Genomic DNA, 72,089 nt, shown 5'->3' on the forward strand with positions numbered 1-72,089 from the left:
GGCTCAGTCCCGTAAAACTGACCCCCTCTTCAGATGCCAATTGCAAGTAGTAGGTCCCAGGTTACCCACAATTTCTCTCAGGTTTGGCTACAGATCATAGTTTTCCATGACCTTCTCCCCCTTGGATTTGACTATTTACTAGAACAGCTCATGGAACTCAAGGAAACACTTATGTTTACCAGTTTCTTATTCAATAAAGGATACGACAAAGCATACAGATGAACAGCCAGATGAAGAGATACATAGGGTGAAGTCTGAGACGGTCCTGGCATAGGAACTTCTGTCTTTGTGGACTTGAGGTGTGTCACCCTCCCACTACCTGAATGTGTTCACCAGCCTGGAAGCTCCCTGAATCCCATCCTTTGGGTTTTTGTGAAGGCTTCATTATATAGGCATGATTGATTAAATCATTGGCCATTGGCAACTGAGCTCAATCTCCAGCCCCTCTCCTCTCCCTGGAGGTCAGGGGGTGTGGGACTGAAAGTTCCAACCCTCTAATCACTTGATTGGGTCCACTGCCAACCAGCCCCCATTCCTAGGGGCTTTCCAAAAGTCACCTCATTAACATAAACTCAGGCGTGGAAAGGGGTTTGTTATAAATACCAAGACACCTTTCTCGCTTTTATCACTTAGGAAATTCCATGGATTTTAGGAGTTTTGTGCCAGAGATGGGGACGAAGACCAAATGCAGAGCTTCCTCAACTTAACATGGGGTTAGATCCCAATAAACCCAGTTGAAAATATGGTAAGTCGAAGGTGTATTTAATACACCTAACCTACCAAACATCATAGCTTAGCCTAACCTACCTTAACCATGCTGAGAACAATTACATTAGCCTACAGTTGGTCAAAATCATCTGACACAAAGCCTGCTTTATAGTAAAGTGTTGAATATGTTATGTAAGTTACTGAATACTATACTGAAAGTGAAAAACAGACTGGTTATATGAGTGCAGAATGGTTATAAGTATATCGGCTGTTTACCCTCATGATCACATGGCTGACTGGGAGCTGTGGCTGTGACACTGCCCAGCATCATGAGACAGTGTCATACCACATATCGCCAGCCCAGGAAAAGATCAAAATTCAAAACTTGAAATATGGTTTTTTACTGAATGCATATTGTTTTCCCATCATCTTAAAGCCAAAAAAAATCATAAGCGTAACCATCGTAAGTTGGGAACTGTCTGTATATATTTCTTATTATAAGTCACCATATCACAGCAGGTCACACATGAAAATCTATTCCAACATTCCCATCTACTTAGCCTTTGGAGTCCTTCCGTATATTATGCAAGGGAAGTTCTGGCACCAAACTTCATTGAATGTAGGCCATCACTGAGTCCACAATTTAGTCATCCAAGCAAGCTATTTGAGCCACTTCTAGCTTTAGCTAAAACATTAAATCCAGAATATCTGGTAAATGTACACATATTAATATATTAATCCTGATACAAAACTATATTCTGTTCTTTTTGGCCTAACACCCTTTGAATCTATTCTCACACATATTTCCTGGGCCTCTACTAATCAAACTAATCAAAGTCCTGCATTTATTTTGAAGTATAAGCAGTTTCTTCCCAGGTTAGAATCTTCATTCATTCTGCTTGAGCATACTAAGGTCTGACTCCAGTTTACATATAGAATAGAAAATAATGGACAATGAAGATGGGACTTGAGGAGTATAAGAATCCCCTTGCAAGGTAGCTGCCTCACGTAAGGTGACTACTGAGACTTCAAAAAGGAAAGGTCAGTCTTCTCAGTCATAAGAAGAGGGGCTCTGCTTGCTCAGAGAGACGTGGGTATTTACTTTCATCCAAGTCCAATCCAAGTCTCAGAATCCCACTTGTTCCCAATGCCCTGACTGTCACATAAACAACTTGGTGAATCTGTGAATTCAATTTCCATTATGATTCTGCAACCCACCCAGTCACATTTTTAATAAAGTTAGTCTTACAGCTATAAGAAATGAGGTCTCTTTAGGGTTGCCATAAAAGTTCTCTGATGTCTGAATGTGACTTGAGCTTAGACTTTAAAGCTTTGAGTTTTGTCATTTCTTGTCAGTTTTCTAGTGCAGTCATAAGATAACACCCCACCCACAGTTCTTGTTGTCATCATTACTACCATAATATTTAAGTGCAACATCCACTTAGTCTCAAAGGCAATTACTTCAATAGGTACATCTTTCCAAGCAACCCCAGGTGATACTTTAGTCGTGATCCTACTGTATGTTTTAGATTAACAGAATCCCATTTTCTGTTGACAAGGAACTAAGGACTTTATTTCAGGCCAAGGACATCTACAAATCAATCCCAGAATTCTATCTTTGAGGAATAGAAGGAATAACTTTAATTAAGTGGTACTGAGCTGGCACTACAGGTGACCCTCATTATGTCAGAGTCCAGTCAGAAAAAGAAACCGACTTCCGGGAAGATGGCGGAAGAGTAAGACGCGGAGATCACCTTCCTCCCCACAGATACACCAGAAATACTTCTACACATGGAACAACTCCTACAGAACACCTACTGAACGCTGGCAGAAGACCTCAGACCTCCGAAAAGGCAAGAAACCCCCCACGTACCTAGGTAGGGCAAAGGAAAAAAATAAACAGAGACAAAAGGATAGGGACGGGTCCTGCACCAGCGGGAGGGAGCTGTGAAGGAGGAAAAGTGTCCACACACTAGGAAGCCCCTTCGCGGGCGGAGACTGCGGGTGGCGGAGGGGGGAAGCTTCGGAGCCGCGGAGGAGAACACAGCAACAGGGGTGCGGAGGGCAAAGCGGGGAGATTCCAGCACAGAGGATCGGGCCGACCGGCACTCACCAGCCCAAGAGGCTTGTCTACTCACCCGCCGGGGCGGGCGGGGCTGGGAGCTGAGGCTCCAGCTTCAGTTGGAGCGCCGGGAGAGGACTGGGGTTGGCGGCGTGAACACAGCCTGCAGGGTGTTAGTGCGCCACAGCTGACCGGGAGGGAGTCCGGGGAAAAGTCTGGACCGGCCGAAGAGGCAAGAGACTTTTTCTTCCCTCTTTATTTCCTGGTGCGCGAGGAGAGGGGATTAAGAACGCTGCTTAAAGGAGCTCCAGAGACGGGCGCCAGCCGCGGCTAAAAGTGCGGACCCCAGAGACAAACATGATTCGCTAAGGCCGCTGCTGCCGCCACCAAGAAGCCTGTGTGGGAGCACAGGTCACTATCCACACCCCACTTCCAGGAAGCCTGTGCAGCCCGCCACTGCCAGGGTCCCGGGATCCAGGGACAACTCTCCCGGGAGAACGCACGGCGCGCCTCAGGCTGGTGCAACGTCACTTCGGCCTCTGCCGCCGCAGGCCCGCCCCGCACTCCGTGACCCTCCCTACCCCCGGCCTGAGTGAGCCAGAGCCTCCGAATCAGAGGCTCCTTTAACCCCGTCCTGTCTGAGCAAAGAACAGACGCCCTCTGGCGACCTACACGCACAGGCGGGGCCAAATCCAAAGCTGAGCCCCTGGGAGCTGTGAGAACAAAGAAGAGAAAGGGAAATCTCTCCCAGCAGCCTTAGGAGCAGCGGATTAAAGCTCCACAATCAACTTGATGTACCCTGCATCTGTGGAATACCTGAATAGACAACGAATCATCCCAAATTGAGGAGCCGTGTGGATGAAAGGCTCTTAGTGCTGCAGCCAGGAGTTAGTGCTGTGCCTCTGAGGTGGGAGAGCCAACTTCAGGACACTGATCCACAAGAGACCTCCCAGCTGCACATAATATCAAACGGCGAAAATCTCCCAGAGATCTCTATCTCAACACCAACAGCCAGCTTCACTCAAGGACCAGCAGGCTACAGTGCTGCACACCCTTTGCCAAACAACTAGCAAGACAGGAACACAACCCCACCCATTAGCAGAGAGGCTGCCCCAAATCATAATAAGTCTACAGACACCCCAAAACACACCACCAGACATGGACCTGCCCACCAGAAAGACAAGATCCAGCCTCATCCACCAGAACACAGGCACCAGTCCCCTCTAACAGGAAGCCTACACAACCCACTGAGCCAACCTTAGCCACTGGGGACAGACACTAAAAACAACAGGAACTACGAACCTTCAACCTGCAAAAAGGAGACCCCAAACACAGTAAGATAAGCAAAATGAAAAGACAGAAAAACACACAGCAGATGAAGGAGCAAGATAAAAACCCACCAGACCTAACAAATGAAGAGGAAATAGGCAGTCTACCTGAAAAAGAATTCAGAATAATAATAGTAAAGATGATCCAAAATCTTGGAAATAGAATAGACAAAAATGCAAGAAACATTTAACAAGGACCTAGAAGAACTAAAGATGAAACAAACAATGATGAACAACACAATAAATGAAATGAAAAATACTCTAGATGGGATCAATAGCAGAATAACTGAGGCAGAAGAATGGATAAGTGACCTGGAAGATAAAATAGTGGAAATAACTACTGCAGAGCAGAATAAAGAAAAAAGAATGAAAAGAACTGAGGACAGTCTCAGAGACCTCTGGGACAACATTAAACGCACCAACATTCGAATTATAGGGGTTCCAGAAGAAGAGGAGAAAAAGAAAGGGACTGAGAAAATATTTAAAGAGATTATAGTCGAAAACTTCCCCAACATGGGAAAGGAAATAGTCAATCAAGTCCAGGAAGCACAGAGAGTCCCATACAGGATAAATCCAAGGAGAAATACGCCAAGACACATATTAATCAAACTGTCAAAAATTAAATACAAAGAAAGCATATTAAAAGCAGCAAGGGAAAAACAACAAATAACAGACAAGGGAATCCCCATAAGGTTAACAGCTGATCTTTCAGCAGAAACTCTGCAAGCTAGAAGGGAGTGGCAGGACATAATGAAAGTGATGAAGGAGAAAAACCTGCAACCAAGATTACTCTATCCAGCAAGGATCTCATTCAGATTTGATGGAGAAATTAAAACCTTTACAGACAAGCAAAAGCTGAGAGAGTTCAGCACCACCAAACCAGCTCTACAACAACTGCTAAAGGAACTTCTCTAGGCAAGAAACACAAGAGAAGGAAAAGACCTACAATAACGAACCCAAAACAATTTAGAAAATGGGAATGGGAACATACATATCGATAATTACCTTAAATGTAAATGGACTAAATGCTCCCACCAAAAGACAAAGATTGGCTGAATGGATACAAAAACAAGACGCATATATTTGCTGTCTACAAGAGACCCACTTCAGACCTAGAGACACATACAGACTGAAAGTAAGGGGATGCAAAAAGGTATTTCATGCAAATGGAAACCAAAAGAAAGCTGGAGTAGCAATTCTCATATCAGACAAAATAGACTTTAAAATAAAGACTATTAGAAGAGACAGAGAAGGACACTACATAATGATCAAGGGATCGATCCAAGAAGAAGATATAACAATTGTAAATATTTATGCACCCAACATAGGAGCACCTCAATACATAAGGCAAATACTAACAGCCATAAAAGGAGAAATCGACAGTAACACATTCATAGTAGGGGACTTTAACACCCCACTTTCACCAATGGACAGATCATCCAAAATGAAAATAAATAAGGAAACACAAGATTTAAATGATACATTAAACAAGATGGACTTAATTGATATTTATAGGACATTCCATCCAAAACCAACAGAATACACTTTTTTCTCAAGTGCTCATGGAACATTCTCCAGGATAGATCATATCTTGGGTCACAAATCAAGCCTTGGTAAATTTAAGAAAATTGAAATTGTATCAAGTATCTTTTCCGACCACAACGCTATGAGACTCGATATCAATTACAGGAAAAGATCTGTAAAAAACACAAACACATGGAGGCTAAACAATACACTACTTAATAACCAAGAGGTCACTGAAGAAATCAAAGAGGAAATCAAAAAATACCTAGAAACAAATGACAATGGAGACATGACGACTCAAAATCTATGGGATGCAGCAAAAGCAGTTCTAAGAGGGAAGTTTATAGCAATACAATCCTACCTTAAGAAACAGGAAACATCTCGAATAAACAACCTAACCTTGCACCTAAAGCAATTAGAGAAAGAAGAACAAAAAACCCCCAAAGTTAGCAGAAGGAAAGAAATCATAAAAGTCAGATCAGAAATAAATGAAAAAGAATTGAAGGAAATGATAGCAAAGATCAATAAAACTAAAAGCTGGTTCTTTGAAAGGATAAACAAAATTGATAAACCATTAGCCAGACTCATCAAGAAAAAAAGGGAGAAGACTCAAATCAATAGAATTAGAAATGAAAAAGGAGAAGTAACAACTGACACTGCAGAAATACAAAAGATCATGAGAGATTACTACAAGTAACTCTATGCCAATAAAATGGACAACCTGGAAGAAATGGACAAATTCTTAGAAAGGCACAACCTGCCAAGACTGAATCAGGAAGAAATAGAAAATATGAACAGACCAATCACAAGCACTGAAATTGAAACTGTGATTAAAAATCTTCCAACAAGCAAAAGCCCAGGACCAGATGGCTTCACAGGCGAATTCTATCAAACATTTAGAGAAGAGCTGTCACCTATCCTTCTCAGACTCTTCCAAAATATAGCAGAGGGAGGAACACTCCCAAACTCATTCTACGAGGCCACCATCACCCTTATACCAAAACCAGACAAGGATGTCACAAAGAAAGAAAACTACAGGCCAATATCACTGATGAACATAGATGCAAAAATCCTCAACAAAATACTAGCAAACAGAATCCAACAGCACATTAAACGGATCATACACCATGATCAAGTGGGGTTTATTCCAGGAATGCAAGGATTCTTCAGTATACGCAAATCAATGAACGTGATACACCATATTAACAAATTGAAGGAGAAAAACCATATGATCATCTCAATAGATGCAGAGAAAGCTTTTGACAAAATTCAACACCCATTTATGATAAAAACCCTGCATAAAGTAGGCATAGAGGGAACTTTTCTCAACATAATAAAGGCCATATATGACAAAACCACAGCCAACATCGTCCTCAGTGGTGAAAAACTGAAAGCATTTCCACTAAGATCAGGAACAAGACAAGGTTGCCCACTATCACCACTATTATTCAACATAGTTTTGGAAGTTTTAGCCACAGCAATCAGAGAAGAAAAGGAAATAAAAGGAATCCAAATCGGAAAAGAAGAAGTAAAGCTGTCACTATTTGCAGATGACATGATACTATACATACAGAATCCTAAAGATGCTACCAGAAAACTACTAGAGCTAATCAATGAATTTGGTAAAGTAGGATACAAAATTAATGCACAGAAATCTCTGGCATTCCTATACACTAATGATGAAAAATCTGAAAGTGAAATCAAGAAAACACTCCCATTTACCACTGCAACAAAAAGAATAAAATATCTAGGAATAAACTTACCTAAGGAGACAAAAGACCTGTATGCAGAAAATTATAAGATACTGATGAAAGAAATTAAAGATGATACAAATAGATGGAGAGATATACCATGTTCTTGGATTGGAAGAATCAACATTGTGAAAATGACTCTACTACCCAAAACAACCTACAGATTCAATGCAATCCCTATCAAAGTACCACTGGCATTTTTCACAGAACTAGGACAAAAAATTTCACAATTTGTATGGAAACACAAAAGACCCCGAATAGCCAAAGCAATCTTGAGAACAAAAAACGGAGCTGGAGGAATCAGGCTTCCTGACTTCAGACTATACTACAAAGCTACAGTAATCAAGACATTATGGTACTGGCACAAAAACAGAAATATAGATCAAAGGAACAGGATAGAAAGCCCAGAGATAAACCCACGCACATATGGTCACCTTATCTTTGATAAAGGAGGCAGGAATGTACAGTGGAGAAAGGACAGCCTCTTCAATAAGTGGTGCTGGGAAAACTGGACAGCTACATGTAAAAGTATGAGATTAGATCACTCCCTAACACCATACACAAAAATAAGCTCAAAATGGATTAAAGACCTAAATGTAAGGCCAGACACTATCAAACTCTTAGAGGAAAACTTAGGCAAGACACTGTATGACATAAATCACAGCAAGGTCCTTTTAGACCCACCTCCTAGAGAAATGGTAATAAAAACAAAAATAAACAAATGGGACCTAATGAAACTTCAAAGCTTTTGCACAGCAAAGGAAACCATAAACAAGACCAAAAGACAACCCTCAGAATGGGAGAAAATATTTGCAAATGAAGCAACTGACAAAGGATTAATCTCCAAAATTTATAAGCAGCTCATGCAGCTTAATAACAAAAAAACAACCCAATCCAAAAATGGGCAGAAGACCTAAATAGACATTTCTCCAAAGAAGATATACAGACTGCCAACAAACACATGAAAGAATGCTCAACATCACTAATCATTAGAGAAATGCAAATCAAAACTACAATGAGATATCATCTCACACTGGTCAGAATGGCCATCATCAAAAAATCTATAAACAATAAATGCTGGAGAGGGTGTGGAGAAAAGGGAACCCTCTTACACTGTTGGTGGGAATGTAAATTGATACAGCCACTGTGGAGAACAGTATGGAGGTTCCTTAAAAAGCTACAAATAGAACTACCATATGACCCAGCAATCCCACTACTGGGCATATACCCTGAGAAAACCATAATTCAAAAAGAGTCATGTACCAAAATGTTCATTGCAGCTCTATTTACAATAGCCCGGAGATGGAAACAACCTAAGTGCCCATCATCGGATGAATGGATAAAGAAGATGTGGCACATATATACAATGGAATATTACTCAGCCATAAAAAGAAACGAAATTGAGCTATTTGTAATGAGGTGGATAGACCTAGAGTCTGTCATACAGAGTGAAGTAAGTCAGAAAGAGAGAGACAAATACCGTATGCTAACACATATATATGGAATTTAAGAAAAAAAATGTCACGAAAAACCTAGGGGTGAAACAGGGATAAAGACACAGACTTACCAGAGAATGGACTTGAGGATATGGGGAGGGGGAAGGGTAAACTGTGACAAAGCAAGAGAGAGGCATGGACATATATACACTACCAAACGTAAGGTAGATAGCTAGTGGGAAGCAGCCGCATAGCACAGGGAGATCAGCTTGGTGCTTTGTGACTGCCTGGAGGGGTGCGATAGGGAGAGTGGCAGGGAGGGAGACGCAAGCAGGAAGAGATATGGGAACATATGTATATATATAACTGATTCATTTTGTTGTGAAGCTGAAACTAACATACAGTTATAAAGCAATTATACTCCAATAAAGATGTTAAAATGAACAAAAAAAAAAAAAAAAGAAAAAGAAACCACACTAGGTATTTCAGCAGAGGGAATTTATTATAGGGAAATTGGCACTAGAGGGCTGAAAAAGGAAAAAGGAAATGCTGAGTGCACCTAGAAATTATAACCTCAGGAAGCAGCTAGTGCCTTTAGGCCTGGAGGAATGAAAAGAAGAGAATGAGGTAACCAGAACCTAGAAGCCCAGAATAGGAATATACCCTTAGAGCTAGGGCTCAAACCTCTGAGGAGGGTAGAACCACCTGACTGCTCCTGGTAATCTCTGAGGGGGTGTGATGAGGCCGGTTCCAGTAGTACTGAATGAAGCTGGAGGCTAGACCAACTGCCAGGACTGGGAAGAAGTGCTTCTGCAGGTGAAGAGCTGCTGGCCCTGCGGGCAACACTAACAAGAACAAGAACTGGAAGTCCGTTCTCCCCTTCTCCTGCCTCCCAGTCTCCCTCTAGTGCCCCCTATTGGCAGAACCTAACAAGAAGCAAGCTGACAAAGGAGTCTGGGAAACAGTTTGTGGAGAACTAGCCCCAGCATCCCAGCATACAGAAGGTGGATTTGGAGCTGAGACATAACATGATTGGCATAGAAGGAGTTTATATCCAGTGTTTCTTTATAACTAGGTGGGGTTTATCCCCAAAATACAAGATTAGTGTAACATTTGAAAATCAAGTAGAGCATAGTTTTTCATAGATTATTAAGATAACAATTTTTAAAATTTCAAATTTAAGGATTTAACAGTTTGAGTGATTGTGAAAACAGAAATACTACATTTTAACCTGTGTACTCTCTCCTTAGAGAAATGATTTAATATTTCAGTTATTAGAAATGCCATAATGTAACTGTAGTTTTTTATTATTGCTTTGTCATAAGTCACACTGTTTGATCTAGTGTGTCCTGGATACTAGAAGTTTTCTATCCATAAAGCCCAGTGAACTCTCTCAGTGTGGTCTGTATATATGTGTTTATATTATTTGTTTTGAATAAAAAGCTTTTCTTGTTTAAAAAATTTATCTCTTTTTATACTAGAAATGAATACATGGACACCAAAATTTAAAATACAGTACTATTTACAATCACTCAAAGAAAAAAAAGGGAAATGAAATATTTAAGTACAGATTTAACAAAATATTCACGGAACTTACATGCTGAAAACTACAAAATTCTGATGAAAGAATTCAGAGAGGATCTAAATAAATGGAGAGCCATGCCATGTTCATTAACTGGAAGACTCACCATAGTAAATATATCAATTCTCCCCAAAATCATATACAGTTTTAACACTATTCCTATTAAAATTCCAGCAAGATTTACTGCAGATATAGACAAAATTATTCTAAAATTAGTATGAAAAGGTTAACAGCTAAAACCATTTTGAAAAAGAAGTCTGTCCAATTTCAGCAACCAAGACTCTACGGTATTGGTGGAGGGATAGACACAGAGATCAATATAATAGTAAAGAGAACCCAGAAACAGACCCACAACAAATATGCCCAAATGACAAAGGATCAAAAGAAATTCATTGGAGGGAAGATATCCTTTTCAACAAATGGTGCTGGAGCCATAGGACATACATGTTGGGCGGGGGGGGGTGGGGGAAGAAGAAGAATCTTGACCTATGAGAATATTAACTCAAAATGAATTATGGACTTAAATATAAAATGTAAACTATAAAAATTTTAGAAAAAATAGGAAAAAATCTTGGGATCTCAGGCTAGGCAGAGAGTTCCTAGGTAACACAAAGGCATGATCCATAAAAGGAAAACTTGTTATATTCAAATTTTTTAAATTTTGCTCTGTGAAAGCCCATGTGAAATGGATGAAAAGATGAGCTACAGACCGGGCGAAAATATTTGCACACCACTTATTCGACAAAGGACTAGTATGTAGAATATATAAAGAACTCTCAAAGCTCAACAGTATTAAAAAAAAAACCAAAGACACATTACACCTATGAGGACATACAGAGGGCAAATAAGTACATGCAAAGATGTTCAACATCATTAGCCACTGGGGAAATGCAAATTAAAACCACAATAAGGCATCACTATGCACCTATCAGAATGGCTAAAATATAAAATGGAGACCATGCCGAATGTTAGTGAGGATGCAAAGAACTGGATCACTCATACATTGCTGGTGGAAATGTAAGCTGGAAAACAGTTTAGCAGTTTCTTACAAAACTAGATATGCAACTACCCTACACTGACTATTATGCATACAATTGAATCTTAGGTATTTCTCCTAGAGAAATGAAAATTCATGTTCACAAAAAAAATCTGTGCGTTAATGTTTATAGCAGCTTTATTCATAATAGCCAAAAACTGGAAATTATCCAGATGTCCTTCAAAATGGTTAAACAAATTGTTATACATCCATACCATGGAATACTGCTCAGCAGTAAAAAGAACAAAAGATAGATATATATTCTGGGTGAATCTCAAGAGAATTATGTTAAATGAAAAAAATCTAATCCCAAAAGGTTACATACTGTGATTCCATTTATTTAACATTCTTGAAATGAAAAAATTATAGATATGGAGAACACATAAGTAGTCGCCAGGGATTAACTAGAGGTGGGATAGGGAGAGGAATGACCACGGCTATAAAAGGGCAACATGAGGGATCCTTGTGATAATGGAAATCCTCTTTATCTTGACTACATCAATGTTAATATCCTGGTTATGGTATTCTACTACAGTTTTGCAAGATGTTACCAATGGGGAAAAGTGGGTAAAGGGTACATGGGATCTCTCTGTGTTATTCCTTACAACTTCATGTGAATCTATAATTATCACCACAAAAAACTTTAATTTTTTTAATCTTAAAAAAAACTGTAAAAAATAACAGCAATTAATTTGGGGAGTGGAAAGTGGGTAAATGGATGGATGTATAGAAGACATAAAAATGGCAGAATGTTGGTAACTGTTGAAGATTGGAGATAGGTACATGGAGGTTCATAATTATTCTGTTTACTTTTTATATGTTTGAAGTCTTCCATACTGAAAGGAAAGTAAAAGAGACCCTGAGAGAGGAGAGACTTAATAAACATGTCAACCAAATAAGTAAGTAAATAAATAACTCTTCTCTTACCAATAGTAAACAATTAGCAAATAAAATGAAAAAATCCTATTCATAATAGCAAACATAACTATGAGTAGCAAACGTTGTAAGAAATCTTAAGATTTAGATAAATAAAGCTATATAAATACACTGAAAATCCTAAAAGAAGGCCTAAATAATGGGCCTAAATACTAAATGAAAAGCACACAATGCTCCAGAATGGAAAGACTCCATATTATAAAAATGCCAACTCTCCTACATTTAATCCATAAATTAAGTCCAATTCAAATCAAAATCCCAAGGTTATTATTTATAGAATCTGTAAAGCTTATTCTCATGTTATTATGGAAGAAAAAAATGTACAAGATATAGCCCTGCCATTTTGGGGGAAAAAACAATAATGAGGAGAAACTTTCTATACTAGATATCAATATAGACTATAAAGCTGTATAACTGTAAAATAATGCAATGTTAATGCAGAAATAGACAAATAGCTCCATCTAGAAAGAGAATCAATAATTATGAATTTTGATATTTTTGAAAGATGACATCTCAAATCATTGGGATTAAAATGAACAATTTTTGATTGATTTGAAACAGCTGGCTAAACATTTGGAAAAATATTTACATAGGTCCCTTTCTTACAGCTATTCAGAATAATACACTCCACAAGGATTAAAGAGCACTGGGTGCTTTTGTAAACAGTAGGAAAATAAGAGGATGCTTTTTTATAATCTTGGGATAGAAGTGGTGGAAGAATTTCCTTCTTAAGCAAGATATAAGTCCCAGAAGTCATAAATGAAAAGATTGATTTCATAAATATTAAAAACTTTTCCTCAGGGGAAAATAATTACCAATATCTTAAAAGATACACGGTAAGTTAGGAAGAAATATGCTTAACACAGCATTCATAATCATAACATTTTCAGAGATTTTACCAAGCAATAAGAAACAGGGAAAATGAGAACGCCTCTGAACGGGCAATTTACAGCAGAGTAAATATGAATGGTTGATAAACTTATAAAAGGATGCTTAACCTCATTTGTAATCAAGAAAATACAAATTAAAATGAGAGTTTTTAATCTATCAAATTGCCAAATTTAGAAAGATTGATAATATACAAAACAACGTTGGTACAGGTATGGGAGATGGGTACTGTCATGTGCTATTTCTGGAAATAGGTAGCAGCTTTGGGGAGCGCAATTTAACATATACCCTTAAAGGCTTAAAGTTTAAGCCAATAATTCCTCGTTAGGAATCTAAGCCACGGAGGTACACACATAGATGCACAAAGATACACAAGGACATTTATTGTAGCATTTGTTTTTAATGCTACAGGATTAGAAACAATCTAAAAATCTTTCCCTAAGAGAATGATTAAATAAAGTAGAATACTCTGCAACTGTTAAAAAGAGTTTTACATGCTAACATGAAAATCTCCAAGGCATATTGATACGGCTAAAACATGTTGCAGAATAATTGATAAAATATATATATCAAACAGTCATATACATTTGTATGTGTACATATGTATCTGTATAGACAAAAAAAACTATTAACCGTGATTACCTTTGGTGAGTGAGGGGAATGGGAAGGATAGGAGGAGATAAAATGAGATCATACTTAAATCTTTTTTGCTCATTTCTATAAAAAATTATAAGAATTTCTTGTGAAATGTTTGTAATTACAGGTTTTTAAAGAATACACTCTACCTAGGAAGCATTCAGAGCTTCTCAGAACAATGCTACTGCATAAATTCAAGACACTGATATCACCATTGTTATTTATTATCAGCATCCTTACCCTTCACAACTATCAACACTGATGTGCCTTTCATCAGAGACATTTAAACAAGATTTACAAATAGAGGTTTGTTGATTCAAAGAGCACATCTTTGAAGCAAGGCTGTAATTCCAAAATACGGATATAATAAATGACTTGCCCAGATTCTCAAACAAGTCAAGAAATGATCCAGAGCCAGGACTCCACTCTTGTACAGATAAATATATATACTGGCTCTTGGCACAGAACCATAAATAACCCCATCCCCTGGCATTTTAGTCTCTCCCCAAGTAATTGAATGTTTAAATGACTTGCAAACCTTCACTTTGGCTTTAAAAAATGCCCACTGTGGCATTCTTTTTAAAGGGATGCCTTTGAAAAGTTTAGCATCAACCTTCCAAAGAAAGTAAGAGAGTAAGATTAGTTTTCACCTTCTTTAAGAGGACAGCCCTAGAACATAGTGCTTTTCCAATGACAGTTTGGATCATATTATTTAGCCTAAAATCAATAACTGAGCAGGAGTACTCTACAACAGCATTATCCTAATTCGGAAAACTTTCTAAAGAAAAAGAAGCATGAAAGACACTGATCTGAATCAGGAAAACTGATCCAAGCACTGCCTCTGCCAGCAACCATATGTGTGACCCTGCATAACTCCATCAACTCCTCAAAACCTGAGACCTCTCATTTGTAAAGTGGAAATAAGAACACCTCCCCACTTAACTAAATGGATTGTCTCAACGTTCAAATAAGAGAGGTTGTGAAGCTGCTCTGTAAGGTATGAAGTTCCAGATAAATTACTATTAAGGTACAAAACCTGAGTTCTTGATACAAGTGTACTCTCTGCCCCTACCCCCAAATGTGAGAAAACATCTGATTTGCCACATTCAAGCCTCTCAATTTGGGGGCCAATCATTTGTTTTTTGTAGACCAAGAGGTCCCAACTGCAGTGTCTAGAAGAGGTGTGTGGCATTTATTTGTGAAATGTGTCACAATTTAAAGTGACAGAGTGCCCTAAGCCTTTTATAAACTAAAGAGGATTATGCTGGAGATGTTTCTCACTGCAATATCTGCTGTGGTCCTTTTCTGAGTGAACTGCCCGCTCCTTCTGCTGCTTACATGATCCTTTCTTAACCACAGCCAAAGCTGGATTAAAAGGTGAACAGTTGGGCAGTTGCCTAAATCATTAATCTATAAGGGGCACTGAAATATCACTGGAATAATTAGTAACTATAAAAACAATAAAGGCTTCTGCAAGCAAATTATTACACATGTGGAAGAATATAAATTTGCTCCTGCTTGAATTACAGTGCAGGGAAGTCGAAACTAAAAACAATAGTGTTACTCTGACATTTATTGGATGCTTATACCATACCAGACCCTATACCAAGTACTTTATGTATGATTGCATTTAAACCCAGCAATTATTTATGTTGTCATTTTTAAACCTATTTTCAGATGAAGGAACTGAGATGTACCTTGTACTTGAGACGGCACAAGCAGCAAACAGTGGAGGTGCAATTTGAAACCAGTCTTCTTCCAGGACCTGTATTCACTATGCCTGCCAGCTCTGCCCAAGTCTAGCTAAGTCTGTCGTATGTTTCTGTGTCTAGTATTTATGCAGGAAAATTAGATGAAATTCACCATGCAGACTAAATCTGAAACCAAAATTCATGGATAGTGAGTACTGTTGGCCAGGAAACCAGTGATAATTTTAAAATACAAATTTCACACCTTTTGATATGTTCTTCAAAGAATGAGTCTGGTTCAGAAAAATTTCAAAAGAAAAGTGAAAAGATAATAGAAACTATTTTTTAAGGTAAAATATATTGCCAAATTGTTTCAAAATACTGACACTGCTTAGGGACCTATCTATAATTTTAATTGGTTGAAAATTAAGCTTCTCATTGCCCCCACCAAGTAATTGTTGAACAAATATTTAAAGAACACTTTTGAAAGGTGCATTAGAATTCAGTTGTAGATAACAGATTTCCCTCTAGCTAATTTAAACAGAAAGGGATTTACTAGGAGGAATTAGGGATTTATTAAATCATTAAAAGGGCTAGTAGAACAGAGTTGAGGCTGCACTTTCAGGCACAACTTCTGGAAAAGTATTGCAGAACTGGCCTCACATGGGCACCATGCTTCTGCCACACTTCTGAGACTGGGGAATAAGGAAGCCATCTCCATACCTGCTGACTCTGACATAATCTGAATCAGAAAAATGGATGCCCTGCTTCCTATCTCTCATCACGCATGAAATTTAGGGATTGAATGCTGGGACCTCCACTGGAGCTGTCCCAGAAAAACCAACATGTGCCAGTGGAAATACAGAAGTAGCAGAAATACAGCCTCCACCTCAGAATGTTCACTTTTAACTTGCTAAGTTACATCTATTTTACAGAAACTGGGTTTCATGAATCCAAGCTGTAAGGACTTCTGGGAAACCTAGTCTCTAGGTTTGTAGCCTCAAGCAATGAGATTTGCTAGAAGAGAGTTGTCATTGAGCTGAGGGCATCAATCTGTGACCTCAGCTACAATCAGACACCGAATCATTAGAGCCAGCCCAGAGCACCCACACATCATCCTCTACCCCTGTCAACAGTTCCCAGTAGGGACTCAAGAGCAGCCCACCCCAGGTTGGCCAGTGGTAGGTGACCTTATGAAAACAAACTTGGGACCAGATTCCTCTCTCAGGATTTTGGGATTGGGACATTGAAGGAATGAGCCAATGAATTGAGGGGCTTTATAGGTTTTAGGTTAAGTAGATTGGGAGTCAGAATGATAATGGGTCATGTGTGAACAAATAGCATTATACACATATTCATTGAGAAATATGGAGGTAAATACCAAAAGGAATGGAATAAAATGTTACAAGTTGTTACAAGGGAAAGAGAGGCAAAGAAATATCTTTTGTTGTTGTTGCTTATAAATCTTTTAGTGCTACTTGAATTTTTGAACGTTATGCTTGTATTACCAGGGTAAAAATTAAAATTAGAAACACCATAAGTAAACCCATCCCCTGGCATTTCAGTCAACAACAAAATGAATACCCCAAATTTGAGCATTTAAGCCAGAACAACTAACCTACATATCACATGACCACTAGTTGAAGAGAGGGAGCTCCAGACAGTCCAGTCCTTCCTTGCCTCACTTCCCACCTAGCACCTCCACTGCCGTAAAATTGAAAAAAATTTAAAAACCAAAACCAGTTTAGTGAGAACTTTGAATGCCAAGCCAAGGAGTTAATCACCCCAGCAATGGGAATAGCTTTGAGTGAGGGAATGACTTCAATGTGTATAGAGTGCTTATCTGTGTGCAGGATAAATTTGATAGATATTGGCGATAGCCAGGAGATTGATTGGGAGATTACTAATAGGATCCTGGACTAAATCATTGGTAGTGGAATTGAAAAGTTGGACAAAGAGATATAGTAGTGGAGGATTTTGTGGTAGCTGATCAGATATAAGGGGCAAGGAGAGTAAATTTGGTAGGTATATTCCACTTTTCCAGAAATCCCTTCCTTTAGGGGTGGCCCCTTACCCATTCCATGAGATTCTGGTGGTGAATCAGAATAAACTCATATTTCCCAAACTAAAGGGCATATATGTCCCAGGTTGACCACATTGAGTACTCCTTCCCTGCACAATGTGTTTGGTTCACAGGCATAACCCAAACTTAATGAAAGACCTTTCTGGGAACCCTTCCCCAGTGCTACTGGGGAATATGCTCTCTTCCACCATGAGTTTGGGAATGCCAGAAGCCATTATACTGCCACGTAGAGAGGGCCTATCATGAAAGAGAGAATCAAACAGAGCCCTGACATCATTTGAGTCATTGAACCCATCCATACCTATACTGATGGACTTTTTAGTTATGTGAGTCAAGAAATTAACTTTTTTGCTTATGGATTGGATTTCTATCATTTGCAACAGAAAGAGGACTTATTAAAAGAGTCAAAGATTGCTTAATTTACATATCAAAAAATATTTACAGGGCTTCCCTGGTAGCGCAGTGTCTAAGAATCTGCCTGCCAATGCAGGGGACACGAGTTCAAGCCCTGGTCCAGGAAGATCCCACATACTGCAGAGCAAATAAGCCCATGCGCCACAACTACTGAACCTGTGCTCTAGAACCCGCAAGACACAACTACTGAGCCCATGCGCCACAACTGCTGAAGCCCGTGCACCTAGGGCCCATGCTCCGCAACAAGAGAAGCCACCAAAATGAGAAGCCCGCGCACCGCAACCAAGAGTAGCCCCTGCTCGCCACAACTAGAGAAAGCCTGTGCGCAGCAACGAAGACCCAATGCAGCCAAAAATAAAATAAATAAATTTATTAAAAAAATATTTATGGCATATATGCCATATGAACAATTGAATGAACAATTAAATGTCCAGTAAAATGGGAAATTAAAAAAAAATCCTAAGACATGCCTCATATACCTTGAGATCTATTTCAGCGTTGTCACCAGTTATCAATGTGACATTGAAGTCATGCAATAACTCTGGGATTCATTCTTCTCTTCTGTAGGATGGAGGAAAATGGGGATTGCATTGTACAGTTGGCTCTATGTATCTAGTTTCCACATCTGAGGATTCAACCAACTTTGGATCAAAAATATTCAGAAAAAAAATTCCAGAAAGTTCGAAAAAGCAAAACTTGAATTTGCCAAGCATCAGCAACTATTTACATAACATTTACATTGAATTTATTACTACTTACATGCATTTACATTGTATTAGGTGTGATAAGTAATCTAAAGATGATTTAAAGTGTACAGGAGGATGTGAGCAGATTATATGCAAATACTATGCCATTTTATAAAAAGTACTTGCACATCCACAGATTTTTAGTATCCAAGAGGCAGGGGTCCTGGAACCAAATCCCTACAGATACTGAGTGAAGACTATATTATTTTCTACAGATTTTCTTCAGCTGTAAAGTTTTATGATTCTATGCCATGACATAGAAGAACTAGTGAGTCACTCCAAGATTCTAAAATATGGAAGATTGGTATGCTAAACCAATTAAATGGAAAAACAATGGAAGCTAGGAAGACTGTGGCAATAATTTAGAAGGAACATTTCTTGAGCCTGGTCTAGAGAAAATGCGATAGTGATGGAGGGATGTGGATGAACCTAAGAAACATTAGAAGAAAATAACAATTTGATGCCTGCACATACAGAATATGAAGATGAGTGAAGAGTAACTATTGACTCCAAAAGCTTGCTAGTTTGCGATATTAAAATAATGATAATGGCTTCCCTGGTGGCGCAGTGGTTGGGAGTCCGCCTGCCGATGCGGGGCACGCGGGTTCGTGCCCTGGTCTGGGAGGATCCCACATGCCGCGGAGCAGCTGGGCCCGTGAGCCATGGCCGCTGGGCCTGCGCGTCCGGAGCCTGTGCTCTGCGAAGGGAGAGGCCACAGCGGTGAGAGGCCCGCGTACCACTAAATAAATAAATAAATAAATAAATAAATAAATAAATAAATAAATAATGATAAAATCTTTAACCAAAATGAAGTCGTTGAGAAAGTAAAAGTGTTAGGAGAGATTTAGTACAGTTCTGAACATGCTGCATTTGAGCTCTTGGTATATATTCAAATGGAAAGTCTACAGACTTGAAAATCTAGAACTGCAGTTCAAGTGGGAAGTCAGGGCTCATGTTATGTTTTTAAGAATCATTGAACATAGAGGGAATAGTGAAAGTCCTGGGAGTGAATACTAGCTACAATAAAAACTGATAATAGACATGACTAATTTGTTTATTAATAGGCAAAGACATTAAAATTGTAAACTTGTATTTCTTAAGCCTCTAAAAAGCTCAATTTATAAATCTTGTTAGTCTATTTATAAATCTCATAATCTTTGCATAAAAATATGGACAATCACTTTCACTTATTCTCTGTGATTTAATTAATTCATAGCATAACAGACTATATACTTCTTGAATATTTAACGTCACTTGCATACTCCATTAATTAAATTTTCTTAGATATCTTAAACTACAATTACAAATGTAATATATCTAACATCTTGGCAGTGAAATTTTATAAGCACTTACATAACTCTTGTAAATCTAATAGCGATAAATCAATCTTATACCTGTGGTCACAAAATTCTCTTAAATGTTTCATATTTTTTTCTCCCAGTTTTATTGAGATATAATTGACATACTGCACTGTATAAGTTTAAAGTGTACAACATTATGATTTGATTTACATACATCGTGAAGTGATTATCACAAGTTTAGTGAACATTCATCATCTCATATAGGTACAAAATAAAGAAATAGTAAAAAGAGTATCTTGTGATGAGAACTCTTAGGGTTTACTCTCTTAACAACTTTCATATATAACACACATCAGTGTCAATTATATCGATCATGTTGTACATTGCATCCTTAGTACTATTTATCTTATAACTGCAAGTTTGTACCTTCTGACTGCCCTCATCCAATTCCTCCTCCCCCCACCCGCTAAACTCCCACCCTCCCCCATAGATCTTAAAAGTTCACAAAGCACACAAAACCACAGAAATTATTAACTTTTACAGATATAATGAAAATTGTACTAATTTACCACCTTTTTTATATTAAAGGTGACACATTGTGGCAGGCATGGAGATGTGCCACTCAGATCCTTGTTCAAGAAAGGACTTGCTGCCCTGCTCAGGGGCCAGTAGTGTGATCAGCAGATGGCCTACAGCTGTCAGCGCATTCAGGGTCTGCCTCAGCTGCAGTCCTGACCTTCCCACGGCCGCCATATACTATCTGAGGGAGAGGGGAGTATAAAGGGTGGAGTGGGACACTCCAACCTACGATACTGACTCCAGAGCTCCCTGTCTCATCATCTGCTTCTGGCAAACCTAACTGCAGTGCAAATTAACTCATGCAACCAACATGAACAGAATTGCTATCTCAGACCTCTCACAGCAACTAAGGCTGCAAATTTGGGATATCAGTCAAAATTCCTGTTACTACTTCCCGTGATGATTTTACGGGAAGTAACTCGGTTAGTTACTTGAGCCCCAAGTAACTAACCGAGTTCCATTTTCATGGTGAAGCTCTACCTGCTTACCCAATATATTACTGTAATCTTACTTGAAATCGTTTTCTGCCTTATATAAATATGCACAAGCACACCCCGCCCAGACACACACGGCCTGTAGTTCCCACAACCTCACTGCACTTAATCTTGGCTCTGCCAACAATTCGCTGTGGGAACTTGGGCAATTTATTTACCACTCTGTGCTCAATTTCCTTATCTGTAAAATAGGCATAGTCATCTGACAGTGTTGTAAAGAGTAAATGAGCTAGTACTTTAAAAAGTGTGTAGATAGAACAGCCTCTGCCAATACTGCATATTCAATAAATGCTAGCCATTATCATTATTGGTCTGAGTTCTACATTGTCTATACGTTTTCTTATGTCTCAGCAACCAACATCCTATAATAACGTATCGACTAATCAATTACAGAAAAAGTTCTTATGTTTCAAGTCCCTTAATTATCAGACTTCGGATTTTGGGACCTAGATTAAATCCTAGACTTGACTTTAGTTGAATTTGTTATCAGCTGAATGTTTTGGATTTTCCCAATTCATGAAGATGTAAACCAGATACGTGAAGATTAGACCGGGAGCATATATGTAAAAGGCTTTTCTGAAATATAAAACATATGAAAATGTGGGATATTATTCCAATATTATTAAGAAGCTAGACAACTCCTGCAATTACAAAATGAAATTCTTCGCTCTTCAAGTAAAATTGCGCCCCTTCCCCAAAATGATTTTCCCCTCAAATGAGGCCGATTTAAGAGGGATCATTTTAAAATGATAATAAAAACATATGGATAGCCTACCATAGGGCAAAGTTCTGAAGATGCTGAAATGACTTTAAAGCATTTAGGACCAAATGTTAACATCTATGATCAGTCCTAGGAAATCATCCTTTTCAGTCCTCCTGAAAATTCTGTTAAATAAAAGGTTAGACTTCTTTCAACGCCTAAGAAATTTATTCGCATATCAAAGAAGAGCATATTTAAGAAAAACAAAAGCTGCCCTTGCTTTTGACCACAAGTTGGGAATTTTCTGTCATTGGTGCAGCGCCTAAAAACAAGATCCAACTTTCATTTGGCTATTTCTACGGGGCCTCGAAAATCTAAAATATTGCAAACAATAGGACCCACTGTTTAAAGCTACGCGTATTTTAACAAATTCCCTCCAAGAAGCGTACATATTTTAAGATGCCAGTTTGGAAAAACAGACTGCAGGTCGCCACGACGGATCTCACACAGCCCGAATACACAGCCCGAAGCCTTTTGCTGTGTTGTTTTTAAAAAGAGGGGATGGGCGTAGAAGAAATGGGCTTAAAACACCCGATGCTACAGCTAGCAAAATGAGTGTTCCAGAGCGCTGGACGTTCCTCCGAGGAGGGAGCCACCAGTGAGGGGTGCAAAGGCACAGGAAGTGGCCTCTTTCCCGTTGACGCTGCGGAGACGCTGCTGTAACACGCGGCTCCCCGACCCCATGTGGGGTCACCCGAGAGCAGCGCCCCGGCAAGATCAGGCTCAGCTCCCAGCTCTGCGCACTAGGGGCCCCCGACACGCCAGCGTCGGGGAGGGGTGGGGAAGGGAGAGGGAGTTTTCTGCCCCGATTCCAGTGAGAAAACAAGGAAAAGAGGAGGCGGTTGCGCAATCTGGGCCTGGGGTGCGGCTCGGGGAACAAAGAGGGCGTGAAAGCACCAGCAGCCGAGACTCCGCGAATCCACTCAAATCTGCCGCCGGGGCAGAGCCCCAGTGCTTGTGGATACGCAGATTTCTCAAAGCCAGTCCAGCCCTACAGGATCACAAATGCTATCTCACAGCACCCAGGACTCTACACTGTAAACAAATGCCTGGGCTGCTCTGGCCCAGGGAAATTTGAAAACAATCGCTTCACGTCTGCCATTCAACTCAGCCTCCTCGAGCTCACGATTCCAGACTGCCAGGGGCAACGGCAGCTGGGCAACGCCTCAACCGAGCTTGGTCCTTTGCTTTGGTCCCACCCCACTGCTCAGCGCGGATTTGTGTCGGGGAGCAACTCCGGCGCTGATTGGGCGGCGGCGGAGTCGCTCAAGGAGACAGTAAGTTCGGGTGCCCCGGAGTGCTAAATTTATCTTCAGAGGAGCTACCGCGCCCGCCGCGAATTGGATCTCTATGGAGGTGGCATAGGCGATATCCCTGAGCTGAGAGCATCGCCCGGCCCCCCGAATCCTTCTTCCCTCTGTTTTCTTTTCCATTTCTCCCCTTCCTCCCTTCCCCCCTCTCCCCTCCAGTCCGCGACGACTGGCTCTTGACCCCGTTCAGGCCTCGGTGAAGGTGAGGACCAGAGCCGCCGCGGCGGCTGAGTGGTGCGCTCTGAAATGGCCGCTGCCGTGAGCTTCGTAAAATGGCGGCCGCAGGCTCAGCTGGGGACCGCGGCGCTGCTCCGCAGCCCAGCCGCAGCCGAGACCCTTCTCTCCATCACTGATGGAGATGAGGGAGAAAGATAGCGGCGGGTGCTGAGACGTTTTCCTGTGGTTGTTAGCTGAGGCGACCGCCCGGGGACGCGAGAGCAGTTCCGTAGGCGAGGGTGGACGCCCACAGGAAGCCAGCCCCCCAGCTGTGGTGGGCAGCGCGCTCCTGTGACAAGGAGCAGCCGAGGGATAGGTGGCCGGGCCGCCCATCGAGGTGACCGTTGAAAAAAGCACTTAGGTGCTGGACGGAGTGTCTGTGCCCACCTCCTGCCTCGGCTTATGAATGGACTGCACTCCTACCCAGCCCTCCTGCCCCACGGGTATTGTTCAGAGCAGGAACCGCCTTAGGGTGGGGGTTGAATGGAGGGTGCTACCTGTCACCTTAGCCGAAGAGACAAAAGATGAGGTTTCGCCCCGCCCCTTTTCAGGGAGTCGAATAGAAGCTTTAGGGAGTCCAGTCTCTTTGTCCTCGAGAGATTCGGGGAAGCACCTCTAAAAAGGTGGAACTGAGGCCCTCCGAACAAAGCGTTTTCACTCCGTCGTGTCCGTCTCTGGTAGCAGGGGAGAGGAATCCTAAATTTTGAGGTCACCCAGCGTTTCCATGAAGTTCTCGGCAGCTAAAGCGCATTCAGGACTGTGAAAGGACGGTCTACTCTTTCGCTCCCAGGAATGAAGATGTAGGGCTTTCTCCTGCTGCCAGTTTGAGACCCTCGACTTTCTGGCAGTTGTAACCCATTGTAATTCATTTCTCTCTGCACCATCCAACTCCTGGTAACAGATTTTTTAGTGCTTGAGAGATTAAGAGTATTCAGGGACACACAAGCAGTGACTAGGCACGTGGGCTCTGCAGTCGAACTTTCTGGGTTCCGTTCTGAGTTCTTCACAGATGTGTTAACTTAGCAGGTGACTTAGCCTCTCTGTATCTATTTGTTCATCCCTAAAGGGGGGTTTTTAATAATAGTCCCTGACTCTCACGTTTGTTTTGAGGATTAAGTGACCTAATCTAGGAAGGATTTAGCAGTTACTGGCACATAGTAAACTGATCACTCAATAAACATTAGTAAGTTAAGGAGCTTGGTTATTGAGACAAGAGTGGTTGTAACAAAAAAGCATAGTTCATGTAACCCTTCCATGTATAATTCCATTTTAGATTACTTTCAGTGCTTAGTTTTAGAGACACTAAGGTGTGGCTGTACTTTTAAAAGTTAGGTTTCGCTTCTGAGAGTTTTTAATGTTTTTCTTTGAAGTCAGTGGGTGGGGGAGCGTTACAAAATAATGAAATTACCAGGGTATTAAACAGGACGAAAATATTAACATTTTTACTATGTTAGGCATCTTCTGTTTCAGTCTAAGATCTGCATTGCAGTGAAGAATCATTTGCACTGCCTGGCTCTAAAATAAATTGTAAAGAATGGTCATCTTAGAGGTGTATAGTTCGTTCTCCTTTTGTAGTGTCTAATTTTATTTTTTCTCATTCTAGGCTTTTGGTTACTCCCCTTCCACCCTATCCCTTAATTTCATTTTTTTTGAAGCGTCTGCGTTTCAAGCTGCCAAGGTGGAGAGAGTGATTGCAGAAGGGAGTGCTCCTCATTTCAGGTATCTTACCCTCTAGCTGTTACTGAGAAAACCATTTTAATTCAGGATCTGATACGAGAATCCAAAGCTTACTCTGAGCCAAATCATAAAGTTTAACTCAAACTTTAAATCAAACTAGCTATATTTAGGTAGACACTAAATTTGAATGCCTTAACTTATAAGGCTGGTATTCATCAGAGGTCCTAAAATTTGCATTACCCTTCCATTTAATTATGCTTTTAAAAAACTATTATATGAGGAATAAACCTATTTAAATGAGAGTTTTCTTTAGGTCTTCGTTAAGCCTTCACCTAGAGTAATGGGATGGAGAGTAATCAGTAAAATATATGCATTATTTTGAATGAATCTTATTTTGGATAATATAAATATTTATGTAATTTAAGTCCAGAGAAATAGTAGCTAACTTTTGGTTTACAGTTTATTTTTCAATGTTAACACACAGTGTTTAGATACACCAGAATTCTGTGTCTTGCAAAACTTTGAACTGTTTGTGTTTTTGACATAGCTTATCAGAATAATTACTAGCCCTGAAAGGAGCCTTAAGATGTATGACGGTGTCAACAGTGAATGTATCTAATGGCAGTAGGCATCAGAAAGCTAGAAGAGATTCCAAGATACTGTATATCATGAAAGGGGATGATAAATTATGGCCCCACGCTGTCTGTTTTTATAAATAGAGATTTATTGGAACACAACTTGCCCATTCTTTAACGTTTTGTCTATGGCTGCTGCCATGCTACAACTACAAAGCTGAGTAGTTGGCAGCAGAGACCATACGGCCCATCAGGTAAAAAACATTTACCGTATGGCACTTTACAGGAGAAGTTTGCCAACCCTGCCATGGGACCTCAAGGTCCCTTCCTTAAAAATGCATTTATCAACTCATTATTTCTTAGTCCAATGGTTCCCATACTGTGTTTTATAGAAGATTAATGTTATCTTAAGTTAATAAGCATTGTGAGAAAAAGATCAATGCTAACAATAGTTTCTTCTTTTAGAATTTATTTTTAAATGTAAGTTTAAGACTACTAAACTCATTTCTATAGCTTTTATTTTTATGTGATAATCTACCTTTAAGAAAAGGTGTGCCATACCTGAGAGCACCAGGAAGTCGAATGAGAGATCACCTGATACACGAACGTGTGATGTTCCATCTGCGCGTTGATGCATAGGCAGCACTTACAAATTAACTGATGTGTTGCTATATATCATCTCTTTGATGGTTGCTCATCTTCTGTGTATCCTGTCTTATAATTTCAACACATTTGTGATACTCAATGTTTATTCTAAATTAACCATGTTTTGTACCACAAATTCATTGCCTATGGATCTGTTGCTGAAACAAGGAAGTCTTAAACAAGAAGTAGAATCTTTTTGTTATCAAATTGTGTCTGAATCAAATGATCAAAAGGTTGGAATATTACAGAGTGAAGATGAGCAGTTGCAGCCTGCAGTTTCTAAAAATTCAGAAGGTGAGCTTTCCAGGGTCAAATTTATGTCCAATTCCAACAAAATAACAACATTTAGTAAGAAACCAAAAAGAAGAAAATATGATGAAAGTTATTTGTCTTTTGGATTTACTTACTTTGGAAATAGAGATGCACCTCATGCCCAGTGTGTATTATGTAAGAAAATTTTATCAAATAGCTCTTTGGCCCCTAGTAAGCTTCGAAGACATTTGGAAACTAAACATGCTGCATACAAAGACAAAGACATAAGCTTTTTCAAGCAACATCTTGATTCACCTGAAAATAATAAACCCCCAGCACCTAAAATTGTCAATACAGATAATGAAAGTGCTACAGAAGCATCATACAATGTAAGTTACCATATAGCCCTGAGTGGAGAGGCTCATACTATTGGAGAATTGCTTATCAAGCCTTGTGCAAAAGATGTGGTGATGCGGATGTTTGACGAACAGTATAGTAAAAAAATAGATGCAGTACAACTATCAAACAGTACTGTTGCACGTCGAATTAAGGATCTAGCTGCTGACATTGAAGAAGAGCTTGTTTGTAGACTGAAAATTTGTGATGGGTTTTCACTGCAACTAGATGAATCAGCTGATGTTTCAGGACTTGCTGTGCTGCTTGTGTTTGTTCGTTACAGGTTTAATAAATCTATTGAGGAAGACCTACTCTTATGTGAGTCTTTGCAGAGTAATGCCACTGGTGAAGAAATTTTCAACTGCATTAACAGTTTTATGCAGAAACATGAAATTGAATGGGAAAAATGTGTTGATGTTTGTAGTGATGCTTCCAGGGCAATGGACGGGAAAATTGCTGAGGCTGTCACCTTGATAAAATATGTGGCTCCCGAAAGCTCCAGTAGTCACTGCCTGTTATATAGACATGCACTAGCAGTTAAAACAATGCCTGCATCTCTGAAAAATGTGCTAGATCAGGCCGTACAAATCATCAATTATATTAAAGCTCGACCACATCAATCCAGACTACTAAAAATTTTGTGTGAAGAAATGGGTGCCCAGCACACAGCCCTTCTTCTAAATACAGAGGTGAGGTGGCTTTCCCGAGGTAAAGTTCTTGTAAGACTTTTTGAGCTTCGTCGTGAACTATTGGTTTTCATGGATTCTGCTTTTCGACTGTCTGATTGTTTAACAAATTCATCTTGGCTGCTAAGACTTGCATATCTTGCAGATATTTTTACTAAATTAAATGAGGTTAATCTGTCAATGCAAGGAAAAAATGTGACAGTGTTCACAGTATTTGATAAAATGTCATCATTGTTAAGAAAATTGGAATTTTGGGCCTCATCTGTTGAAGAAGAAAACTTTGATTGTTTTCCTACACTCAGTGACTTTTTGACTGAAATTAATTCTACAGTTGATAAAGATATTTGCAGTGCCATAGTGCACCACCTAAGGGGTTTGCGCTCTACTCTGTTAAAATATTTTCCTGTTACAAATGACAATAATGCTTGGGTTAGAAATCCATTTACAGTAACTGTTAAACCAGCCTCATTAGTAGCACGGGACTACGAGAGCCTGATTGATTTAACATCTGATTCTCAAGTGAAACAAAATTTCAGTGAACTTTCACTAAATGATTTTTGGAGTAGCCTAATTCAAGAGTACCCAAGTGTTGCAAGGCGTGCAGTTCGTGTACTTCTTCCTTTTGCTACAATGCACCTGTGTGAGACAGGATTTTCATATTATGCTGCAACAAAAACAAAATACAGGAAAAGACTCGATGCTGCACCTCACATGCGGATCCGACTTAGCAACATTACACCTAATATTAAGCGGATATGTGACAAAAAGACACAAAAACACTGTTCTCATTAAAATTGGAGGGTTTTGCATGCCTCTTGATAACCAAATATAAGATGAAAATAAAAGATGATTTACTTCACTGATGATATCTTGGGGTTTTAAAAAAATGATTCAAATTTTTTATACCTCTTAGATTTTAAGAAAGGTAAAGAATCAAAAATTTAAACCTGTACTACTGTTGGTATTTCTTCTTCACGTAATTTCAAAGGGTTCCATGGTCATGACTGTGGGAAATATTGATTCACAAGGAAAAGTCCCAGTTTCCTAGCATGATGTATCTTTTTAGGAGCTAATCGCTACCAATGTTTCTAAGCATGCCACCCTGTTAACCCTCCAATCACAGGGACCTTCTTGCCTAAACATATCACTGTATTATGCTTTCAGGTCTCAAAAAACCATTCCTTCTCCTTGCTTCCTGACAGACTCCTATTTGCTTTTCAACCCTTTGACTTAATTTATCTTCAGTACTTTCATTCTCTAAATCTTTCTATTTGGCCCTATTTTTTGTGTATGTCTCAGCTGTGAACTGCTTGGTGGTCTCATAATTTCCAGTGTTATTGGACTGAGCTGTTATATGATCTTATCCAGCTCTATGTCTCCATTATCTGGCAGAAGACCTTACTAAAGTAGATGCTAAATAAAGGAAAAAATGTTGGTGAAGGTGAACCAACAAAAAATGGAAGAGGGCATGGTAGCTTATATTTGTATGCTATCGTGTATAGAATGCTACTCTTTGTGGTTTGGGCTCAGTCATTCCATTACCTAGAATTTAGTGTGGCCATTAAGGAGAAGTTAACTGGGGAATGTCAGAGCTTTGATTCGAGTTGAACTGGTGGGGAGGTGGAGGGAGTGTGAAGAATATTTTCAGATTTTCTTTGTTTCTCAATTTGTGTATAGATTATTGCCGATTCAATATACTATAGTCTAAATTAACGAGGCTTTACTGTACTTGAAGATGATTGGACTTGCAACCGCTATCAGTGTATTCTTAGAATACTATGAAAGATTTCCTTTTTTTTTTTAAGATGTTGAGGGTAGGAGTTTATTAATTAATTAATTTTTGCTGTGTTGGGTCTTCGTTTCTGTGTGAGGGCTTTCTCTAGTTGTGGCAAGCGGGGGCCACTCTTCATCGCGGCGCGTGGGCCTCTCACTATCGCGGCCTCTCTTGTTGTGGAGCACAGGCTCCAGATGCGCAGGCTCAGTAGTTGTGGCTCACCAGCCCAGTTGCTCCGCGGCATGTGGGATCCTCCCAGACCAGGGCTCGAATCCGTGTCCCCTGCATTAGCAGGCAGATTCTCAACCACTGCGCCACCAGGGAAGCCCACTATGAAAGATTTCTCACTGACATTCCTGCCTCTAGTCTTCTCTTCCATGTCACATCACCCAACACAGTTCACCAACTCAGGGTTAAATGTTTTTTGTGTTATTTCTATAGTCAAGACCTACCATATAACTACTAGATAGCCATTATTTATTTAATCTCACTCATTCAAACCCACTCCCCATTTTGGGGAAGAGGAGAACCTCCCCTCCCTAAGGTAGAATGTGATAGAATGATTAAGCTTAGGTACCTGCTCCACTACTTAATTAGCTTTTTTTTTTTTCTTTTTTTGGCGATGCCGAGCAGCTTGTGGGATTTTAGTTCCCCGACGACCAGGTGTTGAACCCAGGCCCTCAGCAGTGAGTGCTCGGAGTCCTAACGACTGGACCACCAGGGAATTCCCTAACTAGCTCTTTAACTTTGGTCAATTTGAGCCTTTCTGAACCTATTATCTCATTTGTAAAATTGTAATTATGCCTTCTTTAAAGAATTATTAAGATAAAATGACTATGTATATAAATCTAACAGTGGGTAATCAGGAATAGATAAGTGACTTACATTAGTTCCTTGCCATATCCAGCCATGTTCCAGTCAAACTTCACTCCACACTCACACTTCCAGTCTGAGTTTTTATTCTGTGTGGAGATCTAACAGGCTATATAGGACCTGACCTAATATGAGGCAGCAAGGTTAAGTATTTTTAGCCCAGGCTTTTTCTCCTTTGTCACATTAAGCACCTATGTACCTGTCAGTTACTCTGCTAGATGCTTGTGTGTTATCAGTAATCTTACAACAATCCTATGGGATTAGGTAATTTCTGAATTTGCCCAAGGTCACACAAGTAGCAGAACCTAGTTTAAAGTGGCCTTTTCTGACAGTACTTTTGCCTTCGTTGCATTTCAAACTTTTCTAAGAGCATCAAAAAATGACTTGGGAGTATAGCTAAAACTCCTTAATAAGATGTGGGCATTTCTTTGAAATCTGTGCTTTCTTGTCTAAATTCATCCAAAATAGCCATCTACTTCAAAGCATGACTGCTTGTTTTAGTATAAAAATATGTAACAGGGATTAAATTGCTATCAAGTAAAATTAATTCTCCAGAAAGATTCATGATACTCATACATGCAGTACTTTTTGTCAGCTGATCCCAGAATTAAAGGTACGCTATTTCGAGAAGTATGTACAATGCCATGATGTGTACATTTGGCTGGTGCCTCAAGTGTGGTAACCAGACTCCCTGTGTGATTGCTGAACCTGAGCCTCTGCTTAGGTCATCTGTCCAGGATGTAAGCCTCTTGAGATATAAGACCTCTCGCTTTCTAGTCCTTTACCCCTAACCACCTTCTCTGAGAGGCTGCTTTTCTGCATTGAAACCCAAATCTATTGACTGAGACACTGCTAACTGCTACTAGACCTGTTTAATGCCGGCACTACCCAACTTGGTTCTTGATGTCAACTACTGACCTGTTCTATAACCTATCAGGACTAACCTGTGGGTACCATGTGCAGCTAGTGAGAACAGACTTTTGTACCTAAAGGTAGGTCTTGTACCTGCTGGATGACGGGCAATCTAGTTCCAGACAGCAACTTCTTTATTACTCTAACCCACTGTAGTTACCATGACTGAATCCCAAAAGAGGAGATTCTTTCCCTTTATATTTAAACTCTACCTACCCTTCAGAATCAACCTTCCTTAAATAAAACCAAAGCAAACTAAATCTTGAGCACTCAGATTCCCTTTATTTTGTACCTCCAAAAACCTTTGGTTACCATTCTGCCAGTACTTCCTAAGGCTCCAAATACTAGAGGCTCTATCTAGAAGTAGAGGGAAGGCTGACAAACACCGTCACACAAAAGAAAACTCTAAAGGAAGAAATGGGTGGCGTTCTACTTAATATTGCAAGAGATATTTGGGGGCTAAATAACGTGGCAACCTCAAATGACAGCTCCCCTTCTTGCCTGCATGAAACAGTGAAGTTCCTGTAATGTATCCAATCCAAAAGGGCTCTCCCACTTTTTTTTTTTTTTGCCTGTTTCTGAAATTAATTTAGTTGGCAACCCATTCTCCATGAATAAAAATACGAACCACAAATGTTTCTTGTATTAGTCAAGGCTCTCAGTTGTAATTTATAGAAACCCAAATCAAACTTACTCAAGTCAGAAAGTTTTACTTATTGGTCAGTGTTTGCAGTAGCCTCAGGGATGATTGGATCTTTGTTTAGATGATATTATCAGGAATCTCTCTTTATCACTTTGGGGGTTTTTTGTTTTATTGAGGTATAGCCAATGTACAATATTTTATATACATTATCCCACTTTTAATCCCTATAATTCAAGTACAATTGATCCTTGAACAACACAGGTTTGAACTGCATGGGTCCACTTATACCCAGATTTTTTTCAGTAGTAAATTATACAGTGCTTACATGGCCCATGGTTAGTTAAATCCGCGGATAGGGAGGGGTGACTATAAGTTATACGCAGATTTTCAACTTCGCGGAAGGTTAGCACCCTTGACCCCCATGTTGTTCAAGGGTCAAGTGTAATTGAAATTGCCTTGATTTTTTTTTGTCTTTTTAAAAAAATTTTATTGAAGTATAGTTGATTCACAGTGTTGTGTTAATTTGTGCTGTACAGCAAAGTGATTCCGTTATATATATTACTTTTCATATTTTCCATTATGGTTTGTCACCGGATATTGAATATAGTTCCATGTGCTATACAATAGGACCTTGTTGTTTATCCATCCTATATATAATAGTTTGCATCTGCTAATTCCAAACTCTCAATCCTTCCCTCCCCCACCCCACTTCCGCCTGTCTTGATTTCTTAATGAGGATTGTTTCCTATGTAAATCTTGCCCTAGTACCACACGTATATAAATACACAAATTGTAATCTCTTGTAGTTTAGACTTCTTTGGGATCATTCATAGATTTAGCAAATTTCTAGTAATACTGTAAGTGCTCAGTGAATTGAATTCCCTAACTTAAAAGGTAAGGTATTAAGGTGAAATATAATTCATACTATAACATTATGAAAATTAGCTTTAAAATTCTTGGCTTCAACTTAAACAGATAAGGCAGTAACTATTCTTTGTCTTTCAAAGACTTCAGAAGCAGCATTTTTTTTTTTTTTACTCTGTACAAGGTTTTCTTTTTTGTTTTTAATTGTAGGAAAATATACATTACACAAAATTTACCATTTTAACCACTTTTAAGTATACAATGGCATTAAGGACCATCACCATCATCCGTCCCCAGAACTTTTTCATCTTCCCATACTGAAACTGTCCCCATTAAACATTAACCCCCCCATTCTCCTCCCCTAGTCCCTGGCACTCATTATTTGCATTTTCTGTCTCTGAATTTGGCTACTCTAGGGACCTCATAGTGGAATCATACAGTATTTATCCTTTTCAGTCTGGCTTATTTCACACAGCTATAAATAGGTTCATCTATGTTGTAGCATGTGCCAGAATTTCCTCTTTCTAAGGCTGAATAGTTTTCGTGTGTGTGTGTGTGTGTGTGTGTGTGTGTGTGTATGTATACACGTTTTGTTTATCCAGTCATCCATCAATGGACACTTGGGTTATATCTGTCTTTGGCTACTGTGAATAATACTGCTGTGAACATGTATCACAGTCACAAATATCTTTTTGACTGCCCAAAGCAGCATTTATTAATAAGCCCCCTGTTTCCTTAAAAATGCAATTTTACTCTCCAAAATATAATTCACCTACAACTCTTGAAAGAATCCAACAGCTATGTAAATCTAGGTGCCTCTGGAGCTTATGCAAGTTATTTACTTTCATTTGTTAAAGTTGGTAATAACTGCACTGTTAATTAGTTACAATGGAAAGACTTCTGAAGCAGCTATCAAGAGACTTGTGTTCTTCAACTAATTAATTGCCTTAGATAAGTTCATCCTTCTTTCTTGGCCTTAGTTTCTTCGCTTACCAAATGAAAGGGGTTGAACTAGAATGAGCTCTAACGTTCTTGTCAAATAAGTTAAAAATTTTAACCTAAATAAAGATTAGGGTGATGATAAGATGTGCTCAGTTTTTTGAAATATGTGGATTTTTCCCTTGGAAGCCAAGCCTTTTTTTTTTTCTTTATTGAAATATAGTTGATTTACAATGTTGTATCAATTTTTGCTGTATAGCAAAATGACTCAGTTATACATATATATACATTCTTTTCCAAATTCTTTTCTATTATGGTTTATCACAGGATCTTGACTATAGTTCCTTGTGCTAGACAGTAGGACAAGCTTTTTTTTTTTTTTTTTGGCTGTGCCTCGTGGCTTGCAGGATCTTAGTTCCCCAACCAGGGATCGAACCTGTGCCCCCTGTGATGGAAGCACAGAGTCCTAACCACAGGACCGCCAGAGAATTCCCATAAGTCAAGCTTTTTACATTAGTCTTGTACCATAATGTTTTCCAACAACCAAATGATAAAATTTATAAATTGCCCCATCGTGGATACTTACTGGATGAAAGGAATGAAGTGCTTTTTTGGAAGGGAAATGTACATTGGAAAAACTAAAATATGTTTGTTTATGACTGTGTTGGAACCTAGTATAGTTGAAGGCATAACTCAAGCGTCAGGCAGGTTACAGTGGAAATTATTGACTAATCCCCAGCATCTATTTTCCTCTCCCAAGTTGTACCCTGATTTTCTTTCAGGTATCCACTTTTCCCCTACATAATCCATATACTTAAGTAAAAGCTGATCTGTCTCCAGCTTCAGGAGTGGACTTGTTTTGTCTAAGATAGTTTTTTGACCCCAATTCACATAGCAAACAGGTTTTACAATATAATCTAGGTGTGGGCATGTGTGAGCACCAGAGTTTCATAGAACAGTACTAATCCTTTGTATGTGCAGTGTAATCCCAAATATATTTAATTTTTTTAATGATGAAAACTCAAAGATTAATTGTATGACCCATTCTTAGGTCCTGATCCACTGTTTGAAAAGCACCAGTGAGTGTAAAGCCATTGCCCTTACAAAAATTGTTCAAGGAACCTGGCTGTAAGCCTGTTAAGGCATAGTATTGCTCTGGCCACAGTAACTGGCCCAGGAATAGCATGTGACCCAATACAGGCAAGTGAAAAGCAAGAGCAGTATTACAGGGGCTTTGACAAAAGTTGCTTCCTCACTCTTAATGAAGAGATAAATATCCTGTGTACTTGGGAGGCCTGGAATTGCTGCAACTCTTTAGCTACCAGCATGGGGATAAAGCCAATACATAGGGGCGGGCACAACCAAAAAATTAGAAATTAAACCAGAGCCCTGACTGAACCAAACTTGATCACATTCCTGCCTTTAATTTTTTTGTTGCCCAGGCCAATAAAACTATTGTTTAAGACCCTTTACATTGGATTTTCTATTACCATAGACAAAATCATCTTAACTAATATAGTGGTCTAAAGGGAAAGCAATATAAAACTAGAATTTACTGGTAAACTTAGCTGCAATGATGAGTCCCAGCCCAAACTGAAATAGTCTGATCTCTGGTTATTCTGCCATCTACCATAGTGCTATCACTCAAAACTCTGCCACTGGTAATATTTTATAGACCAGAAACTAAATCAGCACATGTATTGACATTATTAGATATTATCAAAAATGCCATTTCTCTTCGTGGGACAACTTGGTAATAAATGGATTTTACGTATTAGTTTAGGCTGGCCTAGTTATGAATCGGGTGTGTAATTCAAATTAGAAATTAACCTTGAAAACAAATCTATTCATTTTTCCTTTAACTTGTCAAAGACCCTGATAAATGTGATGGGATTTTTAAAAATTTTTTATGTTTAATAAGTCATATGCTTTGTAGGGGAAATGATCAGCCAGAAATAATTTGAGTGGTCCTCTATCTTCAAAGCTGTTTTCTGTCAAAATTGTAAACAAGTTCCCTACAAGATTGTTTTAACTTCTCAGAAGAGTTATGTGTTGACAAGGCAAAATCTGTTACATCGCAGTTCACAAGGCTTTCTTGACAAATACCTTTGAGCAAAATAAACCCTTCCCCAAACAAGCTGGGACTTCAGGTGTAAGGTGATGATCTAAATGCCTACATTTGACTCTTACCTTCCTAAAAGTCCACAGACATGCTGAAAGAAATATCAAAGTTAGACTGAATCCACAGCAACACTAAGAAAAGGGAGTAAAGGTGTCATTACTCTCAAGAATTTACATTCTAGTGGGAAAGACAAACTATTGAGCACTATTAAGTAAATAGGTTAATGAAGGAGAATGTTAACTGAGTTAATCTGAGATAGTCTCTTTGAGAAAGTGACATTTCAGCCAAAACCTGAGTGATAAGAGGGAGCCAGTCAGTTGAAGATTGGGGAAAGAATACTCCAGATGGAGAGAAGGCAAGTGCAAACACCCGTATACAGAAAGAGCTTGGTGTGTTTGAGGAATAGGAAGATTAAACATCTGGAGTAATGCACACATGTCACTGTGCGTGTGGTAAAAATTGTCAAAGAGGTAGGAAGAAACCAAATTATTTAGAGTATTAGAGGCCAATATAAGGAGTTTGGATTTTATTTCAAGTACAATGGGAAGGCATTGTGGTCCTCACAGGGGAGAAGGGGGTGGGGATTAGGATACCATCTCCAAGGGGTATTTGTAAATGTGTGAGGGCATTGAGGACTATACCTGGGGTATTTTAAATCCATTAGTACATGATATCCACCCTTTCTTTTGAAGAGCTCAGAGTTTGGATGATACTGGGACCTTCATATACTTCTGAGAAGACCCAGAACCTTAGAGACCCCACTTTGGAAAATGTACATGTTAATTGAAAGAGTCTCCATCTCCACTCTTAAAAGGAGGGAACATATATTGGGCCTCTTTTTATCCCATAAAGCACCATGCTATACTCCTTATGGCACTGTTTTGTGGCACAAACTTGACAACTATCTAAATTTGAGGGCATGCAAAATATAATGGTGATTATCTTTTGATTATTTTTTCTTATAAGGAAATATAGTGCATTAATCAAAGACTTATGATGTATAAAAATACCCAGATTTGGCTTTCATTATGTTTTTATTGAATGAAGGGATGAATGTTGAGTCTCCAAGCCTTATCTAGTAACTCTTCAAGTTGGCTGCTAAATCATGTCCTTGTTGGTGTCGTAACTCTCCTATCCTTCCCCTGTCCCTCAAGGAAGAGGATCCCAGAATTCTTAGAGGGTAGAGAAGCAAAAGAGACTCACTCATCCTTAGGATTTCACTGTTGGAACTATTTGTTAACTTAATTTTTAATGATTTCAAGACTTCATATAAAGTAGCCCCTACCTCTCTTCCCAAAATAATGTAAAGAGAACTCTGGTCTGAATGGTACAGCATTGGGGTTGGCCTGGGATGACAGAGTAAGATTTTAGTCCAGGGCTTTTCTCCATGCTACTAAAACAATATTTTAAAAGTCACTCTGGATATCCATTTCTAGAGCACTTTGTGGGTCTTAGGCAGTTAATTCTGAGGTAGGTTATATAACCGTGTTACAGCTATGGAAGAATTAAGTGCCTAACACGAAGTACTTTGGGTTTAGAGAGGGGTTTTAAAATGCAAAATGTTATTTTTACTATTCTACATGTATAAATGAAAAGTAAAGTAAAAAGTCATGGTACATTGTACTGTCAATCATCAAGTACTTCTGGAGTCTTTAAAAGGCTCCCAGATACACTCAGAAACATTCATACACCATTTTCTTTCTCAACGAAGCACCTATTTCAAGAGGCAGCAGTGAGAATCGCTCTAGAATGCATCCACTTTAACAGCAACTCACTTTTCACGTAGCCCTCCCAGCTTTTAAATATACATATGGTCGATCAAAGCACCATGAATCAACCAGACAGCTGTCATCAGGAACTAAGCCAATATGACATCCCTTTTCAGGAAGGCTTTGGAAACAGTTTTCTTTCTGACAGTCAAACTGTGTACTTGTTCTAGAAAACAAGCTACTCTCAAGGCTTCAGTGTCCAGTCAGATACAATAAAGAGCTATAGTCTGTTATGGGCTTGAAGTTCTGAGTCTTAATGATTTCACAATATATTGACTACCAATTAGGATAGTCTCAGTGTTCCTGCAAACATCAGATAAGTCCGTCACTCCTTAAATTGTGCAACACCAATAAACTGTACCTATTCTATTTTTGCTTAATTTTGTATTCAAGGAAAAAAGCAGACTTTCATCAACTAAACTTTAGGCCAAAACATGAGAAATGAATAGAGCTTATGAAACAAAGCCCTGAAGTTCAAGACACAAACTTATGAAAATCAGTGAAGAATTGTTTGGTGTAGGTATGGAGGATTTATCTAGTACTTAGCCAATCAAATACTGAAACACACAACCATGCCTCTGCTTTGTATTACATCACTGCTAGTGAAATTTACTCAAATCAGGACAAAGTTGATGATAAAGGAAACGTTGCATTTCCAAGTCATAAAATATTGAAAACACACTACTCCAAAATAAACATAGGAAAGATTTAAATAATGAAACATTTTAATTTTCATTTCCAATTGCATAAAGCGGAATGTAAACTCCACGGGGGCAGAGACCTTGACTTTCTTATCTACCTCTGTATTTTCAGGACCTAGAATAATGTCTGACACCTAAGAGTTGTTCGTTAAGTGTTAGATGTCGAGATGGTAATGATGGGGAAAGGCTAGGTTTGAATCTCAGCTCTGACACATTCTAGTTGTAGAACCTTAGACTAGTCACTTAAATTCTCTTGAAGCTCAGTTTCTTCCTCTGTAAAAGAGGAATAATATTTTAGTCTCTGTTTTTCTAATATGTGTTTTTTACACCACCACCAAGCAGTTTTCCAATTCTCAGCAGACACTGACTGAGGAGTCCTACAATTTAATTCAATTCTGACACTGTTTACCTGGAGATAGTGTCAGATCCTACAGGTTAAGGGCTCAGTCCAACAAGAGTCCCCACCAACCCTCCTTCAGACACCAATAGCAGGTACAGGTTAAATTGGAGGTTCCCATGACCCCCTCTTCCTGTTCAGTTTACTAGAGTGGCTGACAGAACTCAGAGAAACATTTACTCAAATTTACTGGCTTGTTATAAAAGTCTATAACTCAGGAACAGCCAAATGGAAGAGATGCATAGGGTAAGTAAGGTATATAGAGGAGGGAGTGCGGAGTTTCCAAGCTCACCCTCGCACGCTCTCCCCCTAGCAGGCCACTCTCCCCACATGCCCACGTGCTCACCAACCCAGAAGCTCAACTCCTGTGGTTCAAGAGTTTCTATAGAGCTTAATCTGTAGCCCTCCCCGACCTTACCCTTCCCAGATGTCAGTGGGTGGGTGTGAAAGTTCCAACCCTCCAATCACTTAGTCTTTCTGGTGACCAGCCCCATCCCGTGGTTATCTAGGAGCCCTACCCTAAGTCACCTCATTAGCATAAACTCAAGAGTGCTCAAAAGAGACTCCTACTGAAAGACAAAAGGCGCTCCTATCACTAAGGAAACTCCGAGTTTTCTTTGGATGGCTCTGTGCCAGAAACCCAGGACTAAGACCACATACATTTCTTATTACACCACAGTTTTACTTATATCCCTGCTCTGAGTCAAATAAGATATGTATCAAAAGTCATTGTAAAACTATAGCATTATTAAAAACCATTATACTAATGCTATAACCAACAATGCTATAACAAAACATTGCCTGGTAGAGATCCTTACATCTGGCATTTTGTGTGTGTGTGTGTGTGTATATACACACACACACATACACACGATGCCAGGTGTTTTTAATTCATTTTTTAATTATATCTCTGTGAGGTATGACATCAGTATTATCTGTTGAATAACAATTTATTGGCTGTAAAAAACATGTATTTCCTCACAGTTTCTGTAGGTCAGGAATCCAGGCGCAGTTTAGCTCCAGACTCTGCTTCAATGTCTCCCACGGCTGCAATGAAGGTATTGGCCAGGGCTACAGTCATTTCAAGGCTCCACTGGGGAAGGAGCCACTTCCAAGCTCACTCCTGTTGCCAAGATTCAGTTTTTCACAGGCTGCTGGACTGAGTGGGAGGCTGCCCTCAGCTCCATGACACGTGGACCTCTCTATAGTGCTGCTTACAACATGCTAGCTGGCATCATCGAAGTGAGCAAATGAGAGAGTGCCAGTAACGCAGCAGTCACAGACTTTTATAACCTATTTTGGAAGTGTTATTCCATCACTTTTCTTGTGTTCTGTTCATTAAAGCAAGTCACTAGTGAACCAGGATGCAGGCTTTCACCAGCCACCGAATCTGCTGGCACCTTGATCTTGGACTTCCCAGCCTCCAGAACTGTGAGAAATAAATTTCTGTTGATTATTAAAAATAAATAAATAAATAAAATTTTTAAAATGCAAGTTACTAGATCCAGCCCATATTCAAGAGGAGAGAATATTACACAAAGGCATGAATACCAGGAGGGAAAGATCACCTTGAGCCATTTTAGAAGGCTGCCTTCTACAGGCTCAGAGTGTTCAAGTTGCTTATCTAGTTTCACAAAGGTAATAAGTAGCAAACCTGAGATTCCAAATCACATCTGCCTGATTACAGAGCCCACAGGGTTTCCATCTACTACTCTTCTCCCAATGAATATATAGGAATAATTATAGGGTTAGCATAAACTAGTCTAGAAGTGATTCTAAAGTGTTAAAAATCTGTTCTCTAGGATAGAAAAAGTCATCTCCATCCTAATTGTTCTTCCTAGGATTTTTCATTCTAATCATTTTTTTCATAGCTAGGACAAGTTAAACTGTTTTTCATTCATGCTCCACGGTACCATAAACTCCAAATTAGTGATATAAGATTTTTCATTATTTAAAAAAACCTGCAAAGTGTAAGTTACCTCTCAGCAATACTATCTAAGGAAAATAATCTTGTGGACACACTAGGGTTACTAATAGACCTTTGGAGAGAGTATCTTTCAATTGTTAATTTATTCAGAGAGTCATGGGAAAGGACATAGACATTTGTAAATAACAACAAAAGTGTATACAAGGAGCTCTTAAGTTCAGAAAAGAAATATGGTTAAAGAAGTATGATTCAAAGAGTCAAAAACAGTTTGAGTCTTGAAACATGAAAAGCATGAATCTGAGTTTACCAGGTGACCAGGACACAGAGTTATTAAAAAAAAAACAAAAAAAAAACCATGGCCTAGGATTATAAACAGATTTGGAACTTGGGGGATTCCCTGAAAGTCAGAGGGCAGATGGGATCAGAATGGCAGAGCAAGAGTCAAAGACTTCAATGTCAGAGGTAAATGATACAAGGAGTTGGGGGGTGGGCTGGGGGAAAGGCACAATGTCCTAGAACAACCATAAAGGGTAACTGGGGAATGGAATTTGAAACCTCTGGTTGGGTTGGCTTCTCAGTCCATTCACTTTTCAAAGCTAAGCTTATCCTGAAATGATATTTTACACTAGACTGTCACAGTGACTCTGGAAACTTGGGGCAGATAAGTCAGGCAGTACTTCAGGTGGCTACATCCAGGAAAGGAAACCTCATTTCACAAACAGAATTATCAGCCACTGGTATGCGCCGTCCAAGATTACATTTTATCCCTTCCTCACAATCATCAGAGCAAACTGTGATAAACTGAAACTACCTCAGGCACAGAGAACAAGGAATACCAAGGTGAGAACAAAATCAAGAACAACCAAATACCCAAGGAAGACCAATACCATGAAAGGGTGACACCAGTCAACAAACAAAAGAACTAACACCCAAGCAAGTAGTTATTAGAATAAACAGAGGATCTTGGAAACAATAATTGTTAATATTTATCTAGTGCATACTAGGTGTGGTATCAAGCATTGTTCTCATGTATTTTTTTTTTAATATTTATTTATTTGTCTGTGCCGGGTCTTAGTTGCAGCACACGGGATCTTCATTGTCAAGTGCGATATCTTCGTTGTGGCATGCGGGATCTTTAGTTGTGGCATGCGAACTCTTAGTTGTGGCATGCAAATTCTTAGTTGCGGCATGCAAACTCTTAGTTGCGGCATGTGGGATCTAGTTCCTTGACGAGGGATCGAACCCGGGCCCCCTGCATTGGGAGCACGGAGTCTTAGCCACTGGACCACCAGGGAAGTCCCTCTCATATATTTTTTTAAATTTAATATTTATATGGAGTATCCCCAGAAGAATATGAGAGAGTATTGCATCTAACTTTCATGAAAAAGAGCTAGTTTTAAAGATGGTTGAAAAATTAAAAGACAGTCTAAACAGTAAATAGACTCTGATGAATAGCAAAATGAAAGAATAAGCTGAAGAATTATTTCAAAAGAACAAAGATATAAGGGCTTCCCTGGTGGCGCAGTGGTTGAGAGTCCGCCTGCCGATGCAGGGGACACGGGTTCGTGCCCCGGTCTGGGAAGATCCCACATGCCGCAGAGCGGCTGGGCCCATGAGCCATGGCCGGTGAGCCTGCGCGTCCGGAGAGGTGATTTAAGAAACATGCAAGATAAATACAGAGATTTCAGTATCTCTCTCATAATTCCAAAGAAGAGGTAACAGAAAATTGTAGGGCAGCAATAACTAAAAAAATAATAGCGAAAAATTCCTGGTGTGACTGGTGTAGTTTAGAAGAAATGTTTAATGCCACTTAATGTATTAAAAAAATAAAGAAATCAAACATTATGTAAGTGCGTCTTATTTTTGCCAGGTTGCACCTGAAATTTCATCACTTTATTATATGTATTTCTAAGTTATATATTCTATATGTTTTCGTGATAATTTGCTTTATTTAGCTTTTTATTTTGAAATAAATTTAGGCTTACCGAAAAGTTGCAAAAATGGTACAAATGCCTTTCACTTAGCTTCCTATAATGTTAACATCTTATATAATAACCATTGTACAATTATAAAAATTAATAAATTAACATTAGTACAATACAATTAAACAAGAAATGTACTTTATATAAACTAGGAGAGAGAGTAAGTCAGTGGGAATGATTAACATAAATAGATATATATAAAACAGAACAAAGGAGGTGGATTACTACTACGTTCTCATTTCTACAACTGGTCTTGAGGTTCTGTTTACAACATCCTTCCATCATCATCTATTCCATATTCATTTTGCCAGCATCCATAGCTGGTTGAAATTTTCATATGATGTGATCTTCATTCCTGAGGAATGAGTCCTTGGTGGTTCTGTTTGAATTGGATTGCTGTAGTCTCCTATTGACTTTTACCACTGTATATGGCAATACTAGAAAGCGACCCAAAGCATCCCCTGGGTTTGAGACATTCTCATCCTTGCTCCCATTATGTTGTAGTGATCATATTTCCCCTTTATAGCAAGAATAAATCATCCCAGCCTATGCTGTAATCTCTTTCCCCCCCCCATTATTTCAATGTCAAAAAGAGCCCAAAATAATTAATTAGTAGTATAAACTTCCAATTAAGTGGAACCATGATTGGGTTTTCTCGGGAGAACGTTCCTTCCTTGGGCCTTTAAATGGGCAAAGCTCAAAGTCGTGGGAATAGAAAACAAGACATTTTGTGAGTGAATTAGCAAGTAATAATAGTGGGAGTTGTCTATCTCACTCCTGGGCTCCCCAGCTCGCGTACTGTAGACAAGGGAGAAATAGCACTCTGTTGGTTGCTACTTCACAATACATAATGCTGTGGGACAAGAGTTGGCAAACTTTTTCCTGTGAAAGGCCAGATAGTAAATATTCCAGGCTTTAGCTTTAAGGGCCACTTATGGGATCTGTCACATATTCTTTGATTTTGTTTACAACACTTAAAAAGTATAAAAGCTATTCTTAAAGGCTGTACAAAAACAGGGTGTGGGCCCGGTTTGGCCCTCCGACTGTAATTTGCTAATCTCTGCTATAGGACAGCAACCTAACTTTGCAAAGTGTCCCCCTCCCTTTTGGTGCTGGAACTGAGTCTTCCAAAGACCACTGAAGAGTTCTAAAGGCCAGCTGCCACTGGATGATGGGGATATACAGTAAAACCAGTGAGTCCTGTGTGCATAGTATTCTGGATCACCAGGGATTAATTGTTCAATAATCCCTTAAAGGTAAGATGGTTCTCTCCTTCCCTCAACCCTCGTGCACAATTTTACTCTAGCAAATAGCTGTATATCCCTTTGGGGGAAGAGTAGGAGAAAGATCTACACATCATACTTTTTTTTTTTTTTTTTTTTTTGCGGTGCGCGGGCCTCTCACTGTTGTGGCCTCTCCTGTTGTGGAGCACAGGCTCCGGACGCACAGGCTCAGCGGCCATGGTTCACGGGCCCAGCCGCTCCGCGGCATGTGGGAACCTCCCGGACCGGGGCACGAACCCGTGTCCCCTGCATCGGCAGGCGGACTCTCAACCACTGCACCACCAGGGAAGCCCTACACATCATACTTTTGATGTTATGACAAAGTCCTTTCTCAGAGGGTACCTAGCATACTCTGTATTCAGAGGCCTCTGGGTCTGTGAATTTCCCAGGACTAGGAGATGGGTGAGGGCTGTTACTCTTATGGTGTCTCTAGTCAGGCCTCTATTTTCCCAGCCTAGAGTTTTTCAGTTACACAAATATTTAAGTCCTTAGGGAGCTACTCATCTATTTTGGTACCAGAAATTCTATGATCAGTTAACCATCACCAAAGATCTCTGTAGATTGATGCTTTCAGTTACCACTCTGTTACTACTTTGTATTGTAAGTGTGCCCACTGTGTTTATGGTGGTTATGTTCTGCTACCTCACCTCTGCTATCTCAGGATCTCTTACCATCATTGAAAATAGAAAGCCCAAATGGCATTTCTCCTTTTTTTTTTTAATATGTATTTATTTGTTTATCTTGGCTGCACCAGGTCTTAGATGTGGCATGTGGTATCTTAGTTGTGGCATGCGGGCTCTTAGTTGCGGCATGCATGTGGGATCTAGTTCCCCAACCAGGGATCGAACCCAGGCCCCCTGCATTGGGAGCACGGAGTCTTACCAACTGGACCATGAGGGAAGTCCCTCAATGGCATTTCAATGGCAACACATGGAACATTTATCCCTAGAGGACAGCCATTACAGTAATGTTCAGGGATGCTAATGCTGTTCTCAACAAAGTATTTCTTGACACTTCCGGTGAAGAGAATGTGTGCTCTAAGCTCTTTTGGGGATACAGGGGCTGTGATCTCATACAAATAACAACCCTCTTCAACGTTGCTTTCTTCTCAAAACTTTGGAGCTTGTCTTCAACATTATAACAAGAAATTTATGGCAACCCAACTTTATTTAGTTTCAGTCACCAGTCGAGTCTAGTTTTCAATTAACCAACTAAGCATAACTAGAACCACTCCTAGATACCCAAACTAGTACTTTGACTCCAAAATCTCTGGTAAGTGTTCTCAGATCAATAAATTCTTCTTTCCTTGGTCCTGAACCCTTATAATCTATTCCTACACATATTCCCCAGCTTTTTGCTAATGCAACTTAGCAAAATCTTGCTATTCTTCTTGAATGTAATCTTTCTCTTCCTAGATTTACTTTGTAATTGGTCCCCTAGAGCATGCTAGGTTCTGACTCCGTTTATAGGTTTGGAGTTAGTGAGAAGACACAGGGTAGAAAAGAAGGAGAATTGATATCCCTGTGCAAGATGAGGTCTACATTATCTATTACTGTAAACAAATTTCCTAAAATTTAGCAACTGAAAATTACAAGCATTTCACACAGTTTCTCTAGGTTGGGAAACTGGAAATGGCATAGCCAGATGGTTCTGTCTCAAGTTCTCTCATGAGGTTGGTGTCAAGATGTCAGATGAGGCCCCAGTTATCTGAAGGATCTTCTCTCAAGATGGCTCACTCACTACCTGGCAAGTTAATGCTGGTTGTTGGCAGGAAACCTCAGTTCCTCACCATGTGGACTTCTCTATAGTGCTGCGTGAGTGTCCTCACGACATAGCATCTAGCTTTCCCCATATCTAAGAGAGAACAAAGAGGAAAATGCAATATCTCTTATGACCTAGTCTCAGAAGTCACACACCATCATTTCTGCAATATCCTATAGGTTACAAGGTCAGCCTGTTCATTGTAGGAGGAGACTGGTTACCATAAGGTCTCTATTGGGTTTCAAGAAAGGTAAGACCAGCCTCATCAGGCGAAGAAGGGAGCTGCCTCTTCAGGCAAGGGACACTCAGCGGAGTTTGGCAACACAGGACACCATTTTTGGAATACTACACTTTTCTAGTCAGTACCCTAACTTCCACATCAGAGATCAAGTGAGGTTGTTAATTCTACCTCTGTCATAATGCAGCATTTTACTGAAAAACATTCTGCTTCTAATTTTTGGTGTGTTAGACCTGTATCTATATAAGAGATAAGGGATGTTTTTAGGACAATCATAGAAAACCCCTGGTTTTCTAAACATGCCCTGAGCTAAAAATTTGAAATCTTGAGCCTATAATTTTCTTTAACTTTTCTAGCACAGTTAGAAGCAGCCTACACTGTCCCTGCCCTTGTATTCCTTGAATCTTCCATAATGGTCTAACGCAGCAGCCAGATGGTCCACCAAAGCCTTGCCTTTAATAGGCGCTTCATTCCAGATGACCCAAGATGATAACTTTTTTTAAGCAAAAATGGAATATATTTTCTCATGTAACTGAAAAGTCTATGGATAGACCTGAATCCAGGGACTCAAATCATGTCAATAAGAATCCATCCCTTGCCATCTCTTGGCTCTGCCTTCCTCTGTTGTCTTTATTCCCAGAGAGACTCTCCATGCGATGGCAGAGATGGTCTCTGACTTACATTTTAGTAACTTAGCAATCCATAGTTGAATTTTTTTTTTTTTGGCTGCACTGTGCAGCATGTGGGGTCTTAGTTCCTCGACCAGGATCGAACCTGCACCCCCTGCAATGGAAGCTTGGAGTCTAAACCACCAGACCACCAGGGTAGTCCCCGTAGATGATACTTTAAATAGCTGTTTCTCCATTATGTGTCATGGACTAACAGTGTCCACTAATAGTAACCAGATCCTCACTGCCTTCAGATACATCCAGTTCATATAACTCTCTTCACATTCCCATTTTCTTGAAATTCAATTGTTTACAACTTTTCTTATTACTGCATCAGTCAGTGTTCAGTTGCATAATACAGAATCCAGTCTAGTACAGGCAAAAAGAGGTCTAAACAAGGAATTGAGTGCTTACAAAATCACTGAAAGGACTGGAGGGGCAAGCTCTAGGTCCAACTCCTTGGAACAACTTCCAGCCCTCACAAGCGCTCTGTTTCTACTGTGGTTAGAAATGTTCCCACTATCATTGCTGTAGGAGACAGTTGCCATTGATTATCACCACAGAACTGTATTACCTTCGCCGCTGCTGCTGCTGCTGTTTTAGGAAATTGCTAGCTCCAGAATCATACACATCGCCTCTGCCAAATCTGTACAAGCAAATTAGACCCGATGTATTTTTCCTCTCTCCTCACATGGCTCAGTTCTGTATTCATTTCTCACAAGATGCATCGAACAGAATCACATCTGGAATCCTAACTGAAAAAGAGTCTGAGAAATGTCACTTATTAGCTGTCCAGCTTCATAGCATATTGTGTACATCAAATATTATTAATCTGTAGAATTGTTAGTTGCGTCTGCTATATTAGATTGAGAGTTCTTTAAGAATACAGATTAAATGTTATTCATATTTCGGATACCCAGCCTTCATCAGTGCCTCCCTTAAACATAATCTCACAATTAAATACAATAGTACTTTACAAATTTTATGAAATATTTGCTAAGAAGCTTTGTATGTCTGAGTAAAGACTTGTCCTTACACAATCCCTCTTTCAGGCAGAGTCTACTCATTTCCTCCACCTTTACCCCTTACTGAAACTGAAATTTCCTTCACGTCATTTCCTCTCCTATGACACTTGGAATACAGCATGGTAATTGGAAGGATCAAGGTTTTGGAGATCAGACAAATTTGTGTTTGAATTTACAATGACAATAGTAATACTTACCTCACAGAATTGTCATAAGGATTAAGTGAGATAATGTAATAAAGTACCTGGCATATAGTACACACTTCAGAAGTAGTATGTAATACTATTAAAATGTTTTCTCTTACCTCTTACATGTAACTCTGGAGTTGGAAGGAACATAAGAGTTATCTAGTCCATCTTCCTAATACCCATGGATAAGCCCAAAGCTAAAGGAAGTGAAGTTTTATATCTGTTTCTACCTACCCCACTCTTCACGGCTTGACTGGCTCATCTCCTATGTATTGACATAACTGTGTCTTAGATCCCTCACAGATACTTGTTTGAGTAGATTTTTATCTTCCCTTTGAGTGAGACTTAGTATGGAATTATCTTCCCCGTTCAATTGGCCCAGAAATAGCTATCTAGTCCTGATCATTGGACATTGAGTCTCAAGGACAACTCACCCCATATGTCTCATTCTGAAAGGGAAGCTTTTATCTGGCATTCTGGAGTCCAAGACCTCCCTTCTAGATACCAGAATGTACAATTTGGATGCCCACTTTTTATCTCATCATAACTGTAGATCGGCCCATTTTTAGATAGTGAATCTCCCCTATATTGCCGAACCTCCCTTTGCCATCAGCCAGGCTCAACATGGTGGCAGGGTCTAATGCAGTGGTTTTCAACTGGGTGATTTTTTGCCTCCCAGGGGACATTTGATAATGCCACAAAACATTCTTGGTTGTCATAGCTGGGGGGAATTTTGCTGCTGGATCTAGTGGGCACAGGCCAGGGATGCTGCTAAACATCCTATAATGCACAGGACAGCCTCCTACAACAAAGAATTATCTGACCCAAAATGTCAATAGTGTCAAGGTTGATAAATCCTGGTCTGACTTTAGTCCCCAGTCTTATACCCTAAACCTTGTCTTGGAGTGTCATAACTCACCAGGAAGTTCTGAAATAGGACATCTTTATCATGATGTCATCCCTTATCATTCCTGCCCATAGCAACTTCTTCCTCTGCCTTCTATAAGGCTTTATTCATTTACAGTCTCCTAACAGCCTTCTTTTATTTCTTCTGTGTTTGTACATTGTCTCTCCAAACAGGCTATAAGCTCTTCAGGACAATAGCCTGATCTCCCAGTTTTAATAAATCTATTAAAAAAATTAAAGAGCCTGAATTCAGACCAAATCTTTCAGAATAACCCCACTCTCTGGACAAAGGTCCAGAAAGAAGAAGAGGGTCCTTATCTAATTGAAATATTTAACCTACTTGAAGTTAAGCAAATAAAATCTCCTTGGCTTTATGGATCTCCATCTATTCCCACCCATTCATGAGAGTTCTTGGTTTTTATCTTGGCTTTTCCTCTGATTTCTTTCCTCTGAGAATTTCTCTTCTGCTTATGCATAATTGTTCCCTTCACTAATACCCATAGCAATTTGTACTTCCTCTTTTATAACATATCACATTTGAATTTTTTAGTGTCTTTCTTCACCAAAAGGCTTTTAGATACGTGAAGACAGAGACCATTTCTGCCTTCTTCATTATTATATCCATAGCAGCTTAGCACAATGTCTGACACATAGCAGGTAATTTCCCTTGTTGTTAGTGCATTTGACAATTTTGTTTTCAAAGTGAGTTTCATTAAGACACACTGGATTTCAAAAGGAAGTTCACTAAAGAAGCTACAAAAAGGAAAATTCAAATTTAGAAAGTATAGCCTCCTGTTCTAACACAGGTTGATTGATGCCCAGGCTCATGAGATTTGTACCACAGCCTACTTGAGGGTGCCACTCACCTAGAGTGACTCCTAGGTGCCATTCACTTCTTTTGTCCCCTTCCTTCCTTGAAGTCTTAGACATGTAAGCCCCGGGGAAAATTGTACATGAATTGATACTGGGCTCTTTTTTGGATGAAGTGCTGCCCTTCTTTTTCACCTGGTACCTATCAGCAGTTTATCTGTGCATCTACCTGTAGATCCTGTGCATCTACATGCAGCAATTGGATCAAGGGTGATGGCAGTCCTCTTCAGTCAATGAGGAACAAAAATCATGCACTATTCTTGTTTCCACAGGGCCATTTCTTCCTAATTGTCTCCCTTGGAAAGATTGTTATGCTGCATAAAATTAAAAACTCCAAGTCAAGCTAAATTTCATATATCACCTCCCCTTCTAGATTTTCCTATCATAAAGGATTGGTTAGAGAGAGATTATTTTTTTTAAACATGTTCAATGTTACTTGTTAGTATTTATATTGTTCCTCTGATCAAAAGGGACAAGGCTTTTGGGGAGCAGAATTTGAGGGGTGGAGTTAAGGGGAAGCTTTAAAACTCCCTGAATTCAACATGCTGCCATCACAGCATGTAGTGGATTGGATTCATCAGCTTCTGAATCTTGGCCTTCTGGATCCATCTGCCCCTCCAGTTTGACCTGGGCCAGTTTTTGTCCTTGGCTTTTGATATCTCTCTCTCTCATTTTGTGATTTTGCAATTTGAGAGAGAGAGATTTCATTTTGCAATTTCTGCACAATACAAAGGTGCTCAGACAAGGAGTCAAGATCTTCTGAAATCCACTGCTCCCCTATACACTAACCAAGCTGTTGGTATGAGTGAGGGTATTTGTCCCACTATATAAGCTAGCAGAGGTCCTTCCTCATTCCCAGGGCTTAGTATCAGCCAACTCCTGATATCTAGAGTAATTCCCCAGCCTAGTGGCACACTTCCTCTTCTTGGTTCTTAGGTCAGGAAGGTATCCAGCTCTGGTTTAATTTACCATGGAGTTACCCCGGGGCTCTTTCCTCATTGACCTGAGGCAGTATTTTTTTTTTAATATTTATTTATTTATTTGGCTGTGTTGGGTCTTATTTGTGGAATGCAGGATATTCGTTGCGGAATCTTTCATTGCAGCGCTTGGGCTCTTCATTGCAGCGTGCAGGCTTCTCTCTAGTTGTGGCGCACGGGCTTAGTTACCCTGTGGCATGTGGGATCTTAGTTCTCCAGCCAGGGATTGAACCCGAGTGCCCTGCATTGGAAGTCGGATTCTTAACCACTGGACCACCAGGGAAGTCCCGACCTGAGGCAGAATTAGGGGATGGTATAGTTTAGGCTCTAGAACCCATACAGCCTAGTCTCAAATCCCGGTTCTGCCACATATTCATTTCTGTATGCTTCAGCTTCCTTGTCTGTGAAAGAGAGAATAGTATCAACCACCTCCTAAAGTTGGGTGCACACTTAAAACATTTAGAACATACTTTGCAACAGAGTAAGCCCTTAGTGTTTGTTGATGATTATTACTTTAAATTGGCCCATGACCTTACTGGGGAGAGGTCCACATTACTGCTACCAAACTAACAATTCAGCAAACGTTTCTTGAATGACCACAGTGTGCCAGCCACTGACCTAGGAAGAACATAGAGATGGAGCAGAAACTAATGCTGGCTTTGTTTCTCATGAGCTGCTTTTGGTCTATAGATGGTAATGATGGCAAAGGAATAGATAGTCATTCACGGTTGTCGCCATTGACTCTTGAATCCAAGAAAGAATGTTTACCCTTTGACTTCTAATATTATCCTACAATCTGTTTTCTCTGAGGAAACATAGATCATGTTCATAGATAATGATCTTCCTTGTCTCTCTCTTAAATTTGCCAGGGACTGTCAAAATTATATCTTTTCCTATTTTCCTATAATTAAAAATAAATAATACTCTATGTCTTTTCCCAATTCTTGGTTCTCCAGGTTTTCAGAAATCATAACTTTGGACCTTGAAATGACTCTGGTCCTTTTTTCCCCCCTCTGGTTTTGATTTGGTTGTCTGTTAGTATATGTGTGTTTGTCCTTTGGCTCTAGTGAGATGTGGAAAGGTGAGCTGTAATCAGAAAGGTATGAGTGAATTTACGTTTGACTACATAGTATATACTTATCTAAGTCTCTTTCTTAGCAATTGTTTCCCAAATCCAGCTGAATTTTATCTCTGGCTTGCAACCATAGTGAAAGAATGCAGAAAGGAGACAAAACTTTTAAAATGTTCTGTCCAGAAGATAACAAGAACTTTTCTAAAACAAAATATGAAGTTCTAGTATAAATGATGCTTGAGAGAAAAAAAAAAGATACAGTGAATTAACTAAAAGTAAAGAACAATCCTTTGTTCTGGTTTATCATTCTTCACCCAAAACCAAGACATTTTGTTGATTTGTGTACTCTGATAGAGACTCTCTCTTCTAAGGGAGGCGAGGAGTCATGGACAGGTTCTGAGCTCAGCGGTGGGAATGTGAAATGGAGATGTGCAGTGCTCTGGGACAAAGATTAAAGTCCCTGAGACAGTACTGGGTAACTGTGGATCAGCGCTGGTTCACCATGATATCTTTGCTTTCAGTTTTGAGTTCCTTGGTGATTCACAAATGTTCTCTCTCTCCACCCTTTATCTAATCAGCCACAATAGATTGTAACTGTCAACCAGAGAACAGTGTATTTATGGCCAAGGAAAGGTAAGTATTTGGTGCAATAGCAACCAAAATTCATTTTGTTATGTATAGGTCTACCACACCATCTTCAAATTTCTTTCCCTTTTATTTTTTCTATTTTTTAATGTTCATTTATGTATTTATTTATATTTATATATTTGGCTGTGCTGGGTCTTAGTTGTGGCACGCAGGATCTACATTGCAGCATGCGGGACCTTTTAGTCGCGGCATGTGGGACTAGTCTCCTGACCAGGGATCGAACCTGGGCCCCCAGCACTGGGAGCACAGAGTCTTAGCCACTGGACCCCTAGGGAAGTCCTTTCTTTCCCTTTTAGAATTGGCTTACTATTTTCTCTCTATAAAGCAAATCATTATTCAACCAATGCGAATATATTATTTTTAGTAAGTCATTAATATTTCAATAATTTTTTTGTTTTGGCCACGCCTAGTGGCATGCGGGATCTTATTTCCCCAACCAGGGATTGAACCCGCGCCCCCTACAGGGGAAGCACGGAGTCTTAACCACTGGACCACCAGGGAAGTCTCAATATTTCAATCATCTTTAGAAGCACACAAATCATCCTACCAAAATTATTGATAGAATGGCTACTACAATTTGGGCAATTTTTATGTAAACCAGAGCAATCACATATAATGAATTTATAGTTTGGTGGGTAAAAATGAACACTCTTCTGTATTTTAATTCCCAGTTCAGGGACCATAGGAGGCAACCAAATTTAAAAGAAGGAAAGGGAAAGTACTTGGGCAGGGAACTGGGTCTCCTGGTTTCTAGACCGTTTTGTGCAACTTCAAGGGCAAAACCCTAAATATAGATCTCGGAGTACTTCAGTCACATCATCTGTAGAACTGTGATACTACTACCTACCCTTTACCATCCCCCCTCAAAGATATCATGATCTGAAATGGGAAAGTGCTTTGGACTTCTCAGAAAAACAGTGCTGCAAAGCTTTGAAACATTATTACTATCATTATGATTATTGTCATCATCCTCATACTTGGTTCTTATCATTATTGATCCTTCTTTCATCAGAGAAACTCAAATAAGATTTATAAAGAGAAACATATGGGGCTTCCCTGGTGGCATAGTGGTTAAGAATCCACCTGCCGATGCAGGGGACACAGGTTCAAGCGCTGGTCCGGGAAGATCCCACATGGTGCGGAGCAACTAAGCCGTGCGCCACAACTACTGTGCCTGCACTCTAGAGCCTGCAAGCCACAACTACTGAGCCCACGTATCACAACTACTGAAGCCCACACGCCTGGAGCCCGTGCTCCACAACAAGAGAAGCCACCGCAATGAAAAGCTCGCGCACCGCAACAAAGAGTAGCCCCCGCTCGCCACAACTAGAGAAAGCCCGCGCACAGCAACGAAGACTCAACACAGCCAAAAATAAATAAATAAAATAAATTTATTTTAAAAAAGAGAGAAACATGTATTCATATAGCACATCTCTAGGAAAATTCAATAATTCCTATATACGAAATAAGTAACTAGCTTAAGTTTTCGAACAGGTTAGTAGATGATCCAGAACCATAATTTCACTCCAGTACATATAAATATATATACCGGTTCTCAGAGCAACAGCAGAAATAACCCATCCCCTGGATTTTTAAACTCACACCCTAGTAACTGAGTGTTTAAATGTCTTGCATACCTATACTTCCAATTAAAAATTTGACCAGCTTTTAAAATTAATCATCAACTTTCCAAAGGTAGTGAGAGAATGGGATTAATTTCAGCTTCTCTTAAGAAGACAACTCAGCCTGACCACAATAGTTTCCTAATTATAGAGAGAGAGGGTGAGGGAGAGACTCAGGGAAGAGCTGCAGTTTGAGTCCAAAGGCAATCTACTGGCAGAATTTCTTGTTTCAAGGAGATCAGTCTTTGTTCTATTAAGACTTTCAACTGATTGGGTGAGGCCTACCCACATTACGGAGAGTAATCTGCTTTACAAAGTCCACCAATTTAAATGTTAATCTCATCCAAAAACACCTTCACAGAAACATCCAGAATGTTCAACCATATATCTGGGCACTGTGGCCTTGGCAAGTTAAAGTAAAAAAATTAATCATCACAGCTGATTTGATTATATTATTCAGACTCAGGTAAATGGTTTAGTGGCATTAAACAAGTACCATACATTATTTTAATTCTGAAAACTATATATTCTATTAAGAGATGAAGCATAAAGTAAAGAAAAACCACTGGAATAAAAGTTTAAAGAAAATAGACATGCACAAGTCAGTTAGCTTCTCCAAATCTCAGTTTCCTCATTTGTGAAATGGAAATAAGAATATTTCTCCTGCAATGAAAACATTGTTTAAAGAGTAAACCTGAGCACTTTACAAATTATTATCAAGTGTATATAAGTATCGATGCTCTGGACATGTGTACTTACTGCCCTCCAAAACGTGATTAAATACTTGGTTTATGGCACTGAAGTATCTATTTTCAGTTCTATAATTTACATTTTCAAGAACAATGATTCTTTAACTGCATTGTTTTAGCACACTTTTTGGTCACATTAGTTGTAAGATGTACTGAAATTAGTATTGTCACTAATAAAAATTATATAAAGTACCAAAGTTTGCAAATTATTTTCTTATTTAATAAATTAGAGTGGATGCAATATTATCCCTATAATAGCTTTCTTAGTAACTTGCATTCACATATGCTTTTTTACTTTGGAAAGAAAGGAATACTAGGAATTGCACATGAAGACTATATCATCTAAGTTGCCACTACTAGTAATCTTTTTTTTTTTTGGCCGCGCCTCGAGGCTTGTGGGATCTTAGCTCCCCGACCAGGGATTGAACCCAGGCCACCACAGTGAAAGCACCGAGTCCTAACCACTGGAGCGCCAGGGAATTCCCAACTGCTAGTAATCTTGATCACCTGCCAGCAGTGTTTCTTGCAGATGAACATTACCCATTCTCTAAATTTATTTTTTCTAAAAAAATTATGAAATGCAGTGAACTGAAAGCATCAGTTATCCTCCTCTACTTAAGGCTCAGGTGTGTCTCTGGCCCATCTGATAAAGAAAATTTTGCCCTGAAATGGGCCTCCCATTTCCAGCTTACAAGTCCTATACCCAAAGGTATAAGAGGTATCCATATTGATGAAGTTCAATGAGAGCAGTCATGCTGCTATCTATCCATTTAAGAACTTTATAAACACTATGTTTGACTTAGGAAAAAAAACGGCAAAGGGAAAAATACTAACAGGCAGGATCTTGGTTTATTTCATTCTGTTGTCCTAACAGTATGCATCATAAGCAAGACGATCACATGTCTTTACCTGGTATAGTCCTGGTTTATGCCCACTGTCCCAATGTAATTATTAATGGCATCCTTTCTTACCCAAAGCATAAAGTGCTTAGAACTGTTTATCGATGTATACCCAACTTCTAGTATTGTAAAAGCATGTATTGTGTGCTCACTAAATATTCATTAAATGAATGAATGATGATCCAACTAAAGACTGACCTGTGAAATAGAAGTCCAAGAATTTAGCTTTGCACTAAAATGTTATGAGCACTGAAGTGGGCTGAATGGTAGCCCCCAAAAGAAATGCCCATGTCCTAATCCCTGAAACTTGTGAATATTATCTTATATGGCAAAAATATAATTAAGGATCTCAAGAGAAGGAGTTCCTCCTGAATTATCTGAGTGCAATCACTCGCATCCTCATAAGAGAGAATCAGAGGGAGTTTTGTGACTCACAGAGAAGAAGGTAATGCCAAGACAGAGCAGAGAGAAATGTAGTCCTAAGCCAAGGAATGCCAACAGCCATAAGAAGCTGGAAGAGGCAAGAGATGGATTCTCCTCTAGAGCCTCCATAGGAAGTACAGCCTTTCCGACATATTGATTTTGGACTTCAGACCTACAGAACTGTGAGAAAATTAATTTCTGTTGTTTTAAGCCACCTACTTTGGGACAATTTGTTATGGTAGCCATAAGAAACTAAGGCAAGCACCTTATACATTGCATGCAAAAGTGATAAAAAAAAAAAAAAGGAATATCCCCATTATGGTTACTCATGTTGCTATAGGAGGGATCTTGGTGCACTTGGGAAAGTATGAGATTCTGCCACACACGAACAATTATTTTGGAAAAGTAATTATTACCTCTTTCAATTTCCCTATCTGTAAAATTGGGGAAATGACACTTCCCTGCTTACCCCACATGACTTGTACTGAGACTCAAATGAGAGAATGTATATTCTTGTATTCAATAAATATTTATTGATGCCTATTATATGTCAGGAACTATTCTGCCTATTATATGTCAGGAACTATTCTAAGTACTGTATCTAAAGTACAGTGAACATGACAGACAAGTTACCTGCTGTCATTGAGCTTACCTCCTAATGTGGTAAGCAGATAATACACAAGAAAGAATGGAAAAAATCATTTCAGATAGTGACAAGGACTATGAAAAAAATAAGTGGAGTAATGTGATAGAGTGCCTGGAAGAGGAAACATTACATAGGGCGATCAGGGAAGGCTTTTCTACAAAGGTGACCATAAGCTCATAAAGCTGAGACCTAAATTTTGAAAAAGAGCCAGCCATGTAAAAAACTGGAATAAGAAATTTGGGAGCAGTGGAAGTTGAAAAATAAGTAGCCATAGCCTTTGCATGTTCGAGGAGTACAAAGCTTTGCATGAACTGGGTATGTCTGAAGAATAGAAGAAAAAAGGCCAGTGTGACTAAAGCAGAGAGGTCAAGGAGGAATATGGTAGGAGACAAGGTCAGAGTGATAGTCAAGGGCTGGATCATGTAAGGCTTTGCAGGCCACAATGAGAGTTTGGATCTTACTGTGGATGTAATGTATATCCATGATCAAGGGCTTTAAGCACAAGTGGTGTTATCTGATTGACATTTTTAAAAGATGACAGGCTTGTGGGTAGAAAACATAGTGGAGAGTGAGAGATGAAGTTGAGAGACCAGTTAGGGGGCTACTGAAGTAATCCAGACTAGAGATAAAGGTGGTTAGATTCAAGTGACAGCAAGGTAGATCAAGAGAAGTGGACCAACTTAAGATATATTTTGGAGATATAGCCAATAGAATTTCTGATGAATTAGATACAGGAGATGAGAGACAGAGGAATTAAGAATGATTCATAGGTTTGGGGCCTTAGCAACTGGCAGATGGTGATCAATGGGGAAAACTATTCTGAACATGTTAAATTTGAAATGCCTATTATATATCCAAGGGGAAATTTCAGTAGGCAATTTGATATATATCTATAGCTTGCATGGGGCGGGGTGGGAATGAATCAGAGATGAAGATATGAATTTGGAAATCATCATCATATGAATGGTATTTACAGTCATAGGACAGATGAATTACCTAGGGAGAAAGTACTCAGAGGGAAGATAAGGCCCAGAATAAATTCTTGGATACTTTAATATTTAGAGGTCAAGCAGAGGAGGAGAAGCCAGCAGAGACAGCTGAATTGGTGAAGGAGCCAATGAGGTAGGAGGAAATCCTGGAAAGTGTAAAGTCATGGAAGCCAAGAGAAAAAGGAATGAATAAATGTCAAAAAGATAATATGGACAAATATTTTCTCAGCTCCTGCTATGTGCAAAGAACTCTATTCGAAGTGCAAGAGAAGTGTTCCCCATTTCAATGGCCTTACAATTTTGGAAGGGAGATAAAAGTAAGCCCCATAAAAATACTGCAGTACATAGCCTTCTAACTGACCTCCCTATCTCCAGATTTGCCTTTCAATCCATTCTACATAAGCCACAAGGTTAATTTCCCTAAAACAGCACTCTGATCAATTACAACTGATCAACTTTAAACCAAAACTAGAGGTCTGATCAGCTCAAGAACTTTCTTTGCCCATATAGTCAGTCCTAAATCATCATTCTGGCATTCAAGGAAGGATGGCCCCAGCCTCATCCCCTATTATCCCTTTATGAAACCTTACAGCATTTTTTCTTGGTTGTTCAGTTTAGCATTGATTCTACCCTTTCCTGCCCTTGTATGTAATTGGTGTATATATCTTTTCTTCATCTAGATTGTGAGCTCTTTGAAAACAGGGATTAAGCCCAAGCTCCTTGCCTAGCCATTAGTAGATTAACTCATTAGCCTTATTTTTTTCTGCCAAGTAGAAAAAGACCACCAAATTTTGGTCATATGTTATAGAACATGGATGTTATAATGGAGCAAAATTTGAGTACTGTAGAACTAGATTATGAATAACAAAAAATGGAGAAGGGATGTGTCTAGAAACAGGGAAGTAGTCTGAAACCAGATTACAAAGGGTCTCTTATGCCAAACTAAGGGGTCCCTATGTTATTCTCTTAGGGGAGACCCCCTGAGGTTTTTGAGCAGGATACTTAAATACTCATATCGGTGCTTCAGAAATGAAATAGTAAAGGGGATAAATAAGGATGGCCTCAAAATTGCAAGCAATGGAGCGCTAGTGGGAATGAATTTTTGGAGGCAGCAACACCAGCCTAACTGGCTCTGTGAGAGACCACTGGGTGTCTGGGAGTGGTGAAAAACAAGGCCAATAGAAGAGGTAGGGTAGGGCCAGCAGATGAAGGGTCTGAAAGCCAGGCAAAGCCATATGAAATGGGATCCCTGGGTTCTAATACCTGTTTCCCTACTTGGGCAAAGTCTTTTACTGTTTCCAGAGTCCAGTTTTCTTTTCCTAGGTTTTTTTTCAGCAGTAAATGTTATCATTTCTATAATACTCTGAACTGCTACAGTGTTTCTCAAAACTTCACTGCACATTAGAGTTACTTGGAGAGCTTTAAAAGTTGTTGATGCTGGATCCGACTCTGAGAGATTCGGACTTATCTGGTCTTGGATGCAGCCAAGGCATGGAGAGTTTTAAAAGGTTCCCCCAGGTGATTCTACTGTGCAGCCGAGGTTGAGATCAAACTGATGTAGAAGGTAGTGAAGCACTAAGATTCTTTTAAGCATGGTAGTAATATGCTGGGGAAAAAAGTGTTTTAAGGAAGACTAATATGAGTATACAGCATAGAGGGAAAAGACTATAGAACAACCAGAATTTTTCAATAATTCAGGAGGAACAGTTACTAAGGCCTACATTAGCATGCAAGCAATGACACTGTAGGAAAGCAGATGTATGTAGGAAGAAGATGATTTAGAGGGAAGTAACACTGGGACTCAATAATAAATTGAATGTTATACCTGATCAAAGTTTCTAGTATAGAAGAATAGTGGAATCCTTGGCAAAACTAAAATAGTTGTGAAGCAGTTGGATAATCAATATTATTGACAATAAAGTAACTGACATTAAGTAATTACTACATCAGGGACTATGCTATGGGCTTTATATATATTATCTCATTTAATCTTTACAACAACTCTGTAAATACAGTTATTCCCATTTTATAGATTCAGAAACTAAGAAGAGAGAGTAGTTAAACTTGCCCAAAGTCACACAGTAAGTGGTAGAGAAGGTATTTGAACTAGCTGGTCTGCTCCTTTTCCTTGTAATAGGAAGATGGTCAGTTAATACTGAGTCTGTTGAATTTGAATAAATAACAACAAAAAAAGAAAAATGGCTATAGAGGCCACACAGGAACATAAATGAGTGAATAAAGTCAGATTTCACTATGGTGGAATGAAGAGAAAACATCTAGATGAGGCAGTCACTACTCAGCTATACTTGAATGTTGCCCTTTTGGAATTTCAGGCCCAGTATTGCCATATTTTAAGATTTTTCATGAAAAGATGGAAATCTAGATTTGTATGTAAAATCTCCTAAAATTTCAATGTCAACTAATTCAAATGTTTAAAACTACTGTATGGCCTAGACTAAATATGGCTGCAAGTTTGTATCTCTGATAAATAGGCTGTTAGAAACTCAGAATTGAAGACAGTAAGAGATCTGGGCTGGAGATGTATGATTGGGGAACCCTTAAGCACAGAGAAGATAATAACCAGCATTTGACATTATTAATTAAACTAATGCAAATATCTATAAGTTAACAAGTCAGTCAGTACTCTAAGAGCTTCACAATCCTTAGAAAACTGACATAAAATGTAAGTGTTAAAATGAGCAGATTGAAGTGGGTGTATTTAAAATTCAATTTTCTATAAACTAAAAGCTAAATTCCAGATGACTTGAATTTTCATACATCCATGATGTGATGGAAATATTTCAAAATGTGAATATCTGCGCCGCCCACTGATTGAAAAGTAATTGAAAGATTGTGTTTTATCCGTATTTCTACTTTATTGCTCTTAGCCCAATTTCTCACATACACTCATACCTGCAAAGCCCATAGCATAGGGGGTTCACAATTAGCAAAAATTATATAAAACCTCTTTTATTTTTAATTATTGAGTTTCAAGTTCCTCAATTAGAAGACCATCCAGGTTTTATGATTCAGTAAATACTCTCTTTGAAGTCTAACCTAGAATAGTTTTTGAACACTATTCTTTCTATCAGATTAATGTATTATCAATCATGAAGAATGTAAGCCAGTTATGTCAAAATATCACATATATATGAAAGCTTCTTTGCAAACTGTAAAGCCCTACAGAAATTATTTTAAAATATTATTCTGCTGTTATTTTTGAAGCTAAAAGGGTCCTGAAATTACAAAGTTGTACTTCTTGTATTTGAAACACAATTTTTGCCTTTCCTAAAAATAGTTTCCTTTTTAAAAAAAATTTTTTTTACATGTAACTAACTCCAAGGGTGAGAATATCTTTTCAGTTGTTAAAGTTCAAGTGAACTTGACTTGATAGCAATAATTTTAGAAAAATATAATAATGAGGGGGAATGATCAGCCTAATACACTGGCAAAGAGCTAAAGATCCTGGAATTGTGTTAGAAACCTTCAGGGCCCACCACACCCTTCAACAATCAGGTGTAAATGTCCTAGGAAAAACTGGCACCTCGGCTGAAAATCGTATTGAGGAGTAGGTACTTTCAACCCCAAAGCTGTTGACATGTCAAACAGGTTTGAATCCTTGGAAATCCTGCCCTTTGTTGGACACTTTCTTTAAACGTCATCCACGTTAAAACACCCCTCCACACACACACAGTTTCTTCCTTTAGATTACACATTATATCAAGAACTATATTCAAGATGAAGATGGAGACATTTCTGTTAAGTATATGGAAATATGACTCCATTTTTGTATAGCTAAAATGTCGCATACGATGGAATACTTCATTTTACTGCAACTCTCCCTTAAAATATTAGCCGAGAAGTATAAATAGTGCAACCTGCCGGCTTTGAAAAGCCTAATCCTATTTGTTAGGATGGACCTTCTGTAAAATGGAAATATACGGCTGTCAGTCTTCAAAGTGCTTAAAAAACAAACAAATCAGGAGCTGGCAATTGAAATCCTCCAGACTCCCGCCCTCCGCAAACACTTCTTCCAAAGAATTCTGGTATATTCTAGGTCTTCCTCCGTGACCGCTGGCAAGACATTCCTTTGGGAAAAGCTGCTTCTTTAGTGAGGTACAAAGACAATAAACCCCTTCCTTTCATCCCTTTCTCATTCACTCAGCAGGGGGTGGAATCAATAGGGAACTGAATGAAGCTCTTTTAACGCTTGGAGATGAATCGTCTTTTCTCCTGAACTCTACTCTCCCGGCTCCCCGACTTAAAGGCTGCCGAAGCCGAGCACCTGGAGACCAACGATTCCCGGCGCAGCGCCGCGGGGGCGCCAGGCCTTAGCCCTACAGGCCCGTCCCAGGGAGGCCCAGCCTGCGAGGGGCAATCTCGGCTCCTCGGGGGCGCTAGGAAAAGCAGAGCTCGCACACGCCAAGGACAGGGTCGGGTGGAAGGGCGAGCTTCCTTCCCACATTCCCGGTGAGAAAACGAGGTAGAGGGGCTGGGGGGCTGTATATCTCGAGCATGGGATACAGGCTCCAGGAACAAAGAGACAGGAGGAAGACAAGGCAGCCACACCAACGCAGACTCAAAGGGCTCTAGGACTTTACGCAAATGGGCAGCAACCCGACGATGCTCAGTTCCCCTTACGCCACTGGCCTGGCCTCAGAGCCTTCGCGAATATGGCTTTGCGCACTGCGGAGGGGCTGCGCCGCAACCGAGCTTGGCCCTGTGGCTCCTCCCCGCCGCCCTGCGCTGATTGGCGGCAGACAGAAGCCGGGTCGCTGATTGGGTGGCAAAGGAGCCATTCGGGGCGGCTCTGGTGGGTTCGGCTGCCCTAGAGTGATAAGTTCGGGTTCAGACACGCCTCAGCGCCAGCAGCGAGTCGGAGCTCTATGGAGGTAGCGGCGAGAATCGGGCGGTGGCTGCAGCAGCGACTGTTTTGAGCTGAGAGTTTCAAGCCAGTCCCGACTCCTTCCTCCCCCTTCCCTCCCCCTTTTTTGTTTTCCGTTCCCTTCCCCCTCCCTTCCCCGCCCGTCCCCGACGACCGGATCCTGAGGAGGCAGCTGCAGGGGCAGCTGCTGAGTTCTCGGTGAAGGTGAGTGGAGCCGCTGCCGCCGGCGCCGCCGCCGAGTGAAGCGCTCTAAGATGGCCGCCGCCCCTGCCCGCTTCTTCTCGAGCGGTACAAAATGGCGGTCGCAGGCGGAACCGGGCGGGGCGACCCCTTTCTAGTGTTTCCTTCGCGCTTCGGGCACCTGAAAATTCTTCCCCTTTGTTCTCCCTTCCCGTTGCTGACGGAGTAGAAGGAACTTGGCGGCCCCCGGACGTCTTTGTGGTTGTCGGTGGCCGTCCCCCGCGGAGCCGGAGCCCGGGCGCGGGTGTGCTCCGACGGGGAGAGCGTGGCGGGGCGGTGCGAGCTGGGGGGGAGGGACGCGGGCCGGCGGGGAGGGCCCGGCCGTTGGCGCGGGACCAGCCGAGGCGGAGGAGTCCCGGAGCCCGGCCTCCCGGCGGGGAGGAGGTGTATGAGGCCCGGGGCCGGCGGGGAGCGGCCGGGCTGCCCTTGGTGGAGAAGCGAAGGGCCTGCCTGGCGAGCCCTGCCTGCGACGGGAGAGGGGAGGGAAGCGAAGGTTTTTGAGTTTTTGTCGGGTGGGGAGGGAGCAGCGAGGCGGCTGTCAGTTCCTCGGGGATTTATGGGTGGGAGGGGGCTGCTGGAGGCGGCGGGTGGGAAGGCGTCCGCCTTCCTGCCTGAGAACAAAGAGCCGGGCCGCGGGGGCGGCCTCCACTCCTCCCCGAGGCTTGCCCACGGCGGCTTCGCGAGAGGCTGTCGGAAGCACTTCCCTAACTCGGGCCTGGGTGGGAGGAATCCACTGCTCTTTTGTTCCCAGGAAAGGAAAAAATGGGGCGGAGGTTCCTGCTGCCATGTTGTGGTCCCGGTCTTCTGACGGGCCCTGTGCGCCCAGTTAAGAGTGAACAGTGGGGAAAGCCGTCTTCAGTTACCCCTTAGTGTAGTGTAGTTCGTTGTTGAGGCAGTGAAAACTTAAAACTGTTTTCCCAGGACGTGCCCGTCTTGTTAAGAGTTAGATTGTCTGTTACTGATCTCAGTGCCCAGCTGTAAAGGAGGTAGAATGTGGCTTTCTTAAGGATTGGTTCTTAGCATTTGAGAGGTTCTTACATTTCTATGTAGGCACTTCCTTGCGTTCTTGAACACGAGAATTTCCAGGTGGTAAACAAAATAAAATTTTATTGTCCATTTGTGTTTCGAGTACATTCTATTTTAGTCTTACGAGATCTGCAATGCAGTGTAAGGTCAATCAACTGCAGTGTCAGGCTCTGAAATAAATTGTAATTGAAGTGGGTTTACAGATTTGTATGATAGTGTCTAATTTTGGTGCTCTTTCTCATTCTAGGTTTTTCATTTCTCCCATCCCCTTCCCTCCCCACCCCATCCATTAATATTATTCTTTTGAAGATTCTTCGTTGTCAAGCCGCCAAAGTGGAGAGTGCGATTGCAGAAGGGGGTGCTTCTCGTTTCAGGTATGTGTAGATTTATTTTGGCAATTATTGTGACAAGACTAATCACAAAACCAAAGGAATAACCACACCAAGTAATTCTGATTTAATTGTGCTGCAGGTTTAATTTATAATGTGCAGTGTACATTTTTTTTAAAGCCCTAAAATTGTCATTGTTTTCTATTTACTATCTGAAGAATAAATGTAATTAATTACTTGGGTTTCCATTGGGCCTAAGTTCAGTCTTCATCTGTGGTGTCATTACTGAAATGCAGAATAATTAAAGAGATCCTTTATCTTTTTTGAGTGAAATATACTTGGGGTATACTTTTTTTTTTAAAAAAAAGTTTTTCTGTTAAATAGTGCTTCTTCGGGCGGAGGAGGAAGTAGGGGTGCACCTCAGCACTATCCCAAGACTGCTGGCAACAGGTATAGTAAACATGTGAAAAGAATGACTTCTGTAAATAACAGATTTAGGTTAATGATGTTTCTAATGCATTACAGCATAGTTAATAAGGCATCAGGAATCCTATCTTAACGGGTATGATTTCTGTTACATGTCCTAAAATTAGAATGTCAGTTCTTAATTATTTCTTAGCCAAACCATCTAATATGAGTTGATATTCTCAACTGCTATTTTATCCTGTTACACTTCGGATTACTTTCACTGATGTTGTTTCTGAAGCCAGCCATTATTGTCCATTACTAAATTGTGGTAGTAAATCTGTATGCGTATAACATGGTCATGAAACATTAGAAGATGTTGGTTCTTGTGGTGTGGCTCCTGGACCAGCAACACTGGCATCACCTGGGAGCTTAGAAATGCAAATTATCGGGCCTTACCCCAGACCCACTAAAGCAGAAACTGGGGTGGGCCTAGGAATCGTTTAACAAGCCCTTCAGGTGATTCTGATATGCAATATTGTTTGAGAACCACTGATTGTGAGTTGCTTAGTTGTAAGGGAAGTTGAGAAAAACCTAAACTGTTTTTTCTGTTTAGAAGGATTTCTGATCTGTATGACATTTGATATGTGAGTGGATGCTATGTTTCAAGTTGTTTTAATCTTTATTTTCCTAATTTTTTACTAGCGAGTTCCTGGGGAAAACCCCAGGGCAAAACGCTCAGAAATGGATTCCTGCACGAAGCACTAGACGAGATGACAACTCCGCAGCAAACAACTCCGCAAATGAAAAAGAACGACATGATGCAATCTTCAGGAAAGTAAGAGGGTAAGTTTATTGGGGCTGTTTTGTCCTTTAAATAAAAGGAGGGAAGAAATGGATTAACTGTGTTTCTTTTGTGTGTGTGCTATATTACTTAGAAGGCAATGTTCATGCCCTAAGTCTATTTTAATGAATGCCAGTGTTGACAGTTTTAAGCTGAAAATTGACACATCAGTGTTTTGGGGCTCAGTTAGTTGCTTTCAGTCATTGGATTAAAATGCACAAGCCCATTGTGCTGACATTTCCTATGCCTGCTGTGTAACTAGTGATGCACAGAACATAACGGTTTTAGCTCCTGGATCTAGCCTTGGTTTTGAGGATGAGTTTCTTGTCCAACAGCTGGGGACCCTCCAATTAGGTAGATATATTTTAAATAACAGGTTTATTTCAACTTTGGTTAGATGGGTTAAGAAGAACATGTCTTGATATTAAAGGGGAAAGTGATGGGGAAAAAAATGAACATAATTTAAAGGCGATTTTCAACTAAATAATTCCTTGTGTGTTGGCTGATACCTAGTCTGAATCCTCTTTTCCTAGCATACTAAATAAGCTTACTCCTGAGAAGTTTGACAAGCTATGCCTTGAGCTCCTCAATGTGGGTGTAGAGTCTAAACTCATCCTTAAAGGGGTCATACTGCTGGTAAGTTAAATAAGTTGGCTTAATAACCGAAAGGGAGAGGAAAAGATTTAACCCAGGTTGGGGTGTGTGTGTGTGTGGTGTTGTTTTTTACATTTGCATTATTGCTTAAAACTGAGGTGTGAGTTACACATTAGATGTATGTATCTCTGCACACTGGTGGGGGTTTTCTTTTTTTTTTTTTTTAAGAAAAGCACTAACTTTTAATGGTATCAGACTTAAGAGGTCATTTTAAATTGTATGTGTTGTGTTGCAGGGTTAATTGGGTTATTAGGCTATTAAGGGGGGTTTTGCTTTGTTTTTCCTTATGTGAAAAATGCCATATTTTGGTTTTGGAAATGAGTTTTATGATAGTTGATGTGATTCTAGCATCTGTTTATAGTTTTTCCAAGATAATTTCAACTCCTGAGGGGGGAGGGTTTTGCTAATATGAGATCTGTGTAATTAGACGACTTTGGTACACTGCAATAGCTTACAAAATGTAAGTGCTTATATTTTTCTAGGCTGTGTACTAAAGCACTTTACATGCCTCACCTGATTTAGTGTACACAATAAGCCTTACACAAGAGAGATGTTCTTATTCCCAGGTTACGGATGAGGCATAGAGAATTTGTCAGAAATTTGTGAGATTCAAGATCCTTAAGACTACAAGGAAGTATTAAGTTATAAAGAAAGGTTTTTTTCAAGAGTTGTCATATTTAGTTTTAAAAAGTCATTTATTTCAGATTGTGGACAAAGCCCTAGAAGAGCCAAAGTATAGCTCACTGTATGCTCAGCTATGTCTGCGATTGGCAGAAGATGCACCAAACTTTGATGGCCCAGCAGCAGAGGGTCAGCCAGGACAGAAGCAAAGCACAGTAAGTGGTAGTGTTTGCTTGCTTATTTAAAGTTGATCTGAAAGGTTTCATTAGCAAGCCCTGACAAAAGCGTCTTTTGTTTCCAATAGACATTCAGACGCCTCCTAATTTCCAAATTACAAGATGAATTTGAAAACCGAACCAGAAATGTTGATGGTGAGAATTTGTTTGGTACTATGTAGTACTGTATATGTTCAACTTAATTCTGAATGTTGACTTTATTCTTTCTTATTTCAGTCTATGATAAGCGTGAAAATCCCCTCCTCCCCGAGGAGGAGGAACAGAGAGCCATTGCTAAGATCAAGATGTTGGGGAACATCAAATTCATTGGAGAACTTGGAAAGCTTGATCTTATTCATGAATCTATCCTTCATAAGTGCATCAAAACAGTAAGTATGAGTGGGAATGTAAGCTTATATTAATCACTGGGTACACCGTTATTTGGGGGAAATGGGTCAATTATAATTTATAACTTTGCCATTTGAGAGTATTGGTAGGCTAAATATTTTAGATTGCCAGCAAAATTGTTATTTAAATGTTGTAAATATGCAGTATGTTTTGCGAGGTAGGGGTAGAACTGATTGCCTACCTATGTGTAAGTTGCTCAGTTTGGAGGGATGTCTTCAACAGAAACCAGATAAAGAGTTCTATACTAGACACTATAGGAACTATGAGTCAATGCAAACTTAAGGGAAAGTGCTACATCTAAACCAAGAAGGATTTATTTTTATTTTTTAAATTATTTTATTTATTTATTTTTGGCTGTGTCGGGTCTTTGTTGCTGTGTGCGGGCTTTCTCTAGTTGGGGTGAGCAGGGGCTACTCTTCATAGAGGTGTGCAGGCTTTTCATTGCGGTGGCTTCTCTTGTTGCAGACCACACGCTCTAGGCACTTGGGCTTCAGTAGTTGTGGCTTTAGGGTTCTAGAGCACAAGCTCAGTAGTTGTGGCGCATGGGCTTAGTTGCTCCGCGGCATGTGGGATCTTCCCAGACCAGGGCTCGAACCCTTGTCCCCTGCATTGGCAGGCGAATTCTTAACCACTGCGCCACCAGGGAAGCCCCCCAAGAAGGATTTATAAACATGTGACATTTGTTTCTTTTGGTAGCTTTTGGAAAAAAAGAAGAGAGTCCAACTCAAAGATATGGGAGAGGATTTGGAGTGCCTCTGTCAGATAATGAGGACAGTGGGACCTAGGTTAGACCATGAACGAGCCAAGGTATGTGTGTTGCTGACAGAAACAGTGTAAGCTTGTCTTGATATTATTCAAATCAAACCTATTTTTGTGATATAGATAGCTATTAGTCATTAACCTTGATAATACTTAGAAGCCTTAAATAGTATACATTTGCCTTTAGCGTTTTCTTCTAAAAGTGGTTTTTTTCTTTTTTCTTTCAGTCCTTAATGGATCAGTACTTTGCCCGAATGTGCTCCTTGATGTTAAGTAAGGAATTGCCAGCGAGGATTCGTTTCCTGCTGCAGGTAAAACTGGTTTCTTTAGGTATGCTGACTTTCTGTTTAGGAATATTAAAATAATACTTAATAAAACTCTTTATATTAAAGGATACCGTAGAGTTGAGAGAACACCATTGGGTTCCTCGCAAGGCTTTTCTTGACAATGGACCAAAGACGATCAATCAAATCCGTCAAGATGCAGTAAAAGTAAGTTTTGCTTTGTTTTTAATCAAGTGGGTTTTAAGTTTATAATAGCACTAAGACGACCTTAAACTTTTTGAGACTGTCTCATCTTACCAGTAGAGCTTAATGTTTATGGTGTCTTGTATGCCCTTTTGAGAGAAGAAGTTGTTTATAGAAATTATATAAATAGCACTCTTTATAGTCCAGGGAAGTATTTCTAGTTTTCCCAATAGAAGAAGTTTAGTTTTATGTAAAACCATGTTCAGAAATAAGTGTTTATTCACTTTATTTCTGAAGGATCTAGGAGTGTTTATTCCTGCTCCTATGGCTCAAGGGATGAGAAGTGACTTCTTTCTGGAGGGACCGTTCATGCCACCCAGGATGAAAATGGATAGGGACCCACTTGGAGGACTTGCTGATATGTTTGGACAAATGCCAGGTGATTTTGAACAAAATAGTGGTTTGGTTACATTAAAAACTGAGTTTTAACATTTTAATAGTAAAGAGTTCTTCATGTCTGTATTTTAAGGTAGCGGAATTGGTACTGGTCCAGGAGTTATCCAGGATAGATTTTCACCCACCATGGGGCGTCATCGTTCAAATCAACTCTTCAATGGCCATGGGGGACACATCATGCCTCCCACACAATCGCAGTTTGGGGAGATGGGAGGCAAGTTTATGAAAAGCCAGGTAAGAAAACATTTAAGGATGTTTAGGCAACAGGTATTAAATCTTGGAATGTATATGAATAGATTTGCTTTTTTAAAAGGACAGATATTTCAGGTCTAGGAAACCGAAAAACAATGTGTGTTTTTCTAAACCAAATTTATATGTGTGACAGTTATTTCAAACTGGGTAAAATGCTTATCCTTGAGATTAGTAAAGTATTAGTAAAGTCACATCGCTTTATGTAAGTTAGGTTAGATATTTATTCTTCCTGTTTCACCTTTTACTTTCTCTGGGCAAATTCAGTTAAGCTTTTCTATGGCTTGGCCTCATCCCTTTGGTACTTGATTACCATAATTTGTGGACCCCTTTTTATCTAGACTTTCTTTCTCTCTTTCTGAAATAGGGGCTAAGCCAGCTCTACCATAACCAGAGTCAGGGACTCTTATCCCAGCTGCAAGGACAGTCGAAGGATATGCCACCTCGGTTTTCTAAGAAAGGACAGCTTAATGCAGATGAGGTACACTTGCCTATGTTACTTATATACCATAGTTTGTCGATTCAGAAATCTATTGCCCGATGATTATAAAAAGACGCGTTATTAAGAGGACTTAATGCTGGAATCCTTTACCTTCTTTCTCTCTTTTCTGTACTATTTTTTCTTTCTTTGGATGTCCAGCATCCTATGAGTGAAGATTATGAGATATGAGGGCAAATGTCTTAAAAGTCTTCAGTTAGAGCAAGGAAAATGGTTGATGAGATTTTTATTGTGACTTCCCAGCAAATAGAATGACTTAGAATAAAGTAAAATGTTTTCTGAACTTTTAATTAAATTTTCTGGGTTTTAATATTTTAGTGATGCTAATCCTTCGAGAATTCTGGTATAAGATTTATAACAGTATTTTATTTTTGTGTGCATCAGATCTTTAGTTTTCTTGCCAGAAATTAAACCTAATAACATGGAGTAACCTGTTTAGTTATTTAAGATACTTAAATTTCTGCCATAGATTCTATCATGCTTGTGTATGCTGAATTAACTTTAGGATGTTGGAGTGTTGCATTCAGTATGTTAGCTAACTGCTTGTTAACTTGGATATCTGTTCTGATTTGTTCGCAATTCTAGATTAGCCTGAGGCCTGCTCAGTCTTTCCTAATGAATAAAAATCAAGTGCCAAAGCTTCAGCCCCAGATAACTATGATTCCTCCCAGTGCACAACCACCGCGCACTCAAACACCACCTCTGGGACAGGTATGCACTGTAGCATGACAGTGTTTTCTGTCATTCCAGTACTTTCTGAAGATGTCTGAAGGCTGCTTTTTAATGTCTTCTCTCTTAACTTCATAAGCTCCTTTTTAGTAATAAAAAAAAATTAAACATTCGTATCTACCATTCTGCTGTTTTTTAGACACCTCAGCTTGGTCTCAAAACTAATCCACCACTTATTCAGGAAAAGCCTGCCAAGACCAGTAAAAAGCCACCACCGTCAAAGGAAGAACTGCTTAAATTGACCGTAAGTCTCAAATAATCCCATAGTCTGGTTCATGGAGTGTATTTGAGATAGGAAAACTCTAAAGATATTTGGACTTTGTTCTTTTCAGGAAACTGTTGTAACCGAATATCTGAATAGTGGAAATGCAAACGAAGCTGTCAATGGTGTAAGAGAGATGAGGGCTCCTAAACACTTTCTCCCCGAGATGTTAAGCAAAGTAATCATCCTGTCACTAGACAGAAGTGATGAAGATAAAGAAAAAGCAAGTTCTTTGATCAGTTTACTCAAACAGGAGGGGATAGCCACAAGTGACAACTTCATGCAGGTAGAATACTTTCCGGATTCCATAAGAACTCTTGCCTTTCAAATTTGGAAACTAATAAAACTGACTGTTATATATTCCTTCTAAGGCTTTCCTGAATGTATTGGACCAGTGCCCCAAACTGGAGGTTGACATCCCCTTGGTGAAATCATATTTAGCACAGTTTGCAGCTCGTGCTATTATTTCGGAGCTGGTGAGCATTTCAGAACTAGCTCAACCACTGGAAAGTGGCACCCATTTTCCTCTCTTCTTACTTTGTCTTCAGCAATTAGCTAAATTACAAGATCGAGAATGGTTAACAGAGCTTTTCCAACAAAGCAAGGTCAATATGCAGAAAATGCTCCCAGGTAAGGGAATGCTGGGGATTTTTTTTGTTTATTTTTAATACTAAATCTGGGGATTCCTTAGTACCCTGAGTGAATTTATATAGGTCAGTGTGATTATCCTGTCCAGATAACAATAAGCATTCCCACAGACAGACTTTGTCTTTATAAAAAGAAGAGGTTACTATGATTTAACTATTTTCATTTGGTCCAAATACTGGGTTTCCTTTGCTAGGTTAGTTCCTTATTATTTTACATGAATCTTGTGCATTTGGAAAATCATTTGTAGAGCAGTTTTCTAGACCAACATAGGTAAAATGAACTACCTGATGATGGGAATGGCTTTGTCTCTTCAGAAATTGATCAGAATAAGGACCGCATGTTGGAGATCTTGGAAGGAAAGGGACTGAGTTTCTTATTCCCACTCCTCAAATTGGAGAAGGAACTGTTAAAGCAAATAAAGTTGGATCCATCTCCTCAAACCATATATAAGTGGATTAAAGATAACATCTCTCCCAAACTTCATGTAGATAAAGGATTTGTGAACATCTTAATGACTAGGTAAGATAACAGAGTTGTGGTTTTCTACATTTAGTAGAGAGTAAACCTGTGTTTTGTTTCCTAGAAAAAAGTCTACAAGGCAAGGGACTAAGAATTGTCTGTTTCTTGAGCTAGAAAATTCACTTTGAGGTTCTAACAATACCTCTTTCTGTGCAGCTTCTTACAGTACATTTCTAGTGAAGTAAACCCACCCAGTGATGAAACAGATTCTTCCTCTGCTCCTTCCAAAGAACAGTTAGAGCAGGAAAAACAACTGCTTCTTTCCTTCAAGCCAGTAATGCAGAAATTCCTTCATGAT

At 39.7% G+C, this 72,089-nt stretch overlaps 2 protein-coding genes and 1 non-coding gene across 7 annotated transcripts in view; all 3 read left to right on the forward strand.

Annotated features, from left to right (window-relative positions):
• The first annotated feature begins 22,897 nt into the window (after window positions 1–22,897).
• On the forward strand, window positions 22,898–43,824 carry ZBED5 (zinc finger BED-type containing 5). 5 transcript variants are annotated; one of them, XR_009564897.2, is made up of 3 exons: window positions 22,898–23,464; window positions 25,082–25,197; window positions 43,682–43,824. XR_009564897.2 is itself a non-coding variant. In XM_030831398.2 (3 exons), the coding sequence occupies exon 3, from the start codon at window positions 26,417–26,419 to the stop codon at window positions 28,499–28,501; it is 2,085 nt and encodes a 694-aa protein (XP_030687258.1). In that variant the 5' UTR covers window positions 23,239–23,464; window positions 25,082–25,197; window positions 26,244–26,416; the 3' UTR covers window positions 28,502–28,568. The 5 variants fall into 5 exon arrangements, 4 of the variants coding, with proteins under 4 accessions (XP_030687258.1, XP_030687259.1, XP_060159484.1 ...); XM_030831398.2 differs by lacking the exon at window positions 43,682–43,824 and adding an exon at window positions 26,244–28,568 and having other exon boundaries at window positions 23,239–23,464; XM_030831399.2 differs by lacking the exon at window positions 43,682–43,824 and adding an exon at window positions 26,276–28,568 and having other exon boundaries at window positions 23,239–23,464.
• An 18,425-nt stretch (window positions 43,825–62,249) lies between these two features.
• Window positions 62,250–72,089, forward strand: part of EIF4G2 (eukaryotic translation initiation factor 4 gamma 2) — a 12,779-nt gene continuing 2,939 nt past the window's right edge. Inside the window, exons 1-22 of the mRNA XM_060304336.1 lie at window positions 62,250–62,389; window positions 62,440–62,468; window positions 62,654–62,665; window positions 63,975–64,101; window positions 64,441–64,506; window positions 65,167–65,307; window positions 65,839–65,941; window positions 66,664–66,795; window positions 66,885–66,951; window positions 67,033–67,184; window positions 67,900–68,010; window positions 68,190–68,273; window positions 68,355–68,453; window positions 68,727–68,868; window positions 68,959–69,119; window positions 69,502–69,615; window positions 70,219–70,344; window positions 70,502–70,606; window positions 70,695–70,910; window positions 70,996–71,254; window positions 71,587–71,791; window positions 71,948–72,089. The exon at window positions 71,948–72,089 is cut by the window's right edge and continues 70 nt beyond it. Of these exons, the coding sequence (XP_060160319.1) occupies window positions 62,250–62,389; window positions 62,440–62,468; window positions 62,654–62,665; window positions 63,975–64,101; window positions 64,441–64,506; window positions 65,167–65,307; window positions 65,839–65,941; window positions 66,664–66,795; window positions 66,885–66,951; window positions 67,033–67,184; window positions 67,900–68,010; window positions 68,190–68,273; window positions 68,355–68,453; window positions 68,727–68,868; window positions 68,959–69,119; window positions 69,502–69,615; window positions 70,219–70,344; window positions 70,502–70,606; window positions 70,695–70,910; window positions 70,996–71,254; window positions 71,587–71,791; window positions 71,948–72,089 (2,733 nt within the window). The remainder of the gene's footprint in view (window positions 62,390–62,439; window positions 62,469–62,653; window positions 62,666–63,974; window positions 64,102–64,440; window positions 64,507–65,166; window positions 65,308–65,838; window positions 65,942–66,663; window positions 66,796–66,884; window positions 66,952–67,032; window positions 67,185–67,899; window positions 68,011–68,189; window positions 68,274–68,354; window positions 68,454–68,726; window positions 68,869–68,958; window positions 69,120–69,501; window positions 69,616–70,218; window positions 70,345–70,501; window positions 70,607–70,694; window positions 70,911–70,995; window positions 71,255–71,586; window positions 71,792–71,947) is intronic.
• On the forward strand, window positions 69,668–69,810 carry LOC115839630 (small nucleolar RNA SNORD97). Its single transcript, XR_004034125.1, has one exon. It is a non-coding gene; the product is annotated as a small nucleolar RNA SNORD97 (small nucleolar RNA).

Source organism: Globicephala melas, chromosome 8, assembly GCF_963455315.2.
Source record: "Globicephala melas chromosome 8, mGloMel1.2, whole genome shotgun sequence".
NCBI classification, from domain to species: Eukaryota; Metazoa; Chordata; class Mammalia; order Artiodactyla; family Delphinidae; genus Globicephala; species Globicephala melas.

Excerpts from the sequence above, each read along its gene's own strand:
- ZBED5 (XM_060303502.1), top strand. The coding sequence starts at position 26,417 with ATGGTTGCTCATCTTCTGTGTATCCTGTCTTATAATTTCAACACATTT.